Source organism: Moschus berezovskii, chromosome 3 (assembly GCF_049115385.1).
Source record: "Moschus berezovskii isolate FMDL1 chromosome 3, NW_MosBer_1.0, whole genome shotgun sequence".
NCBI classification, from domain to species: Eukaryota; Metazoa; Chordata; class Mammalia; order Artiodactyla; family Moschidae; genus Moschus; species Moschus berezovskii.
This window is the reverse complement of record NC_142462.1, coordinates 60,925,030-60,997,118: the sequence shown is the minus strand read 5'-3', so window position 1 is coordinate 60,997,118 and position 72,089 is coordinate 60,925,030. Positions and strand designations below refer to the sequence as shown.

At 39.5% G+C, this 72,089-nt stretch overlaps 1 protein-coding gene and 1 pseudogene across 1 annotated transcript; one reads left to right on the top strand and one right to left on the bottom strand.

Annotated features, from left to right (window-relative positions):
* Positions 1 to 8,919: 8,919 nt before the first annotated feature.
* Positions 8,920 to 9,009, bottom strand: LOC148778337 (U6 spliceosomal RNA; annotated as a pseudogene).
* Positions 9,010 to 46,067: 37,058 nt separating this feature from the next.
* On the top strand, positions 46,068 to 48,052 carry LOC148778336 (uncharacterized). Its single transcript, XM_088834508.1, is given in 2 exon segments — positions 46,068 to 47,330; positions 47,333 to 48,052. Coding segments are annotated over 2 exon segments (1,578 nt in total). The 5' UTR covers positions 46,068 to 46,457; the 3' UTR covers positions 48,038 to 48,052.
* Positions 48,053 to 72,089: the final 24,037 nt, after the last annotated feature.

Here is a 72,089-nt window from a genome sequence, read left to right as displayed (position 1 = left end):
AAAGTTTAATTCTGGTGTCACACTAACATCTTTACCATCCTTGAATATTAGTGACCAGCCAACTACGTCAATGACCACAACACCCTTCATGCAGGGGAAAATCTTCTTTCCCACTCACATCAAGTCTAAAAAATAATAATGCCCCTACAGTGTTCATTTTAACAGATGCTTCCAATATGATATTTAATGTATGCTTTGCTTCCAGATGTCAAAACTTTAATAAACTAGCCAAAATGTTAAAACATAATAACAGGGAAATATAGGTTGTGGTTTATTTTGGAGGAATTGCTATTAGCCTGACTACAAGGCTAATCTTCAAACATGACTCTAAAGAAAAGGTCAGCAGCCTGAACTCACACAGAAATGGTTGTTGATAGATGAATGCAATGATGAGGGCTCTTGTGGGTGGGTCAGCTCAGTGACTTTTGACCACCTCAGAAACACAAGCTGTGAAAATACAAATACAAGCATTCCTTCATTTTACTTATCATTTGGATCCTAAGCTCTGATTCACTCTTTTCAAAACTTATTTTGGAGCCAACAGCGATTGGTAAGTAAAAGGCTACCTGGGGCTGATTGTCAGCAGCAGCAGGGCCCCACATCGAGGAGAATATTGCTCTTGTTCACAAGAGTATGTTTATAATACATCTGAAATTGCCTGGCAGAGGGTCTTTGAGGAGACTGCAGAGCAAGGGTGGAAACAGATAAGAATATCACTTGAAAAAGACACTCTAATGATTTAGAAGGTTCTTTGGAGAAATATTTTTCCCTCTCTATTCAGTCTTCTCCATTCTTTGTCAACTCAATTTTATTTAGTATCAGTCAATGATGTTTAATACTTGCTTTCTAATTTTTTTTTCTATCCAAATAACTATGTGCACAGTCTCGATAGCTCTTAGCAGCAGATCACATACTTTGCATTTAATACTCATTTAGTCACCCAAGAACAACCTGCCTCAGACACCTGGACTTCAGCAGATAACCCTTGGCAAACTACTGTCTGAGCAGGCCTGGGGAGTGAAATGGTGTGCTAGACCCAGACAGACCTGGGTTGCTGGAAAGGACACTCTGAGCTTGGGTGGCAGAACTGCAAAAGGACTTGGAAAGGATGAGTGTGACAAGAATTAAAATGGAAGTGCCACAAATTACATTTCAGAACTACTTTTAAAATATTCTCATCTAAGAACAAATTCACAATAGACAGATTTTCAATTCTTATGATGTGGACACTTACAAATGATTCTGCAGGAAAATCCTGTGGTTTTACTTAACAAAAGTGAAGATTACATATCATTCAACGTATCATCACAAAGCTCTTTCTATTTGAAGGGGCCAAAGTCTAGATATAACTTGTAACCCTGCTGAATTCTATGCCTGAGAACAAAGGGTAATTTCTGCTCAGCAATCCTCAGTGGGTATGTAAATGAATGCTGCTGAAATATTCAGAAGCTGATACCAATACAAAGTGAAGTGTAATAATCTAAATGTGCCATTGCTTTCCCCTGCTACTAATTACTTGCTTTAGGCTTTTTTCACCAATATTTTGTCTCCTTGCCTCTTCTGTACAGACTGAATGGACATCCAACTACAATTTCTGAACACAACTCTGAAGCATTGTCATTATTATACTGGCTTGGTTGCTGTCCTGGTTATGATCACTTAGTAGAGTTGGTTGAAGTGCAAACCTGCCGAAGTCACAATTTTTATGAACTAACTTACTTTTCATTCCATGGAAATATCACAGAAATCACTCTGATAACCAGGAAAAGATTCCCTGGTTAAAAGAAAGATCAAAACCAGAGCACCAAAGTCACAATCTGTATGGTCAGACAAAGGCTAAGAGGTAACTGCTGATTTCCTAAAAATTTTGAGGACACAAAATAAAATTGAAATGTCTCAAGTCTTCAATGCAATGAAGTTTGGTGGTGCTTTCACTCTACCTGAAATAATTATTTCCACTGTTAATTACAGCCACTCTATTTCCAACCCTGTTTCCTCTGAAGGACTCAGACTTACGTTACAATTAAACTGAAAGCAAATTCAAAGGAGGTTTACCATGTTTATTCAGAGGTTCTCCTTTTGGATAAAAGGCCTTGTGTCCAGCAAAAGCTTGCTAACTAGCTTTCTCTTTCTGGGGAATAAGTTCTGTACTGAGAGTCTCTTTAGGCTATTTCAAAAATGGGTTCCTTTTAGACACTCCCCGCATTGCTAATTTAACAGTAACAAATCCAGAGGTTGATTCAGCTTATGTTCAAGACACACTTGAAGCCACCAATCATTAACCATACAAATAACTGAGAATAAATCTCCTATTATTTTATAGGGCTCCAATACAATTTTGGCTCAGTGCCAAAACCAGTCACTTCTAAAGGAAATCAACCATGAATATTCACAAGAAGGACTGATGCTGAAGTTCTAATACCTTGACCGCCTGATGAGAAGAACTGACTCATGGGAAAAGACCTTGATGCTGGGAAAGACTGAAGGCAAAAGGAGAAGGGGGCAGCAGGAGATAAGGTGATTAGATAGCATCACAAACTCATTGGACATGAATTGGACCAAACTTCAGGAGACATGTCTTCCTCCCGGAGGGTGGAGGACCTTGGCGTGCTACAATCCATGGGGTCACAAAGAGCTGGATCTGACTTAGTGACTGAACAGCAACAAATACAATTTTATATCAAAATAATCTTTTTTTAATTACTCCCACTAGATAAACGTGATGACAGTAGATGTGGACATGGAGATGTATGAAAAGCCCAGAGTCCCTTTGATTCAAGGAAAACTTGAAAACTGGACTAGATCATTCTACTCATTGAATCATACTCTAAATAATACATAAGTGTCATGAATTAGGAAAATTTAAAGAATAAATGACATTTGATTGGGGGAAGTACCAAAATATTATTATTAATTTATAACTTGAATTATTAATGATGTAATATAGAATAAAAGGATTTTACAAATATCATTAATAAACACTGCACCTTGAACACTTACTATGTTCACAACTGTGCTAAACACAATCCATACTCTTTCTCATTTTTAATTCTCACAAGTAATAGGTGTTATTATCATCTTCACTTTATAGGAGAGAAAATTGAGCCTTGACAAGGTTAAATAATTAACCAAAAGTCACCCAAATAGTAAATGGAATAGCTAGAACTCAGATACAAGTCTCTATCCAACTCCAAAGAATTTTGCAATATTCCTTACTGCCACTTTCATTCTTTCTTTTATTCCTTCAAAATATGTTTACTGAATGTCACTGAGGTGAAGGGTTTTGGAGTTGATGTTATGATGTATCTCTGAAACTATAATGATAACTCTTGTCTTTAAAGAATATATAGATACTTTAAGGGAATACAGTACTTGGATGCATTCTTAAAAATGACAGAATGATTTCTGTTCGTTTCCAAGGCAAACCATTCAATATTACAGTAATCCAGGCCTATGCCCCAACCAGTAATGCTGAAGAAGCCGAAGTTAATCGGTTCTATGAAGACCTACAAGACCTTTTAGAACTAACACCCAAAAAAGATGTCCTTTTCATTATAGGGGACTGGAATGCAAAAGTAGGAAGTCAAGAAACACCTGGAGTAACAGGCAAATTTGGCCTTGGAGCACAGAATGAAGCACGGCAAAGGCTAATAGAGTTTTGTCAAGAGAATGCACTGGTCATAGCAAACACCCTCTTCCAACAACACAAGAGAAGACTCTACACGTGGACATCACCAGATGGTCAACACCGAAATCAGATTGATTATATTCTTTGCAGCCAAAGATGGAGAAGCTGTATACAGTTAGCGAAAACAAGAAAAGGAGCGGACTGTGGCTCAGATCATGAACTCCTTATTGCCAAATTCAGACTTAAATTGAAGAAAGTAGGGAAAACCACTAGACCATTCAGATATGACCTCAATCAAATCCCTTATGATTATACAGTGGAAGTGAGAAATAGATTTAAGGGACTAGATCTGATTGATAGAGTGCCTGATGAACTCTGGACAGGGGTTCGAGACATTGTACAGGAGACAGGGACCAAGACCATCCCCATGGAAAAGAAATGCAAAAGAGCGAAATGGCTGTCTGAGGAGGCCTTACAAATAGCTGTGAAAAGAAGAGAGGCGAAAAGCAAAGGAGAAAAGGAAAGATATAAGCATCTGAATGCAGAGTTCCAAAGAATAACAATGAGAGAAAAGAAAGCATTCCTCAGTGATCAATGCAAATAAATAGAGGAAAACAACAGAATAGGAAAAACAAGAGACCTCTTCAAGAAAATTAGAGATTCCAAGGGAACATTTCATGCAAAGATGGGCTCGATAAAGGACAGAAATGGTATGGACCTAACAGAAGCAGAAGATATTAAGAAGAGGTGGCAGGAATACACAGAAGAACTGTACAAAAAAGATCTTCACGACCAAGATAGTCACGATAACGTGATCACTGACCTAGAGCCAGACATCTTGGAATGTGAAGTCAAGTGGGCCTTAGAAAGCATCACTACTAACAAAGCTAGTGGAAGTGATGGAATTCCAGTTGAGCTATTTCAAGTCTTGAAAGATGATGCTGTGAAAGTGCTGCACTCAATATGCCAGCAGATTTGGAAAACTCAGCAGTGGCCACAGGACTGGAAGAGGTCAGTCTTCATTCCAATTCCAAAGAAAGGCAATGCCAAAGAATGCTCAAACTACCGAACAATTGCACTCATCTCACACGCTAGTAAAGTCATGCTCAAAATTCTCCAAGCCAGGCTTCAGCAGTATGTAAACCGTGAACTCCCAGATATTCAAGCAGGTTTTAGAAAAGGCAGAGGCACCAGAGATCAAATTGCCAACATCCGTTGGACCATGGAGAAAGCAAGAGAGTTTCAGAAAAACATCTATTTCTGCTTCATTGACTATGCCAAAGCCTTTGACTGTGTCGATCACATTAAACTGTGGAACATTCTGAAAGAGATGGGAATCCCAGACCACCTGACCTGCCTCTTGAGAAACCTGTATGCAGGTCAGGAAGCAACAGTTAGAACTGGACATGGAACAACAGACTGGTTCCAAATAGGAAAAGGTGTACGTCAAGGTTGTATATTGTCACCTTGCTTATTTAACTTCTATGCAGAGTACATCATGAGGAACGCTGGGCTGGAAGAAGCACAAGCTGGAATCAAGATTGCCAGGAGAAATATCAATAACCTCAGATATGCAGATGACACTACCCTTATGGCAGAAAGTGAAGAGGAACTCAAAAGCCTCTTGATGAAAGTGAAAGAGGAGAGTGAAAAGGCTGGCTTGAAGCTCAACATTCAGAAAGCAAAGATCATGGCATCTGGTCCCATCACTTCATAGGAAATAGATGGGAAAACAGTGGAAACAGTGTCAGACTTTATTTTTTGGGGCTCCAAAATCACTGTAGATGCTGATTGCAGCCATGAAATTAAAAGACGCTTGCTCCTTGGAAGGAAAGTTATGACCAACCTTGATAATATATTAAAAAGCAGAGACATTACTTTGCCAACCAAGGTCCATCTAGTCAAGGCAATGGTTTTTCCCGTGGTCATGTATGGATGTGAGAGTTGGACTGTGAAGAAAGTTGATCGCCGAAGAATTGATGCTTTTGAACTGTGGTGTGGGAGAAGACTCTTGAGATTCCCTTATACTGCAAGGAGATCCAACCAGTCCATTCTAAAGGAGATCAATCCTGGATGTTCATTGGAAGGACTGATGCTAAAGCTGAAACTGCAATACTTTGGCCACCTCATGCGATGAGTTGACTCACTGGAAAAGACTCTGATGCTGGGAAAGGTTGGGGGCGGGAGGAGAAGGGGATGACGGAGAATGAGATGGCTGGATGGTATCACCAACTTTGTGGACATGAGTTTGAGTGTACTGCAGGAGTTGGTGATGGACAGGGAGGCCTGGCGTGCTGTGATTCATGGGGTCGCGGAGAGTCGGACATGACTGAGAGACTGAACTGAACTGAACTGAAGGGAATACAGTCTTCAAAGGACTCAATATATAAGAGATATATCTGAATAATTATATCATTATCCTGGGTCGCACAATAACTTTTCTCCACCTTCTAAATATGAACATCTTGGAAGAGACCTGTAAGAACCAACAAAGACCTTACCCCATGAAAGTATCTTCTGAGCATAGGTTCAAAGGGCAATTGGTGACGGCTTCATTCAGAATCCAACTGTGTATGCCTTCAATGACTGGAAAAGTCCTCAATAATTTACAGAGCAGCTTCAGTTTCTGAGAAATGGAACTCACTATTTAATAACTCTATCTCAAATATAAAATAATTCAGATTTAGTCCATTCTATCTTTGTGAAAACACCTGTGGGAATGATCTAGAAGACAGGATAATGTCAGAGAGAGAACATAAACTGTGGAGTGAAAAAAAAAAAAAATATGTGTTTGAATCCTGGCTGGTTCTTTGAAGCTGTTCTCAAATCAGTAAACTAGAGATGATTATAATGGATCTTAAAGGGTTGTTGTAAAATAATCAAGAAACACTTTACATGAGGGAGATACCCAGTATGTATTCCAGCTTTTAGCACTGTTGCTGCTGCTGCTGCTAAGTCACTTCAGTAGTGTCCGACTCTGTGTGACCCCATAGACAGAAGCCCACCAGGCTCCCCCTGCCCTGGGATTCTCCAGGCAAGGACACTGGAGTGGGTTGCCATTTCCTTCTCCAATGTGTGAAAGTGGAAAGTGAACGTGAAGTCGCTCAGTCGTGTCCAACCCTTAGCAACCCCACGGACTGCAGCCTACCAGGCTCCTCCATCCATGGGATTTTCTAGGCAAGAGTACTTCAATCTTAAATCCTTTTATTTTCAGGAATATTATATATAGGTAGGTATCCTTTTCTTCCCTCCCTATTGTAGGTGAATTTCTCCTAAAACTACATACTTGATCAATGAAAAAACATTTTTACGATAAAAATAAAACAATTAATTATAGTATACATGACGTATTATTCTCACCTGATAGACTATTCAAATCAAACTCAGTTCCAAAACACTGCTTTATCATATTCAGAAAATAGACTTTTCTTTTTTTCCTCTATTCGTTAAAATCAAGCTATCTTTTTTAGTATATAGTTCTATGACTTTTGACAAACATATAAAACTATATATAACTATAAACACATAGTCATATAACCATCAAAATCAAAATACAAGCTGTGTCATCACCCTCAAATTTTCTCATTGCTATTTGTGGCCCGTCTCTCACAATGCCCAAAGTCCTTGGCAATGATGATTTGATTTCTGTGCCTATAGTTCTACCATCTCCGAATGTCAAAAGAGAACCATTACATATAAATTTAGTTTCTTTCACTAAGCATAATGCATTGAGATTCATCCATCGATTATATATACATGTAGTTATTGTTCTTTTATTTTTACTTTATGGTATTTCATTGTATGAATGCACCAGAGATTGTCTAGCTGAAGAGCATTTTGGTTTTTACATTTTGGGCCATGCGGGGATGACCCAGAGGGAGGATAAAGGGAGGAGGGAGGTGGGAGGGGGGTTCAGGAGGGGGAACTTATGTAAACCCGGGGCAAATTCATATCAATGTATGGCAAAACCAACCAATATAATATTGTAAAATAATTTGCCTCCAATAAAAAATAAACTACAAAAAAAATAAAAAAAAAATGAATAAAGCCGTTACAAATTTTGCCAATCCGCTTTCTATAGCAGCTACAGAATTCTGCATTTGTACCAGTAATGTATGAGAATTTCTGTTGTTTCACATCTTCAACAGCACTTTGAAAAGTGGTATTCTAATAGGTGCATAGTGGTATCTCATGATGGTTTCAATTTGATTACACAAATGACACCCAATTTGATTGGTCAGCAACTCTGCCTCACCTGTTGTTAAATGTTTTGAATAACATACCTTAACACTGGAGACAAAATATGTCCCCTTCCATTTCAAAGGATGTTGTTGCCATAAAGTCATTGGCCATTGCAGATACGCACCCTGAGGGAATTCAGGATGGAGAGAACAGGGTACTGGCCCTGGGGGTTTAAGATGAACATCTAAGGAATGATATCAATAAGCCCAGACTTATATCTTCCCATACATAGAAAAGCACTAAAATCATTAACCTGAGATGTGGTTTTTGTTATTAGCAGTGATCTTTTGATGTCTGACTACAGTTGTGATTTTTTGAGAGGGTTTTTTTTTTTTTTCCAGCAGAAATAACTACATGTCTTGGTTCCTCACTTACCATATTGGAACAGTACCTCAGAGCTACTTGAGAGGCTACCATCTCAGGCTATCATCTTCAATAAGGTCCCTGAAAAAAACATTTATTCTCAACTTTTAGGCTGTGCATTTTTTTTCAGTTGACAATGGCTTTCCATAAATTAAGGTAATGGGAAATATAGTAAGATAATGTAAACCTTTGTGAGATAAATAATATCTCAATACAGTACTCAAATACTCAATTATACTTCAACATTGGTATGTACAATTTTTACCCTAAAATTTTATCATTATTTCTATATTGTTGTGTAATTTTCCTCTATTTTTAAAAAATCTGCTGCTGCTGCTAAGTCGCTTCAGTCGTGTCCGACTCTGTGCGACCCCATAGACGACAGCCCACCAGGCTCCCCTGTCCCTGCAATTCTCCAGGCAAGAACACTGGAGTGGGTTACCATTTCCTTCTCCGATGCAAGAAAGTGAAAGGTGAAAGTGAAGTTGCTCAATCGTGTCTGAATCTTTGTGATCCCATGGTCTGCAGCCTACTAGACTCCTCTGTCCATGGGATTGTCCAGGCAAGAGTAGAGTGGGTTGCCATTGCCTTCTCCATTTAAAATCTGGGAACATTATATTTCCCAACGAGACTTGAGTATTCAAAAAGATAGTGAGTTAATGATCTCTATCCTAAACTTATTATTTTAAAATATGGAATGCTTCACAAATTTCTATGTCACCTTGCTAATCTCTCTGTGGTTCCAATTTTAATTCATGTGCTGCTGAAGCAAGCACTATCTTAAACTCACACTGTATTAACACTAAGAGCCTTATTTCACAAATGCTTGTGGAGTGAGTTGAGACCATTTAAATTACAACATTGTCCTGCCCTTCTGCAAGCTAAATGCCACCAGTTGCTAAGGGACAAAACTGAACTGAAGACAGAGAAGGAAGTCTTAAGGGCATGAAAACATTTGAAAGCTTAAGTGAGGATTGGTTGGAACTCTAAAGAAAGTTGAAGAGAAAATGCAAAATGAAGTATTATACAATGTAAATAAAGAAGCACAAGCAAAAGTAAGAAGCATTAGAAAAACAAGCAAAGGGAATATTGAAAATACAAGAAAAGGAAATAATCAATCATAGGCTAGAACTGAAGAATCAGAAATATGCCAAAAATTATTATATGTGAATACATCTATTTTATTGATAATATTTACAATCTTGGTCTATAAGTTAAATATTTTTAAGTTAAATCAACCTTCCAGAGTGAAATGTAGGATGAAGAATAAGTGATATATTACTTTTGCTAAGTCAATGGGGATAATACTTAGATTATTTTCTATTAACAAATCTCCTGAACTTTTACTAAAATTGAAAATATTAATACAGACTCAAAATAGAATCAAGATATCAGCAAGTAGATGAGACTGGGGAGAAGATGGGAGAGATTAGCATCCACCTGATGACCATCAACCTAGTACTGTATCTTTCTGTTCCGTTCCGTCGCTCAGTCGTGTCCGACTCTATGCGACCCCGTGGACTGTAGCTTACCAGGCTTCTCCGTCCATGGGATTCTCCAGGCAAGAATACTGGAGTGGGTTACCATTTCCTTCTCCAGGGGATCTTCCCGACCCAGGGATCGAACCTGGGTCTCCCACATTGGAGGCAGACGCTTTAACCTCTGAGCCACCAGGGAAGCACTGTATCTTTAAGTACTACTAAACACTGACAACAGTCCAACCACTCCTCAACTCTGTGTATTAAAACTGCTCACTCAGTATCAGCGTTTGAATATCTGAAAACATGTCAAAAGTTTTCATGGTAAGAACAGAATTATTTATGTGTTCTTTGCATTTGTCCTAGCCCCAGTTTACTCCAATTCAGTAAATAGCAACTCTATTCATTCACTTGCCAAAACAATCATTCTTCACATTTTCTTATATGCTACTCTAATCCATCCAAAATCCAAATAGCTGCACCTTCCAAATACACCCACCCAGAATCCTACCACTTTTTATCGCAATAATCAAAGCTACTATCCTCTCACCAGAATTACTGCTGCTGCTGCTAAGTCACTTCAGTCGTGTCCGACTCTGTGTGACCCCACAGACGGAAGCCCACCAGGCTCCCCCGTCCCCAAGATTCTCCAGGCAAGAATTACTGCAATAGCCTCTAAATGGTCTCCCTATTTCCCTCCTGGTTTCTCTGGGTTTACCTCTCACCAGTCTCTGTCAGGCTCATCCTTTTCTAGCCAGACTGTCTTCCTTTCTCTCCTTGGAACATGCCAAGCCAGCTCCCCCCATAAGCCTTTTTCCATCTCTCTCCCTGAAATGTCTTCCCCCAGATATATACATGCTTCTTCCTATTTTTCCATTCAATCTCCTCTCAAAGGACATCTTCCCTCTCAGAAAGGCTTTTCTGGACTATTCTGCAGAAACACCCTCTTAATGTTTTCCTCTATCCAAATTGTTGGGATTTACTTTTCTGAAAGAGTACTTACCACCACCTAACATTTTATATATTTGTTTATTTACTATCTGTTTATTTTATCATCATCTGGGTCCCCCACAAGAAACTCATGAGCAATTTAGCCTTCTTTGATTACGATTGAATTCTCAGTGCTTAGAAGAATGAATGGCTCATAGAACATGGATTTGTGAAATGAATGAAAGAATGATTTAGCAGCCTGAAGGTCATACCAAGGGATAGAGTGAGTATATGAACCCACCCTTAATTATTGATTGGTGACCTTGAAAGACATAATTAAGGTCAATTTTCTATCACAGCATTTGATACATGGTAATTACTGAACAAATGACAAATATCTTTTTATTTTCAGAGGTTTCTCAACTTCAGACTACTCAAAGGTTAATAGGAGATGAAATCTGTCAACAGTCATATTCTACTTGGTATTTGGCATAGTAGAAAATAATTGATGTAACTGTCCCCCAAATTTTAGTAAGGTGAGACCTCTACCAGCCATTTTCCAAAATATATATATGGTGTCTCCCCCTTCCTAACCCTGTGGCCAACCTGACTTCCCTTTCAAAACTCTGAGTAAAAAAACAGATCAGAGTATGAGGGAATAAAAGGTCTAGAAAACACTGTGATATATAGATGAAAGAATATCCTATGCATCCCTTATATAGGTAGATAGAGACAGTATCCACCAAGCACAGGTCGCTATTATCTGAACAAGCAAACTTCAGATTCCCTGGAGCTGACTTGAACAAAATTATGTACCCAGAGCCACGGCAATGTTGTCTTCAGTTCTTCCCCCTTTCTCAGTGTCCTCTTCTTCCCTTATCTACACTACTGTTTGCTGCTGCTGCTAAGTCACTTCAGTCGTGTCCGACTCTGTGCGACCCCATAGACAGAAGCCCACCAGGCTCCCCCTTCCCTGGGATTCTCCAGGCAAGAACACTGGAGTGGGTTGCCATTTCCTTCTCCAATGTGTGAAAGTGAAAAATGAAAGTGAAGTCGCTCAGTCGTGTCCGACCCTTAGCAACCCCACGGACTGCAGCCTACCAGGCTCCTCCATCCATAGGATTTTCTAGGCAAGAGTACTGGAGTGGCTTGCCATTACCTTCTCCGACACTACTATTTAGTGGGATCCAATCAAGGTCAGTAGCAGATGGACACCTGGTACTAATACCAACAATATGTAAGTTTTCAAATGTAAGGAATTTTTTTTTTATTGAAGTATAGTTGATTTACAATGTTGTTATGTGTATATATATATATGAATATATTTTTTTCCAAATTCTGTTCCATTATGGTTCATAATAATAGACTGTTGAATATAGTCACTGTGTTATACAGTAGGGACTTATTGTTTATCTATTTTTCTATATAGTAGTTTGTATAATCCCAAACAATCCCTTCTGATAATCCCAAACTCCTGATTTCCCCTTTGGTAACCATAAATTTGTTATCTATGCCTGTGAGTTTGTTTTGTAAATAAATTCATCTGTATCACATTTTAGATTCCACATGTAAGTGACATCATATGGTATATCTTTCTCTTTCTGACTTAATACACTCAGTATGATATTCTCTAGGTACATCCATGTTGCTGCACTGTCAATATCACATTCTTGCTTATGTCTGAGTAATATTTCATTATATATATATATTTATATCTGACACCCATATCCATTCATCTGTTGGTGGGCACTTAGGTTGCTTCCTAGTCTTGGCTATTGTAAACGGTGCTAGTGAACACTGGGGTGCATGTATCTTTTCAAGTCAGAGTTTTCATCTTTTCCAGATATTATGCTCATGAGTGTAATTGCTGTCTCACAGAAATAGCAATTCTATTTTTAGATTCTAAAGGAAACTCCATACTGTTTTTCATAGTGGCCATACCAGTTTATGTTCCTACCTATAGTGTAAGAGGTTTCCCTTTTTCTCCATATCCTCTTTCCAGCATTTGTTATTTGTAGACTTTTTAATAATGGTCATTCTAACTCGTTTGAGGTGGTACCTTTCTGTAGTTTTGACTTGCATTTCTCTAATAATTAGTGATGTTGATCATCTTTTCATGTGCCTCTTGGTCATCACATGTCTTCTTTGGAGAAATGTCTGTTTGGTTTTCTGCCCTTTTTTGGGGAGGGATTGTTTTTTAGGTATGAGCTGTTTGTATATTTTGGAAATTAACCCCTTGTCATCTTCATCATTTGCAAATATTTTCTCTCATTCTGTAGGTTGTCTTTTCATTTTATTGAGGGTTTCCTTGGGTGTTTTTAAGTTTGCTTAAGTCCTATTTGTTTGTTTTTGCTTCTATTTCTTTTGCCTTGGGAAACTGATCTTTAAAAACACTGCTACAATTTATGTCTGAAAACGTTTTGCCTATGTTTCCTTCTAGGAGGCATCATTCTTATGATGTTATGTTTTACATTTAGGTCTTCAACCCATTTTGAGTTTATTTTTGTTTGTTTTTTGGATGTTGTTATTCAGTTGTATGAGCTGTTTATACATTCTGGAAATTAAACACTATGTTAAATTTTTTTTGAAGGAAAACTAAACTTATTTTGTACTAGTTCAGTTCAGTTCAGTCGCTCAGTCGTGTCTGACTCTCCGCGACCCCATGAATCACAGCACGCCAGGCCTCCCTGTCCATCACCAACTCCCGGAGTTCACTCAAACTCATGTCCACAGAGTCGGTGATGCCATCCAGCCATCTCATTCTCTGTCGTCCCCTTCTCCTCCCGCCCCCAACCTTTCCCAGCATCAGAGTCTTTTCCAGTGAGTCAACTCGTCGCATGAGGTGGCCAAAGTATTGCAGTTTCAGCTTTAGCATCAGTCCTTCCAATGAACACCCAGGATTGATCTCCTCTAGAATGGACTGGTTGGATCTCCTTGCAGTCCAAGGGACGCTCAAGAGTCTTCTCCAGCACCACAGTTCAAAAGCATCAATTCTTCGGCGATCAGCTTTCTTCACAGTCCAACTCTCACATCCATACATGACCACGGGAAAAACCATAGCCTTGACTTGACGGACCTTTGTTGGCAAAGTAATGTCTCTGCTTTTTAATATACTATCAAGGTTGGTCTGATACACAAACTTAGAAATCCCAGATGAAAGAGATGGATCTCTAATGCATGTGCAGAGCTCCTACATGTGGTATAGGTAGAGTATACAAGAGGAAAATGTTAGAACCACTATATATTTTTACTTTTGTGTAATAAAATAAGAAAGAAACTGAACTTCAGTGATAATCTATGGTTTTATGGTAGCAGTAGTATATATAATTTATAAATGAATGTAAATATATTGGAGTGCAAGGTAAAGTTATTTTTACTGATAGCATTCTTGGATCAGAACTGATTCAACTGTGCTAATTTTCTTTTTCTAAGTAACAGATTACCACAAACTTAACAGCTTAAAACCACACACATTTATTATCACATAGTTTCCATGGGTTATGAGTACTGCCATGGTTTAGCTGTTTCCTCATCTGGAACCTCAACTAGAGAAGAATTCTTCCAAGTTCATTCAGAAGCCTTCCTGCCATGTAGCCCTCTCCATAGACAGTACACAAATGGCTGTTAGCTTCTTTATAGCCAAAGGAGAATCTCTCCAGCTCTGGTCCACAAAGGCAAAGTCTTACTTAACAAAACATATTCACAAGAGTGACACCCCATACTCGTTACAGGTTCCACCTGCACTCAAGAGGAGGGGATTATACAAGGGTATAGATCACCGGGGGACTCACATTAGAGTGTGCTTTCCATGGAAACCATTCTTCAAAAGAAAATCCAAAGGTATGTTTAGCTTCAAAACACAGCTGACTAATCTTAATTTTTTAAAAACCTACCTAAAATATATCTTCCCTCCTGGAAAATTTATTGCATCAACCTAGTTCAACTCTAGTCACTTCCTGTAATGGATTTATTCATCAGTTATGTCCTAAGTTCAGATTGCATTAAATTGTACTGGTTCCTGGATGCTAACAAGTGTGTTTATGAAGTCTTGGATCTCTCTAATGTATACATAGTTAAAGGATATACACATCTATTTCTCTGATAAATAATACTATTGTCAGAAAAGGCAACAATTCTCCTCTTCCCTTCCTGTGCTTGCTAACATACTCCAAGTATGAAAGCAGAAACTCTACATCTTGCATAAAACAAAATAGAGACAGAGTGGCAACGTAATATGGCTGAAACACAAAGCAGTAGTCACTGACAGAGTAAGGATTAGACCTTAACATTTGTGATCTTTTATCCTGTGTTCATTCCATTAGGTTTTACCGTACTGTTTCCAATTAACTAGAAGAAATCTTTACAGAAAGATATATCTTCAAAATAAAAATGAAAGCTTAAAGAAGGCAGTCAGCATAAAAGCTTCCAATGTGCCATCTGGATGAATAATTCCATCTGGAGAGGTGAGCCTTTTTTCATTTTTGCATTTTTAGGGTGGGTCTTTCAGGGTGGGTCATTATCTTCCCATAACTATGCATTAAACAGTCTAGCTCCCCTGGGTCAGAATTCTCAAGAGAATGGGAAACCCAGCTCATTGTATAAGTCAGTTCTACATGGCTGCATAAGACTCAGAAGAGACTCTAATTGATTCATTATTTGCTTTTACTAGTCTCAACAAGTTAAAAAACAAAATTTAGATTATATACTAATGTAATTTGATCTCTAATTAATCCAATATAATTCAATCTGTCTGAAAACAAAAGAAAATAAATTCATTCTATTCCATCAACTTCTTGACATTTTCCCTTCATATAGTTGGGAAGAAAAAACTGATGACAAAATTGTAACTTTTAAGCTATAGATCGACAGGACTTGTAAAATGCCAAGACAAAAACACAAGAGCTATTTACTGAATATGGCCCTTTACCCAGGACAGAAACAGATGACTGCATATTCTACGAGAAGGTATTTCTGAAGCTTCAAAAAAAATGTTCACAATGCTCAAGATAAATGGTAAAAATTCTGGCACTGCCTCTGGGAAGACTGTCCTAAGTCCTCAACTACTGAACTCTAATATCCACAAACATCTGCTGCTTCATCAGCAGGTAGCTCCTCTCTGTTGTGTGCAAGCAACATGACACAAGAGGGGCTCTAAGGACATGGGGTTATGAATACTAGTAGGTGCTGATCAATAAAAACACTGAAATTCTTTACCTCCTTCCTCCTGTGCAGATAATAGCAATACAAAGAGCAATATAAGCAATATTAGAGCTTTTGTTTCAGGCAAATTTCTGACCTGCTGTTGCCACATTCGGGCCAGTTTTAAAATTATCATCATTTCAATTCACAAAAATCAAGGAATAAAAAAGGAAATTTGTCATTTCTTATTTGATCAACTATCTAAGAACCGAGTGAATTTCTTCAATATTGTAAGGTTCACATGAACACTAAGAGATCTTCTCACAAAACAGTGTTGGTTAAATCTCTCTGTTATATTATGAGCACATTTAAAAATAATAAAAATGATCTTTAATCCTAATTTAACATAATTTCTAATAAATTCAAACATATATTTGTTCCTCATTGAATTTTAATGTCAGTATTTTGTATACGAAATGCCAGTATTTTTCTAATTGGTTTTCAGCTGATATTTTTTTCAGTCATCAATCCTATGATACATTTTGGAAGTTCAGTGTAGGGAGTATACACACATTGCTTTCAGTTAGGTTTTTTTTTTTTTAAGTCCTCCTTAATGAATTCTTAATTACATTATTCAAAAGATCCATTATTCAGCATTCATCTCACTGCTAAATGAAAGTCTTTACCTGACATGTGAATGAAATAAGTCTAAATGCTTTCTATGCCACCTAGGGATTCTGAATAGACTTTTAGCTTCATGGCAGCAATAGGCTTCATTTCTGTTTTAAATTTGTATAGAATGTTTTTAGAGGTGGGTAATATGCAATAGTATACCAATGTGAGCAGCACTTTACTTCCAAATGTGTTCTCAGGTTTACTTAGGGCTAGGAAAATGTGAAGAAGCTCAGAAGATAGCTGAAAGTAGAAAAATTCCATACAAGATTTGATAATACCTGTACAAAGACTTTAGATGAGTGCAAGTATTATCTAAAACATGGACTAACTTCAGATGAGGAGAGTGAATTTCCTGAGAGTTCCTTGTAAATGTCCCTCTTGTCACTTCTTTATCAGGAAAAAACATAGTGCTAAGTAGTAGCAAGAGAAATTCAGAGATCCTTAAAAGATAAGATTTTTTAAAAACATACTTTTGCTGACTAGTGCATAAGTAAGAAATAGTCTCAGACTTTATGCTCCTCTTATAGTCATATCTAAAAATGAGCCAGAGTTACTAGTCTACTTATCAAGCAGTCTCTATGTCATTAAATGATACTCCCAGAAGATATCTACCAAGAAGGAAAACTGGTGTATGAAATAGTTCTGACTGGGCTCTAGAACTTCCTGTGTGTTTGTGTGTGTGTGCTCAGTCATCACCAACTGTTTGAGGTCCCATAGACTGTAACCTGCAAGGCTCCTCTGTCCATGGAATTTTCCAGGCAGGAATACTGGAGTGGGTAGCCATTCCCTTCTCCAGGGGATCTTTCCAACTCAGGGATCAAACCCACATCTCTTAGTCTCCTGCATTGGCAGGTAGATTCTTTACCACTAGCACCACCTGGGAAGCCCCTAGTTCTACAGAATATAAATAAACCTGTTGGAGATTTTAAGTTTAGGGAAAGCAAAGTTCATGTTCTAAAGAATTAAAAGCAACAAATTCAGAATGTCTGCTCTCCCTGCCTGAGCTTCAGAAGAAGAAGAAAAAAAAAAAATTAGCAAGAGCATCTAACAAGACAAGCTTACCTTTCTTTTGCTAGGCTTGGTTTTGTTTTGATTTTTCTAGTGTAAGAAACCTGGCTGAAGACACTGTTACTTGCTTTGCTAGATCTGAGTTATGTGTATGTGCAAATGTTTATGAGAACAAGCCCTATGTCACATCCAGCTATGCAGAGCTGATTGAGTAAATGACTTCATAGCCTTGCAACTAATATTGAGTTGACAAAAACAATGAAATATTTTGGATCCCCAAGACCATTTAAAAATATTCTTAGAGAAAGCATAAGTTAATAGTTTATGATTCAGTGTTCTCTTTGAAAATAGAAGGAGATATGTCTGGGCAGAAAGCAATACATTTTTCTTCCATGACTGTTTTTATAATAACTGCCATTATAGCCAAAACTGAAGAACAAATTGTTCTTCAATTGCTGCAGACAGTGAAGAAAGTATAGAAGAGAAATTTGAGCATAAGATTACCACAAACACAGAAGAGTTGCTATATCTTCAGAGAAAGGTATATTTTAATGTTTCCATATTATTAACTGGATATCTTGAAAATTAATGATAAACACATTTTAAAAGTCAATGTCTACATATTTTTAAAGAATACAGAAAGAATGCATGCATGCATGCTCAGTGGTGTCTGACTCTCTGCAACCCAATGGACTGTAGTCTTCCAGGCTCCTCTGTCCACAGGATTTTCCAGGCAAGAATACTGGAATGGGTTGTGATTTCTTCCTCCAAGGGATCTTCCTGACCCAAGGGTCAAACCCACATCTCCTGCACCTCCTACATTGGCAGGAAGATTCTTTACCACTGAGCCACCTGGGAAGCCCCAGAGGTAAAAAAACGGCAGTCCATAATAAAAGCACATTATGTGTCAGAGAAATAGAACATCATTAATTCAGCAGAAATAATAAATAGATTTTAATTGATTTTAATTAGGTCCCATTTGTTTATTTTTGCTTTTATTTCCAGTATTCTGGGAGGTGGGTCATGGAGGATCCTGCTGTGATTTATGTCGGAGAGTGTTTTGCCTACGTTCTCCTCTAGGAGTTTTATAGTTTCTGGTCTTACATTTAGCTCTCTAATCCATTTTGAGTTTATCTTGGTGTATGGTGTTAGGAAGTGTTCTAGTTTTCATTCTTTTAAAAGTGGCTGACCAGTTTTCCCAGCACCACTTGTTAAAGAGACTGTCTTTTCTCCATTTTGTATTCTTGCCTTCTTTGTCAAAGATAAGTTGTCCATAGGTGCATGGATTTATCTCTGGGCTTTCTATTTTGTTCCATTGATCTAAAGCAACCTAGATGTCCATCTGCAGATGAATGGATAAGAAAGCTTTGGTACATATACACAATGGAGTATTACTCAGCCATTAAAAAGAATACATTTGAATCAGTTCTAATGAGGTGGATGAAACTGGAGCCTATTATACAGAGTGAAGTAAGCCAGAAAGAAAAACACCAATACAGTATACTAACGAATATATTTGGAATTTAGAAAGATGGAAATGATAACCCTGTATACGAGACAGCAAAAGAGACACAGATGTATAGAACAGTCTTTGGGACTCTGTGGTAGAGGGTGAGAGGGGGATGATTTGGGAGAATGGCATTGAAACATGTATGTTGTCATATGTGAAACGAATCACCAGTTCAGGGTCGATGCATGTTACAGGATGCTCGGGGCTGGTGTGCGGAGATGACCCAGAGGGAGGATAAAGGGAGGAGGGAGGTGGGAGGGGGGTTCAGGAGGGGGAACTTATGTACACCCGGGGCGGATTCATGTCAATGTATGGCAAAACCAACCAATATAATATTGTAAAATAATTAGCCTCCAATAAAAAAAAAATTAAAAAATAAATAAATAAATAGAGAAGATTTACTTTTTTCCCATTTTTGCTTTAAATCAAAATTTAGGTTTTTAAGATAATCAAAGTTTAAGATTATTCCATCAATGGAGGAGCCACTCTTATAATATATTTCTCATTGAGCCAGAGGTGATACTAAAGGTGTGGTCTTTGAGTTGCTTAGACTAATCCCTGATTAGAAAGAGAGGAATAGTTAGGCTCTTTAGAATCAGCCTCACTGTGTATACTTCTTGCTAGAAAAGAATGCCCACTTTAAGCTGATCAGGCATTAGTTAATGAAACACCTGGTATTTTCCAGCAGGAATGCAATATTTCCTAGCTTTAAAAAAGCAAAGTATCCTTTAGAATACATACAAAATGTTAGAGGAAAACCCACAGGAATTCTCTCCTCTGATGGGCATCTCCTAAAGACTGCAGGCCCCCATTCTCACTGAATGGGTTCTTCTAGGTAGTCATCCTCTGCTGAGGTCCCCGGTCCATTCTAGCTCCTGGAATTAGGAACCTCAGAGCAAAAGGCTAAGTCAATGAAGACTTCTGGTGTAAGTTAAAGCTAGATATTTTGAAAATTAATCAAATGAGTCTAAACATAATAAACAAATTTATGGGCCCAGCATGCTCCCGCTACGCCACTCTGCTGCAATAAACAAATTTAAATAAGGATGAAACTAGCAGATAACTTCAACAGAGTGTCTGGGTACCCTCAGCTTCTGAGTCAATGAATTCAGGATCAGCACAAATCCTGTTTTCAAAGTAGGTACTGCATTTGTTAGGAAATAAGTTCCTTGGTAAAAGATATGATTCTCTCTCATGACAGCCTATCTCATTTTACAGAAGAAAACATAGATCAGACTTCTCTCCCAAGGATGGTTTGTCCCTACAGCCTGGCTAGACTGTTTTATGTCTTGCGGCCTCCATTCCAATACAGGTGGGCAAACAGACCTTAAAATCAAAGAAGTAGACAAAGAACTTGCCAAGCTTCAGCCACAATCCATGTACATTTGTAGAAAATAAAAGATGTGTTTAGGGGGAAAAAAAATCAAGACTGCTTAATTGTGCTGAGAGAATGAGTCTTGCTCTCTGACAAGGTTCTGCACAATTATTTTTTCATCTGTAGTGCAAAAATCCATATTTATCTCTGCAATTGCCAGGAAAAAATATCCTGGTGAAGCTTATGAATAATATTTAAAAGTAAAAGAAGCAACAACTATTTAATTATCACATTACTTATGGTTATAAAAAGCAACATTACTTAAAAGCCCTAAAGCTCCTTTCCTCAGAGCCATTGTAAACATCAATTGTTTACCAGATGTAACTTATTACTTTGGAAATGTCATTCTATTATACTTAAATGAGGTAATTTGCAATTCCCTGTACCATTCACAGGTGTCTATTTCTGAACCTCTTCAAAAACGAAATTCATGAAATAATAATACTTGGTTTTTATGTGACAATTTCATTTATTTTTAACCAATCTAAGCAGCACTGTCACCTTTTGGTTGTTTACCTTTTAAGTATCTATTAAATAGAGTAACTGTACTGCTGAATATTTTAACTTTCTGTACTGAAAATGATAAACAGGATTCAGAAAGAAAATGAGACTTCTTTGATAAAGTTCATTTCTTCACAATATGGTTAATGCTTTCTCATATTAAAAATAACAGCAATTTCCTGTTTGTCCCTTTTCATCTCAATGACACAATCCTTTGTATTTCATATTGGGAACAGTTTCTTTTCTTTTCTTTTTTTCCACTATCAAATATTTGAACTTCCTTCTAGTTTGATAACACTGGCCTACAATAGGCTACTGTACAGCAAGACCACTCCTTCTTTTGGGTGGCAATTTTATTCCAAATTAACAAATTCTTGTATTTGAAACAGTTAAAATTTTTTCAAACAGGCTAAATATATTAAATGATTTTCCAGACTGTTTCTCAATCCCAAATTCTCTGTAGCACCAGGGGTATTTACAATCAAAAATGTCTGTTATTTATTTTGAATTTTTTATGAACTCCCTAGAAGTGTGAGTCTCTCACAGTCATGAATGTGTTAAAGCAGATGTACACTAGAGGCAATCCTTAAAGTTTAAACTTAGAATTATCGATAGCTATAAAAGCACTAGCTCAAAACCACCTAACCTTCTTAGCCGGTTAAAAGAGTATAATCCTTTCAGTTATTAGAAGACCTTTGAAGTGAAACACAGAAACTCAGCCTTTTTGCCTGTTTTTTTTTTGTTTTTTTTTTAAATTCTCCTATAGACTAAACCACAGGGCAGTGTGAGCTTAGCCCCATCTGCGTGGCGAGCAGTGAATTACTCTACTTGAACTTTGCTCCAGTCAGGACATTTTAGGGCTTATAAATCTTGAATCCATCTAAGTTCACCTTAAATTAGCCTTGCAAAAACATACTCTAAACTCCAGTTGTCAGCCTGGTGGCTTTTGGCCAGATGCCACTCAGCAGCTGTAACACTGATTGCCATCTTCTCTTTCACTTTTATTTTTTGTCTTAGACACAATTTTTAAGGAAAAAAAAAAAAAGAATATGCAAGCTAATAGGATGCGGAGAAAAACTACAGCTTAATAATGGTACTGTTAGCAAGTACATTTTACAGTTAAAATATATGTGATGAAAACAGAGTGAGGTAGTCTAGCTGTGTGTACAATAATACCATATATGACACAAGGAATCTGGGACTGGGCCAGGGGCTTGGCTAAGCCTTGCCAAGATACAACAGATTTTTCAATTTTCCAGCAAATAGAAACAAAATACTAGTTTCAGAAGGTGTACTCAACAAACACTTTCCAATGTGTTTCTGATTTGTGGTCAGAATGTTTTTACTGCTGGTGCCCTGCACTTTTGAGACATTTATTTCCTAAAAGAAAGATTCCTTTCTATAAACCTCAACTGTCTGTTTTTCAAAGCAATTTAAAATCAAACACACAAATAAAATTCTTAACATATGGAAACCTTCATATAGGGCCTTACGTATCCAGAGTTAAAATTGTTTTATAAACTGTAATGCTTTGCAGATGAAAATACAGAGAGGATGACTGTTTTTAGCACTAATGCTTTTTGACAGCGTTAAACCTTGTTTTAGTAATTGACATCAAAATGTTTGGTGGTTTTAAATGGACCATTAATAAAAATGGTATGTTTTAAGTTTTTTAGAAATTGTGCTTAATACTGTGAAGTGGGATAAAATTGCAAATGTAATACTTATTTTTATTATTTCAAAAAATTCTTATAACAAAACAACCCTCATTCTAACCCATGTCTCTAGAGGAACTTCTGAAGCTCAAAGGGAGAAAACATTTCCTTAGAACCTCTCCAGAAATGGACGTTTTACCAGTTCCCGGTTTGGAAAAAGACAAAATAACAAAACAAAATTGGCATGTTCTGCCACTAGGACTCTAGAAGTTTTGCTGAATCCAATTGGATCCTACAGAACCATGAAAATATAATCAAAGGTCTTTACTATGAACTAGAAAGTATACATAAGAGGACATGAATTTTAGTATCACCTTTGTCACAAATATTGTATCCAGAAAACCATACAAAGTTCCCTGAGTCTCAAAAAACCTATCTGAAAATGAAAATAGTAACATTTACACTACCAAAGCAGACAGACAATTGGAAAAGCTCATAAATTACACTATGTGAAAAATCTTTGTAATAAAAGGCAAAATTATTCAATTCCATTTAAATCAGCAAGTATTTTACTGAGCACTTATTAGTTTTGTTCACAATGAATAGGAGAAAAGAAAAGTATATGAAAGTTACAGATCTTACCTTGTGGAAACTGTAAAGAATGCATTGGATAAAAGCAGAAAATGAGATGAAGTTGGGGCTAGTGAGACATTTGGTCGAGAAAGAATTTGAGAAACAAAATGAGGGCAGGAAACAGTGCAGCATGATTTTGGAATGTCAAATGATCCAGCATGGCAATATGAGGACTGATTGACAAAGAGGAACAAATACATTTGGCCTTATAGTATGCAAAGGAACCCTGTGATAGGCTGTTAGCAAAATGTAGCTTAATTTTCACCAATCTTAGAATATTTTCCTCAGCCCTACCTCCCCATTTCAGTCACTGCCCAAATTTTCTGCTTTCCTTTATATTCAAATTAATACATTAAAAATTGTGTTTTTTTTTTTTTTTAACAGCAACAAATTTATGAAGACATTAGAGTTATCCTTAGAAGGAGGGCAGGCTTCCCTGGTGGCTCAGACAGTAAAGAGTCTGCCTGCAGTGTGGGAGACTCAGGTTCGATCCCTGGGTCAGAAAGATCCCCTGAAGAAGGCAATGGCAACCCACTGCAGTACTCTTGCCTAGAAAATCCCATGGACAGAGGAGCCTGGTAGACTACAGTCCATGGGTTTGCAAAGAATCGGACACAACTGAGCGACTTCACTTTCTTTACTTCTTTCTTTGGAAGGAGGGCAAAAATCCAGGATCCCATGGAGACTTGATATCCACCATGGGACTCAGGCAGGCTTCAGAATGACTGGGACAGACAGTTCACATAAACATAGGATCAGGAGCACAGAAAAATCACCATGCCAGAGGACAGTGAAAGAACAATATACCTCATGATTAGAACATATTGCTGAAATTCTATAGGAATGGTAGGCATCAGCAGCAGAGGAATGTTGGCACCTAAAGTAAGCAACCAAGAAACTCATCACGGGATTATTCATGGGCTCAAAGACTCAAGAATCTCCATTACGATGGCTGACTGTCCTGTGCTAATTACAAATCAGGGTAGAGAATTTCCATAACTCCTGTGTTAAAGTCTGTGTCCCAACCAACATGAAAATGTTTCACCTTTAAAAAAAAATCAGTTTTGAAAGGCAACCATTGTGGCCTCACATCCTATGGAATTAGAATAGTCTAGAGCAGGTCATCCTGTGAGAATCTGTAGTAAACAACTGAACAGTCTTGTCTTATATCTTAAAACTGAACCATCTCTAGTTTTCTTGCTACTTGTAAAGTTCATCAATCAGCATAATAGGGAAAAAAGAAGATAACCACAGATTTCCTCTAGAATGGAAATGGAATCCATGAAGAGCTGCAGGTATGCTTCTGCCTCCTGAAAGAAGCCCCTGAGCAGGAGAATTTGTGGTAGGTATAAGTAGTCAGGTGTCTTGGTCCTTTCCAGCTGCTGTAACAAAGCACTATCAACTGAGTGGGCCATCAATAATAGAAGTTTATTTCTCACATTCCTCAAGGCTGGCAGTCTAGTTTCAGGGTGCCAGCATGGTGAGGTTCTGCTAAGAATCCTCTTCCAAACTTCAGACCACTAGCTGCTCCTTGTTCCTCATATGGGAGAAAGAGAGTCAGAGAACTGTCTGAATTCCTCTTATAATGGTACTCAACCCATTCACGAGGGCCCCACTCTTGTGACCTCCCAAAGGTCCCACCTCCTAATACCATCATTAGAAGTCAGGAATTTGGGGAGGACACATTCAGTCCACTGCATGAGATTTTTCATTCTCTTCCAGGAAACCCCTCCTAAAACAAACTAAACCAAGTTTGGACAATGAGCCTAGCAATCTTCTAGTGTGGCAGGGCAGGTCACAAGCAGGATGACAATGACTTCGAGTCTAAATCTGGCCCTTCCCAGACATCAGAAGGCCCATAGAAGTGGCCTACATTTACAGCAGTTGTGAAAGAGGCACATTACATGTTTAACTGAAACCACAGGGGGAAAATAATTAACTCAGTGATTGGGCCATCATCTTATTCCTAGCAGAGACCTATTAAATCAAAACAATGGCATGTTAGCTGGTCAGTGCACTAACAGGAATTTGAAAGAACACAAAGCAGATTTAGGCAGTCTCTCCACAGATACAGTGCCAGTGACACAAAAGAAGGGAGTGGCAGGATGTTCGTGGGGGATGGATGATAGGAGCTTCCAGATTGCAGGAATAGTGTGGCTCTTCATCAGATCTGGAGGAAAACGTGCCAGTCTCAACAAACTAACACTTTGTTGCTCTGTTCTACTTCCTTGATTGCTCGTTTTTCTCCAACTTCTAAGGAAGCACCAAGGCCTTCTGAAGGACAATTGGGATAATTGGAAAAAGGATTGTCTCAACAAAAAAGTGGGTGTTTAAAAGATTTATATTGCAAAAAGGAGAAATAACAGCAGAAGAAAGATATAGTAGAGCTGAACTCTGTGAAGGGGTACACTGGGAGAAACAGATGTTATCCACATGGAGGATGCAGCAAAGAGGCAGAGTCGGGGTGGGGAGGTTTAAAGTACAATCACTATTGGTAATGTGCTTCCTCCCTTGGGATATTTTCTAAGAAATCGATTAGAAATTAGAATTACAATCTTAGTTTTCCTTTTGACTGCTGCTTCTTCAAATGTGATTCTATGTGGGGCTAAGGCTCCAATTTTATTTGGTTTATACTTTCTGATAACCCAAGAAAGATAAAATAAGTGCCTAAACTAGGCAGTTCTGTTCTGTTCCGTCGCTCAGTCGTGTCCGACTCTATGCGACCCCGTGGACTGTAGCCTACCAGGCTTCTCCATCCATGGGATTCTCCAGGCAAGAATACTGGAGTGGGTTACCGATTCCTTCTCCAGGGGATCTTCCCGACCCAGGGATCGAACCCGGGTTTCCCACATTGGAGGCAGAAGCTTTAACCTCTGAGCCACCAGGGAAGCCCAAACTAGGCAGTAGTCTTGTGATATTGAGAACAGGATAGAACAAAGCAATATTTAAAACATAAAATCAACCAGAATTTTTCATGGACATTAAAGGAAGAAGAGGACGAAATTGTCTAGGATGTTTACCAGGCTTAGTTTATTGTTTCAGTGGAATGCCAACAACTATGTGGGTTGCAGAAGAAAAATTCTGAAGGTAACCAAGAGGCAAGAGGATATGATATCAATGTTTGGAATTCATAAGAGAGTTAGGACCAGAACTCCCCGGCAGGCATGTGAAATATAAACTCATGGGAACAGATGACATTCTTTAAGGAGATAAATAATCAGGAGCCCAAAGACATCTTAAGATTGTAAATAGGACAATTGTTAACTGAAAATCAAAAATGTTAGCCACATGTTATATTCTTTGGATAATGTAGCAGTTTCAAAATGGAGGGGGAAAAGACATCGACTAACATAAACTGTAACTGTGACACTCTTTACTTCTGAAGCAGGTCACAGGCCTGTGTTGTAAATCAAAGCAACGCTTCTATTATTCTGTGCTATCTTACTCTCTGGCAACCTCTTCAGCTAGACTGGGTTTGGATCTGGAGGAGTCATCCATATTTTCTTTCCTACAGATGAGCCATTAGTGGCCATGTCTTCCTTGGGTTAGCACAATTTTCCAAGGACAGTTAGGCAAGAAATTAAGTATCAAGAGGTAACCCAGTGATTATCCTGAGTTCTAAACATTAGTCCCTTTTCCTCTATTCTGAATCAGCAGTCTAATTTCCTCCTGGTAATTGAGATAAATCACCCAGGGCAGAATCGTGACTTTCACCTTTTCTACCTGATGGTTCAGCAGCAAGAGAAATTCAAAATGTCCAGGGAGTAGTCTCAGTTTCCAATTTATTGGAAACATGATGATGTTTCCTCATAAGCATGCTTCTCTTAGGCACTGTGACCTTCAATCTCATTGAACCATACATACTCTTGGGGACAGGAAGCAAAAAATTCTTCCAGAGTATTAATTAAGATCAATTCAGAGTAATTACAAGAGAGGCCACTCCCATATCCATGCCTTAACTCTCAGATCTAGTCATTCCATCTAGAGAGCCTCAGTTCAGTTCAGTTCAGTCGCTCAGTCGTGTCCGACTCTCCGCGACCCCATGAATCACAGCACGCCAGGCCTCCCTGTCCATCACCAACTCTTACACGGGCACTAACCGCTGATTTAAGGCACACATCTCATCCCTAGGGGTCTTACCCTCCTCTCACAAAGTGTTTTCTCTTTGTTTGTGCTATGACTGAAGCTTGAGCAGGCCATTTCAATGCTTTGTCAAGTCACCTGCTTCTGGATGAGGCATGTGGTAAAAACTAGTGAATTCTGAGTTTGTGGTCCCCTGTCAAGAAATGTGACCCTATTCAGACAAGATATATGTGGAGGAAAATGCACACATCTCATCCCTAGGGGTCTTACCCTCCTCTCACAAAGTGTTTTCTCTTTGTTTGTGCTATGACTGAAGCTTGAGCAGGCCATTTCAATGCTTTGTCAAGTCACCTGCTTCTGGATGAGGCATGTGGTAAAAACTAGTGAATTCTGAGTTTGTGGTCCCCTGTCAAGAAATGTGACCCTATTCAGACAAGATATATGTGGAGGAAAATGACACTTGATAAGTCATTCTACAAATTCATGAATGATGCTGCTTGTAGAAGCACTACAGGCATTGGAGGCAAATTATTAACCAGATTAAGTTGGACACTCAACAGTGGTAAGTAGCCAAATCAGTCTTGGCAGAAAATCCATGCTTCTCTCCCTGATGCTCTAGTCATTTTATAGGTGATACACTGAGCAAGCACTGCGTACCTAAAGAAAGATGACTTTCTCTATTGGGTAGGTCACCTTACCTAATTACTGATAGCCTCTTCAGCAATGGATTGTCTCTGCTGGGCATTTCATGACATACAAACATTGTCACATTCTGTACCATTCCAGAATTGCCATAGTACATACCCAACCCCAAAACATTTTTCAATTTTCCAATTTTCCATTAACAATTGTTTTCTTTCCAACTCCCAGACAAGCCAAGTAACTTGTTAGTCACTACCAATACTACCAGTGTAGATTTGTTTCTCAAGTCATCTCTCCTTCCACCTGCAGTGGATAACTAGACAAATATACTAAGATATTCTCTCTTCACCTTGAATAGGACTGTAGTAAAATATCTATCCATTTCCTTCCATTCTTACTCTGAAAAAGGGTGTCTTTGTGCATTAGAACAGTAGGAGTGTCCATCATCCAGCCACCAAAGATTAATAATAAAGTAAAACATTAATACACTAGAATATTCTAAACCTGTCATGGAATTATGTTTTCCTTGCCAGGGTAAGTAATGAAATTTTAATTAATGAGACTTAAAGGAATTATAAAAGAGGAGAGTGAAAAGGTTGGCTTGAAGCTCAACATTCAGAAAACAAAGATCATGGCATCTGGTCCCATCACTTCATGGGAAATAGATGGAAAAACAGTGGAAACAGTGTCAGACTTTATTTTTTGGGGCTCCAAAATCACTGCAGATGCTGATTGTAGCCATGAAATTAAAAGACGCTTACTCCTTGGAAGGAAAATTATGACCAACCTTGATAGTATATTAAAAAGCAGAGCTATTACTTTGCCAACCAAGTTCCGTCTAGTCAAGGCTATGGTTTTTCCCATGGTCATGTATGGATGTGAGAGTTGGACTGTGAAGAAAGCTGATTGCCGAAGAATTGATGCTTTTGAATTGTGGTGTTGGAGAAGACTCTTGAGAGTCCCTTGTACTGCAAGGAGATCCAACCAGTCCATTCTAAAGGAGATCAATCCTGGGTGTTCATTGGAAGGACTGATGCTAAAGCTGAAACTCCAATACTTTGGCCACCTTATGCGAAGAGTTGACTCACTGGAAAAGACTCTGATGCTGGGAAAGGTTGGGGGCAGGAGGAGAAGGGGACGACAGAGAATGAGATGGCTGGATGGCATCACCAACTCTGTGGACATGAGTTTGAGTGTACTGCAGGAGTTGGTGATGGACAGGTAGGCCTGGCGTGCTGTGATTAATGGGGTCGCGGAGAGTCGGACACGACTGAGTGACTGAACTTAACTGAACTGAAAGGAATTATATACTTAGGCACTTCTTGGAAATGAGTCTGTCTCCTAAGAAATTGTATGTATTATAAAAAAGAAAAGATCTTTTTGTGTCTCTAAATACTGTTGCATGCATGTGACATCTGAATCTAAGGCAAATATCTTCAGAAATAAAGGACACTAGCATAAGACTACAATCTAATAAACTGAGGACTGAACAGTGGAAAGCTAGAAAGAACCTGGTTCTTAGATAATGCTGTTGAACTACTGAACTAACCATCCTTGGAATGGCTAAATGTAAGAGTAACTCTAGACTCTTTACTACCACCACAACATTTGTATCATCTAGGATTTTATTAGAATTACAAAATCTCAAGTCCCACCCAGTTCTACTTAATCAGAATATGCATTTTACCAAGATTCCCAAGTGACTCATAAGCACATTAAATTTGAGAAATATTTTCCACGACAAAATTTTTAGATGTAGTAACTAGCACATGAAATTGACCAGAAGAAAATGGACTGCCTAAAAGCTTATTAAATTCTTAAGGGAAATGTATTCCTATTGAACTTTCTATTACTCACTACTTAATGCAAATTCACTGATAGAGAGGGATAGCTTTTCATGCAAGAGGCTTAAACATATTTATGATTATTTTTTTCTTTTTTGGGATAGTAAATGTATTTTGATTATACAGTATGAAAACTATAAGTATTAGCATTCAAACTTTGAGCCCTGTAACTCTTAAGATGAGGAAACACACTTAGAGGCTTTGTAACATACAATTTTCAAATAACTACTTAAGAAGACAGTAAACTAAATATCACATGAAACGGGGTATGATTAACAAATGAAAGCAATTCAGTGTCATTCAGGTACTACCTGTGTATTAGGGATAAAAATATGGATGTCATAATCCTTGTCTTAAGGAAAAACACAGTCTAAAACAATTACAAGCCAGGCCACGGATCAAAATAAGCAGGAACAAACAAAGGATATGTTTTTGATAGCATTTGGCATGTACATCCCCAAACAATAAGTAGAAGATTTACAGGGGGCATTTTTGTTTGTTTTTTACTTTCCAGCATACATTCCCCTTCTGCTAACAGTACCACAAATTTCCTTTGAGGTGTCAAGTCTCCCTCATTTTCCATGCATGTGATTCAAGTTAAAGCTACACCATTGCTCTAGGGAAGAAGAGTGAGATACAGGCCTGGCCAATCAGAGCTCCTATAATAGATTACAGCATTGTTTCCAGCTATCATCTCCACCTGACTCACAACCCCCACAAGAGCAGTACAGTATATGTATGTGCCTTTGCCATAGTAATTAAGGTGTTGCCCTGTAAGTAGGATATACTAGAGTGGAAGAAATAACTATCCAGAGTTGTAAGTCTGGGAAACCAGAAAAATGATTCCATTTGTAGTGATAGAAGGGTCAGTAAGTAAAGACCATTTGGGAAGGAAGATGAAGAATTCAATTTTAGATAATGAGCTTTAATTTAAAAGAATACTTATTATTTTGTTTTGATTATAAAGGTAATACTTGGTTTTGTAGGTAAATTTTGAATATCAGGGAAAACGAAAGGAAGGCATTTAATATAAGCCTGCTAACATTTTGATACATTTCCTTCCAAACATCTTTTCCCCTTCATATATAAATATAAAAACCAAAGGGTGATTATAATATATAATATACTATATTATATATATTATAATATATTATGTATTATACACATCCTTGGATCCTGATATTTTTATTTGATATTATGAATATTCCAATGTAAAAAAAAAACCGAGTTGGTATTTTACTTAATGATAGATTTTCTATTTGTACAATTATAATTACAACAATATAAATATTTATACTGAAACATGGATATAGAACTTATTTCATAAGACAAAATTCTAGAAATTAAATAATCAGGTGGCAATAAGTATGAACCACTTTAAGGCAAGGTAGATATACACAGTGATTTCTCAAGAAAGTATTTGAGATAAAATGTCAACAAGAACATACGTATGTAACACCTTATTCTCTCACAGTAAGTTTTCTCAACAAGGACATATATAGACTGAGAAATATGTGTGTATCAAATTATTAAGGAACATGGGGTAACTCCATTAAAGAGTCTCTAACACGCTAGTAAAGTCATGCTCAAAATTCTCCAAGCCAGGCTTCAGCAATATGTGAACCGTGAACTCCCAGATATTCAAGCAGGTTTTAGAAAAGGCAGAGGCACCAGAGATCAAATTGCCAACATCCACTGGATCATGGAGAAAGCAAGAGAGTTTCAGAAAAACATCTATTTCTGCTTCATTGACTATGCCAAAGCCTTTGACTGTGTGGATCACAATAAACTGTGGAAAATTCTGAATGAGATGGGAATCCCAGACCACCTGACCTGCCTCTTGAGGAACCTGTATGCAGGTCAGGAAGCAATAGTGAGAACTGTACATGGAACAACAGACTGGTTCCAAATAGGAAAAGGAGTACGTCAAGGTTGTATATTGTCACCCTGCTTATTTAACTTCTATGCAGAGTACATCATGAGGAACGCTGGGCTGGAAGAAGCACAAGCTGGAATCAAGATTGCCGGGAGAAATATCAATAACCTCAGATATGCAGATGACACCACCCTAATGGCAGAAAGTGAAGAGGAACTCAAAAGCCTCTTGATGAAAGTGAAAGAGGAGAGTGAAAAGGTTGGCTTGAAGCTCAACATTCAGAAAACAAAGATCATGGCATCTGGTCCCATCACTTCATGGTGTCAGACTTTATTTTTTTGGGCTCCAAAATCACTGCAGATGGTGATTGCAGCCAGGAAATTAAAAGACGCTTACTCCTTGGAAGGAAAGTTATGACCAACCTAGATAGCATATTAAAAAGCAGAGACATTACTTTGCCAACCAAGGTCTGTCTAGTCAAGGCTATGGTTTTTCCCATGGTCATGTATGGATGTGAGAGTTGGACTGTGAAGAAAGCTGATCGCCGAAGAATTGATGCTTTTGAACTGTGGTGCTGGAGAAGACACTTGAGAGTCCCCTGGACTGCAAGGAGATCCAACCAGTCCATTCTAAAGGAGATCAATCCTGGGTGTTCATTGGAAGGACTGATGCTAAAGCTGAAACTCCAATACTTTGGCCACCTCATGGGATGAGTTGACTCACTGGAAAAGACTCTGATGCTGGGAGGGATTGAGGGTGGGAGGAGATGGGGACGACAGAGAACGAGATGGCTGGATGGCATCACCGACTCAATGGACATGAGTTTGAGTGAACTCCGGGAGTTGGTGATGGACAGGGAGGCCTGGCGTGTTGTGATTCATGGGGTCGCAAAGAGTCAGACACGACTGAGTGACTGAACTGAACTGAACTGAACTGAAGCCTTAAAAGCAACTCACCAAACACTTTTCCTTCAGTGCCAACTCTGTGTTTACACGGAGGCCACATTTGCTGCACGGTTCATGCTGGGCCAGCAGCGGACCGGGAGTAGGATCCCACATTGGCTGCGTCCATAGGCTTTTGGTTTCTGGCTCTGGGCATTCTACAGGACTGAGTGGGCAAGTTTGGAGGCAGCAAGCAGTTTGTTAAGAAGTTCAGGTTTGCTGTCTTAGCATTTTCTCTGGATCCAAGAAGTTAGCTGTGGCCACAGATAAGAACAAACTTGCAGGATTAAATTCTGAGACTGGGGAGATAATCTGGAGCCTTTTTGACAAGGTCAAAAACAGAAAGGCCTCTGGATGCCATGCTGCTCCAAGAACTGGGTGCAATCACTGCATCAGATGGAGGCTGTGCATCTCTGGAAGACTAATATTGAAGGCCTGAAGTTAAACTGGGAGGTTATCTTGGACAAATGGCAGTTCCCAGGCATTTGGGCTGGGGGGTGCATGTGTCAGTAAGATACCTTGCAGCCCTGAAGACCAGTCTTGCCCTCTTGTCTCTCCGGTAAGCACTTAAAGTAACTAAAAAAGAAAAAAGAGGGAGAAAGGGAAGGAGAGAAACATTTGAGTTGTGGAAAACAAATCTAAACGATTCACCATTTATATAATAGGAACCTTAGATATCAGTAAGCCAACAAAACAGGCTCTGAATCAGGAGAGTTCACTGGGAACCAGGAGAACCTTTATTAAGTATATCAGTTAAATGAATGGTATGAACCCAGACTGGATATTGGATTAGAAAAGTTATAAAGGATATTTTTGTAAATTATTACTTGAAATAAATACTAGATGATATTGTATCAATATTAAATTGTCTGCATTTGATAATTATATTATAGGGATGTGATGCCTTGATCTTAGAAGACATGTACTGACATATTTAGGAGTGAAAGATCATGATATCTGTAACTTTCAAATGGTTCAACAAAAAATAAACAACTGAGAGAAAGAATATGCAAATACAGCAATATGTCAATTGATGAATTTAGGTGAAAAGTATAAGGTTATTTATTGTGTTGCAACTTTTCTCTCGGAGAAGGCAATGGCAAGCCACTCCAGTGTTCTTGCCTGGAGAATCCCAGGGAAGGGGGAGCCTGGTGGGCTTCCGTCTATGGGGTCACACAGAGTCGGACACGACTGAAGTGACTTAGCAGCAGTAGCAGAAGCAACTTTTCTCTAGGTTAAAACTGTTTAATAAAAAATTTACAAACATGATAAAATTAGAAAGATACTGCTGGAATACTAAACTGAAAAGTTTTTTTGTTTGGTTGGTTTTTTTTGCTTTTTAAGTTCTATAAACATCTAGGAAGAAAACAAGCAAACAAAAGCAAAAAAAAAAAAATTACATCTGTGAAATGTAAGCAGGGGAAAAAAAAATTGAGCCTCCTGTCAAATGAGCATACAAAAGCTTAAAAAATATATATATTTTCTCAGATCAGGGTGAGAGAATGTTTCCAGCCAATTGAGAAATAAATGATTACAAAATACTTGTTTCAGAGTCAAAGAATGGGGAAAAAATACTTTTAAAAGGAAAGATAACATATAAAACAGTGTCTAAGAATCTATGGTTCTTGTCTGATTTTCTAATTCAGCTTGGTTCAGTATAATTAACATTTCCTGAAAGCTAGCTTTCTTTCCACATTTTAAATTATTTTTGCTTAGAAACCATATTTGTTGTATTCCTCAAGGCATTCTCAGTTTTATATTTGGGTTTTGTCTTTATTAGGTTTGTAACAGATTGCTTAGTTCTTAACTTTTTCAAATACCCCCTATCTCCTGTAAGTGTTTTTTTAATATTTATTTATTTATCTGGCTACCCCAGCTCTTGGCAGAGACACTTCCATATCTTTGATCTTCATTGAAGCATGCAAGTTCTTTTTAGTTGTAGCACGGGAACTCTTAGTTGTGGCATGTGGGATCTAGTTTCCCAACCAGGGATCAAGCCCTGGCCACCTGGGTTGAGAGGGTGGAGTCTTAGCCACTGGATAACTGAGCAAGTCCCCTGTATATGTTGAATAAAAGTGGTGATAGTGGACACAGTCATCTTTTTCTGAAAATCAAACATCATTCTGCAAGACTGGGACATTAAATATAGTGTTTAACAAAGTTATTTTCCACACCAGCTCACTGAAACAGTCAAGACAACTGTTCAAAATATTTTATATCCAGTATTTTAGGTTGTTTTCAGAGGGATAGTTAATTAGATTATACATTTCTTGTTTTGTGGGTATAGATACTTTGAAATTTTTGAATTATTTTCTGTGTAGATATACATGTATGTGATAACATTCTGGCATGGTTTGCTTAGTACTATTGCTATATTTATAATTTTTCCATAAAAATAACATATTTAGTTTAAAGAAAATAAACATTTAGAAAATGGTCAACTAAGTAATGATAGACTTTTTGATTATTATGTTTGATTGATGATACCAATGACTTGTTAACTTTAAACAAAACACCAATTATAATAGAAAAAATAAGTGCTGAAAAATATTCCTAAGCCCAAGATGGAACTGCTTCTGTCACATCAACAAGCTGATAGCCAGATAACTTTCATGTATACTTAATCAGAAATGCAGTATTTTCAGTCATTCAGTCCACAAATCCCAAGCCACCTCTGCTCTGAGCCTTCTCACCCCAAACAAGGTTAACTATGTGAACCCAGAAACAGTGACAGATTTTATTTTGTTGGGCTCCAAAATCACTACGGACAGTGACTGCAGACAGGAAATTAAAAGACCTTCCTCTTTGGAAGAAAAGATATGACAAGCCTAGTCAGCATATTAAAAAGCAGTGGTATCACTTTGCCAATGAAGGTCCATATAGTCAAAGCTATGGTTTTTCCAGTAGTCACGTATGGATGTGAGAACTGGATGATAATGAAGGCTGAACACCAAAGAACTGATGCTTTTGAACTGTGGTGCTGGAGAAGACTCTTGAGAGTCCCTTGGACAGCAAAGAGATCAAACCAGTCAATCCTAAAGGAAATCAATCCTGAATATTCATTGGAAGGACTGATGTTGAAGCTCCAGTTCTTTGGCCACCTGATGCGAAGAGCCAACTCATTAGAAAAGACCATGATCCTGGGAAAGATTGAGGGCAAGAGGAGAAGGGGCTGACAGAGATTGAGATGGTTGGATGGCCTCACTGACTTAACAGACATGTGTTTGAGCAAACTCTGGGAGATAGTGAAGGACAGGGAAACCTGACATGCTGCAGTCCATGGGGTTGCAAAGAGTCAGACATGCCTTAGTGACTGAACAACAAGTTAAATGAAAATATTTTGGTAATACTGAAATTATTTAAATGTGATTTGCATTATATTTTTGTTGAACAGTACTGGTCAAAACACGAAATATTCATTATTCATGGACACATGGAGATAGTAGTTCCACAATCCAATAGACAGTAAGATGTTGCTGTCTTACTATACAGGGCCTAGAGGAAGAGCAAGAGTAAATGTGAGTAATTCTGCACTTAAAATGCAGAATTCACAGGTAGGCAACTAATTTTTCAAAGGCAGGAGGTCCAAATGTAAGAAGCCAGTGGTACTCAGAAGACTTGAAAAACTTCTACACTCAGGCTGCTAGTACTTTTGGAGATTTTAAATAAAAGACTTCAAAATGGATTTATTAAACATTTGCTATGAGACCAAAAACAAACAAACAAAAAAAATTGGTAGAAACTTTTTTTTTAATTGATGGCATGCTTAATATTAAAAAAGAAAATTTTTCACTTAAAAAATATAAGAATGCAGACAGCTAAATAGAAAATATTGAAATATTCAATTTTATTTAATTTAAAATTAACATTCAGAAAAGTGAGAAAATATATTAGTTACACTTATGTTTGAGAGAAAATATTTTGAATAACTGATATGATTGATATTCTAATGTTATGCAAACCTATTTTATAAATGAAAAAATTCCAACCTTACCAGATAGAACATATCAGATGAAACAGAATTGAATAGTGCTTAATCTACAAATGTCATGAGTAATACTTCACACTTCCAAGTTAGAAGTATCAGGATCTTTAAGAACATAAGAACTTTCTATAGCATAAAATAAAATATTAAAATAAAAATAGTGGGAAACAAACTGACCAGTGGTAAGTGTAAACTTTTATTGGAATCAGATTTGCATATTTATTAAATATTCCTGTGGTTGGTAGAATAATTGTCCCTCAAAGATGCTTACCTCCTAATCTATGGAACCTATGACTGTATTAGGTTTTCAAGGCAGAAATGAATTAAGACTACAAAGGGAATTAAGGTTGTTAATTAACTGACCTCTAAAAAGGGAGATTGTGCTGGATTATCTGAGGGGAGCCATTGCAAAAGTTGAGGTTCTGAAAACATGGAAGAAGTCAGAAAACGGGCCAAAATCAGAGAAAGATTTGATGATACTATGCTGCTGGTTTTGAAAGTGGAGAAAGGAGTAAGAAGCCAAGGAATGTGGTAGCCTCTGGACTCTGAAAAAGAGAAGATAATGGATCATCTTTATAGCCTCCAGAAGGAATGTACCCTGCTGATATATTAATTTTAACCCAGTGATACCCATTTCAGAATTCTGACTTCTCTTCCTACATAATAAATTTCTATTGTTTAAGTCACTAAATTTATGGTAAATTGTTACAATAGCAACAGAAAACTGATACAATTAAACTTCTCTAAATGCATTAAGAAATCTTTCAAAGATTAACTGGTATACTATTCCAAAAATTTATGATGAAAGTCATTTCAAATTGGTAAATTTGTGTATAATGGAGGCATCAACTTTCTGTATTTGAACTAAATTTACTTGAGGTAAGATAGTTTTTATGCTTAATTCATAACTTACTACCTGTGCTCTCTTTCTATATGAAAATCTAGTGAAGAAGATATGTTTTTTCAGGCTACTTCTCTTGGGAATATCTTAAATGGGTTACTGCTGTTTGAATTAGACATGAGCCCTTTAAAACAAGGTAAGAAGAGTGCATGTAAGGAACCATGATTTTGAGTTTTCACTATGAAATTTTATCATTACTGAATATTCAAATAATATTTTTTAAATAATAAAAAAAATTCACTTAGTTTAGACTTTCTAAACCAGAGAATTTACTATTCACCTCAGTTAATACTTTGGAGAGTTCAATAAATTACTTTAAGAAAGAATAAAATGGTCAAAATTATGTTTAAGAAAAATAAGAAATAGCAATATAGGAAACAGCTTACACTTCCAGCCAAGATTACTCTGTAAGTTCATGCTTTTGGATACCCCCATGGTTCCAACCGCATATAGATGATATATAAAGTTTAAAAAAAAAGGCTCAACCTGGCTCAAAAATAAGATACTGTTCCCAACTGACCATACCAACAAAGGTAAGTAGGCAGAAACAACTACCCTACTGAGGTCAAATTCCAAAAAAGCAAAGGTAGCTAGGATTCAGCTTTTGTAGAAAACTGGGATTAAAATGCTGATAAAACATGGCCCAATGGAGAAGGGAATGGCAAATCACTTCCGTATCCTTGACTTGAGAACCCCATGAACAGTATGAAAAGACAAAAAGATATAACATTGAAAGAGGAACTCCCCATGTTTGTAGGGGCCCAATATGCTACTGGAGAAGAGCAGAGAAATAGCTCCAGAAGAATGAAAAGGCTGAGCCAAAGTGGAAGCAATACCCGCTTATTGTGGATGTGTCTGGTGGTGAAAGTAACGACTAATCGACTAATGCTGCAAATAAAACAGTATTTCATAGGAACCTGGAATGTTAGGTCCATGAATCAAGGTAAATTGGAAGAGGTCAAACAGGAGATAGCAAGGGTGAACATCAACATTTTGGGAATCAGTGAGCTAAAATGGATGGGAACGGGCAAATTTAATTCAGATGAATATTATATCTACTACTGTGGGCAAGAATCCCTTAGAAGAAATGGAGTTGCCCTCATAGCCAACAAAAGAATCTGAAATGCAGTACTTGGGTGCAGTCTCAAAAAAGTCAGAATGATCTTGGTTTATTTCCAAGGCAAACCACTCAATATGACAGTAATCCAAGTCTATGCCCCAACCATTAATGCCAAAGAAGCTCAACAGTTCTATGAGGACCAACAAGACCTTATAAAACTAACACCAAAAAAAGATGTCCTTTTCATTATAGGGGACTGGAATGCAAAAGTAGGAAGTCAAGAGATACCTGGAGTAACAGGTAAGCTTGGCCTTGGAATACAAAATGAAGCAGACAAAAGCTAACAATTTTGCCAAGAGAATGTAATGGTCTTAGCAAACAGCTTCTTGCAACAATACAAGAAATGACTCTGCACACTGACATCACCAGATGGTCAATTCCAAAATCAGATTGATTATATCCTTTCCAGTTGAAAATGGAGAAGCTCTATATAGTCAGCAAAAATAAGACTGGGGGCTGACTGTGGCTCAGATCATGAAATCTTTATTGCTAAATTCAGACTTAAACTGATGAATTAAATTGATGAAAGTAGGGAAAATCACTAGGCCATTCAAACACGAACTAAAAAACACAAACAAAAAAAACTCCCTTATGATTATACAGTGAAAGTAACAAATGATTAAAGGGTAATTAGATCTGATGGACTGAGTGCCTGAAGAACTATGGACAAAGGTTTGTAACATTGTACGGAAGGCAGTAATCAAGACCATCCACAAGAAATGCAAAAAGGTAAAATGGTTGTCTGAGGAGGCCATACAAATAGCTGAGAAAAGAAGAGAAGCAAAAGGCAAAAGATAAAAGGAAAGATATATCCATCTGAATGCAGATTTCCAAAGAATGGCAAGGAGAGAAAAGAAAGCCTTAGTGATCAGTGCAAAGAAATAGAGGAAAACAATGGAATGGAAAAGACTAGAGATCTCTTCAAGAAAATTAGAGATAGATACCAAGGGAACATTTCATGCAAAGATGGGCACAATTAAGGACAGAAATGGTATGGACCTAACAGAAGCAGGTCTTATTAGGAAGAGGTGGCAAGAATACACAGAAGAACTGTACAAAAAAGATCATCAAGATAATCATGATGGTGTGATCACTCACCTAGAGTCAGACATCCTGGGGACCAAAGTCAAGTTGGCCCTAGGAAGCATCACTACAAACAAAGCTAGTGGAGGTGATAGAATTCGAGCTGAACTATTTCAAATCCTAAAAGATAATGCTGTTATAGTGCTGCACTCAATATGCCAGCAAATTTGGAAAATTCAGCATTTGTCACGGGACTGGTAAATGTCAGTTTTCATTATAATCCCAAAGAAGGGCAATGCCAAAGAATGTTCAAACTACCGCACAATTGCACTCACTTCACATGCTAGCAAGGTCATGCTCACAATTCTCCAAGCCAGGCTTCAATAGTAGTGAACCGAGAACTTCCAGTAATACAAGCTGGATTTAGAAAAGGCAGAGGAGCAAGAGATCAAATTGCCAACAAACGTTGAATCATAGAAAAAGCAAAGAATTCCAGAAAAACATTACTTTCTGCTTCACTGACTGTGCTAAAATTTTGACTGTGTGGATCACAACAAACTGTGGAAAATTCTTAAAGAGATGGGAGTACCAGACCACCTTACCTGCGTCCTGAGAAACCTGTATGCAGGTCATGAAATAATAGCTAGAACCAGACCTGAAACAACGGACTGATTCAAAGTTGGGAAAGGAGTATGTCAAGGCCATATATTGTTACCCTGCTTATATAACTTACATGCAGAATACATCGTGTGAAATTGCCAGGCAGGATGAAACACAAGCTGGGATCAAGATTGCTGGGAGAAATATCAATAACCTCAGATATGCTGATGACACCACCTTATGGCAGAAAGCAAAGAAGAACTAAAGAGCCTCTTGATAAGGACGAAAGAGGAGAAGGAAAAGTTGGCTTAAAACTCAACATTCAAAAAATGAAGATCATGGCATCTGATCCCATCACATCATGGCAAACAGATGGGGAAACAATGGAAATGGTGAAACGCTTTATTATCTTGGGTTCCAAAAACACTGCAAATGGTGACTGCAGCCATGAAATTAAAAGACGCTTGCTCTTTGGAAGAAAAGCTATGACAAATCTAGACAGAGTATTAAAAAGCAGAGACATTATTCTGCCTACAAAATCCGTATAGTGAAAGCTACAGTCATGTATGTATGTGAGAGTTGGACCATATAGAAGGCTAAGCACTGCAGAATTGATGCTTTTGAACTGTTGTGTTGGAGAAGACTCTTGAGAGTCCCTTGGACTGCAAGGAGATCAAACCAGTCAATCCTAAAGGAAATCAACACTGAATATTCATTGGAAGGACTGATGCTGAAGCTGAAGCTCCAACACTTTGGCCAGCTGATGTGAAGAGCTAGAAAAGACCCCTGTTGCTAGGAAAGATTGAACACAAAAAGAGAAGAGGATGACAGAGGACAAGATGGTTGGATGGTATCACTGACTCAATGGACGTGAGTTTGAACAAGCTCTGGGAAATGATGAAGGACAGGGAAGCCTGGCATGTGCCAGTCAATGGGGTCGCAGGAGCTGGACACAACTGAGCGAGTGAACAAAAACGACAATTAATATGAGAATTTCTTGAAACCAGAGAATATTGTGATTCTACAGTGCTGATGATACAAGGGCTGGAACTGTGTCTTATATAAAAATTTAAGCCAGGGAGGCAACTGAAAACACCACACAGTATCACAAGAAAACTTGAAAAAATTGACTGGGGCTTGGTATGCAAGAGCCCCAGTAGTACCTTGGTGCAGAAGGCGTTTCATGATTTTTCCCTCTGAGTTCAATCTGGAATTTATTCTAGGTGTAGACTGGTGTGCTGTGATTCATGGGGTTGCAAGGAGTCGGTCACGACTGAGCGACTGAACTGAACTGAACTGAGACCTTTGTATTTTAGTGGTTCTTTTTCATGTAAAATTTAAGAGTTTGTTCTTTTCTATTCTCAAGCTAATTTTTTTGTATGGATGTTATGAGATTTTTCACATCCTAATTTTTTAAGTATGCTACAAAATGGGAGACAATATTTGCAAATAATGAGAACTTGTTCCTATTTTAAATACCTAACAACTCTGTGGAGCTACAAATTGGATTTGAAAATGGAGAATAGAAACCCACTCCAGTGTTCTTGCCTGGAAAAAGGAGTCTGGTGGGCTACAGTCCGTGGGGTTGCAAATAGTTGAACACAACTTAATGACTGAGCATGAACAGAAGCACGAACTTATCAACAGTATAACATTTTGTGAAATACTTTAGTTCTTTGGCTTCCATTATTCTCAGTGTACAGATAAGAATAACAAAGCAAACCACCCATTTTGTTACAAAGATCAAATCAGGTAGTTTGTGGGACTCCCTAGTGGTTCTTTGGTTAAGCCTTCACCTTCCAGTGCAGGGGTTGTGGTTCAATTGTGAGTCAAAGAGCTAAGATCCCACATGCCTCATGGCCAGAAAACCAAAACAGAAAAACAAAAGCAATATTGTAACAAATTCAATAAAATGGTCCATATCAAACAAATCTTAAAAAAAAAATAAAGTTTGTGGGAAATCATTTTTTTAACTACAAGGCATGCTACTAGGAATATTATCTCATTACTTTTTAAAATTACCCTTAAGTAAAAGAAGTGGCCTTAAAGAATTTTTCTTTATAAAATTGTTCAATAAAACTTCTCATTCTCATACAGAATCGAGAATTATATTTTATTCTAGAATCTTAAAGGTTGGTCACTGTTAACCATTATGTTCTGAATACCATTTGCTGCAAAAAATTCATGAAACCCTATTTTCTCCTTTTCTAGCACCTCAGATTGTCCATGTTTTATCTCTCAACTGTGTATTTTAAATAGGTAATAGGAAGCAATGGCCATTTGGAGTTGGTACAGCAGAATTGTACTGTAGAGTAAAGGCCTACCACACTCATTCCTCACAAACCAAAACAAAGGACTGGAGATCAGCCTCCCTTTCAAGGTATGTCTGCTTAAATCTGGCAAAAAGGTCAATGGAAAACAAAATATCCATTTTAAAAAAGAAAGGTGTACTTGAACTATCTTTGAACCCAAGAATGTGTATCAGTATGTATAAATTGTGCCTAAGGTGGGGAATTTTTAAGTTGAAGCTTAAAAATCCCATTCCTAAAGATTTGCACACTCCTGTTCTTTTGAGAGTCAACTGGGTAGATATGGTGCAGTACTTCTCTGGAACTTAATGATCTAGGTTTTCTACCTTTTAATATTTATGATGCTATATAAAGGCTCTGTCTACTTCACATTTCCAGGGCCAGTTTTTGCAAATGGTCTTAACCCAGCCTCTAAATTTGCAAACACAAATTATTTGGGCAAATATTTCTGGTAGTTAGATAAAAATGCATTGTTTGAGGATATTATCTGAGGCACACAATTTTAGAGACCATGCTGGAAGTAGGTAGTGTACCCCCCAAAAATTCTTGAAAACCTGGAAGCTTACTTATATCCACAAACTTTTTATCTAAGAATGAAAAAAGCAGAATAGAATTTTGAAATATTTTATATTCCATATCAGATGATCTAAAATTTTCACCCATCATTATTTGCAATTAACTTCATAAAAGGAGACTGGTAGCATAGTATCTTCTATTTTATTCCTGGGGATTTCACTCCTTCATCTCATCTTCCTCATTATAGACAGTACAGTAAAATGCCAAAAACTAGCCAAGAGATTTACAGGGATCAATTAAGTAGAAGGGGATGCGCTCCTCCTCCCAGGTGCTTGAATGAAGGGCTCAGGGGAACACTTTTTCTGTGATCAACTAGCCAAGGGTCTAATTGTCTCTTCCATTTCACCCATTACAACATTAGCTTAATACAATCAGAAGCCTTCTCTCCAAATTCTGGTAATAAAATCAATATAAAATGGAATTTTCCAATCCACATTTAATTTAATTGTGATTTTCCTTTATTTGTGTTTTTAAAAATCTTTTCTAAAGCTCCATGAGTGGGCTGCCCAAAGTGTAAGTGCTTGATTGATTGACAGACTATTTTAAAACTAGTACTTACTGTTTCTTCTTCTTAAGACCTGAGTGGCTTTTAGAGTAAAAACAATAGGGTGGAAAAAAGAAGTCTTTGATTCACTTATTTCATATAGAAAATTGGAGAGAAAAGATGTCATAAAGTCAGTGATTTTAACAGTATATGCATTTTTTGCATCATATGCTGGTAGTCATAAATTGAAACAAGTGTACATACAAAGCAAAAAGGAAAATATAAAGATGCATTGAAGAATTTTAATTATGTAGTAGGTGATAATTAATATTTTCTTATTTCTTATGAGTTTTTAAATATATAATTAAATAGACTGTGAGGATTGTAACTCCCGTGTATATTTTATGAAACTGGCAATTAGTTCTTATGTAAAGCACCAAGTGCTACTTTCTCTGTTACAGTCTTTATATTGTTTATATTTTTCCTCTTAGAACAATTGAGTATCTTTACAGTTATAAAAAATTTAGATTACTTTTCCAAAATTTTGTTGCTGTCCTTTGTCATGCATTTATATTCCACATATAGGTTTCTGAAGTTATTTCTTGTTTTATTTACTCTTGGTTGATATTTGACCGAAAAAAAAAAAAGTAAAATTCTTATTTTAATCTCCATGGAACCAATAAAACCTATCAGCTGCATCCTGTTCTTATTGGGTTAATTTGAAACAATTATGCAGTATCTAAGGAGACAGAAACACTGTATAACTTTTAATGAAAATAATCAAGACAAAAACTTTGCAGCTTTGAGTAAGATAAGCTTCTGACTTAAACATGCTTTTCAAAAATCAGTCCTTTGAAAAAATTTTAATTACCTGATATGGATAGCAATGTAGAACTAAACAATCATATATAATATAACCTGGGCCATTGGCTTATAAAGCTTCATGTATTTGATACGTCCACTTGAAGCTTGCTACTCAGCAGAGAGTCCCTTGGACTGCAAGGAGATCCAGCCAGTCCATTGTAGAGATCAATCCTGGGTGTGCATTGGAAGGACTGATGCTAAAACTGAAACTCCAATACTTTGGCCACCTCATGTGACGAGTTGACTCACTGGAAAAGACTCTGATTCTGAGAGGGATTGGGGGCTGGAGGAGACGGGGATGACAGAGAATGAGATGGCTGGATGGCATCACCGATTCGATGAACATGAGTTTGAGTGTACTCCGGGAGTTGGTGATGGACAGGGAGGCCTGGCGTGCTGTGATTCATGGGGTCGCAAAGAGTCGGACACGACTGAGCGACTGAACTGAACTGAACTGAATTGAATGCATAATACATAAGAGAAATGAACAGATTAAATAAATTACCCTGCTATTGGTTGATCATTTCTATTTCTTGGTCATGCGTCTCCAAATTGTAAGTTCTCTAAGAAGGGGATTCAAATGGCAAGACCTGTCTTCTTTCTACATACCCTTACATGAATGATAACTTCTAATGTGGTGGTGGCTAAAGAAAACTTTGGTACAACTGTTGCCTATTAAGTTCTAGTCTCATAAATGGGTCTTAAAAATTCCTTGGGCAAATGGGAGAGCTGACCATAACAAGCTGGGTCTAAATTCCATATCATTTTATACAGCAAACTTTCCACAAATGTAAAATAACATTATTGGGCTGCATCCCTCAGTTCTGCAGGCTTGTAACTGCCCAGCAGCAAAACCAAAGAAAGAACCCAGAAGCAGTGACAGAGACATAAAAGACTTTTTGGATAAGGATTCTTATGAGTCAGAAGCAAAAATCCTGGAGTGATGATGTTTGGCAAAGAGCAGGCAGGATGCAGGAACAATCTTGTTACTTGTGAGAGAACCATAATTTGACTATCTTGGGCCAGGTCTCAAAAAGCCCCTAGAGGGAGGAGGGGATTGCGACACACAAACCTGAGTCACAGACTCCTCCCTAACAAAATCCCGCCGGCGCCAAGAATTAAGAAACTCCTCCTAAGGAAAGTCCCGCCGGCGCCAAAAGTCGAGCCAATCAGAGTAAAAATGGTAAAACCCCCCCCAAAACCCCGTGTGCGCAAAAGCTGGCCAATGAGCTACCGTGTATGTATAAACTGACCAATAAGCTACTGCCAGGTTGATCCTTTAAACAGAAATAGGTGCTTGTGTAACCTGCCGCCTCACCCAAAAGACCGCCTCATTGGGACCTCGCTTTTAAATCAGCCAATAGAGACCCAGTAACTAAGCTTCTCGCTTCTGTACCCGCGCTTCCCGCCTCCGCCGTTCCTATAAAAACCCCTCACTCCAACCGTTAGGCGCGCAAAGACTACAGACAGACTTTGTCGCCCCAGGTACCTGGCATTCGAATAAACCTCTTGCTGATTGCATCCGGACGTGAGTGGTCTCGTTGTTCCCTGGGAGGGTCCTCCTAGAAGGAAGGATCTCTGTGGAGGTCTTTCATTTGGGGGCTCGTCCGGGATCGGACCCTTTTCTTACCCAGGGACCACCGACCCACCACCGGGAGGTAAGCTGGCCAGCGCTTCTACACTCTACTCTGTGTTTCTCTGCTTCTACGCTTCTGTATTGTACATGTGCTCTAGAGTTCAGCTGAACAATCTGTATCTGGCGGAACTGAGAAGGAGCTGACGAGCTCGGACTTCCTTCCGCAAGCCTGGAAGACGTTCCACGGCTACCCGGAGCCCGATTTTTCGGTGCTCATCTGTCTCAGTCCACGGACCAAATCGGACTTTTTGGGGCTCAGCCTCTGTCCGAGGGGTACGTGGTACTCCAGGGAGACGAGGGAACCGGACCCTCATCTACGTCTCCATCTGAGTTTTTGCTTTCAGTTTTGCGCAAAGACCGCACTGTGCGATTTTGGTGTTGTGGTGTCTGTCTACTGTTTGTCTGTTTCATTGTGGGATTTGTCCTTCTAGAAGAAATGGGTCAATCCGTAACCACCCCCCTAAGCCTTACCTTACAGCATTGGAAAGATGTCCAGACCATCGCCCGCAACCAGTCAGTTGAAGTTCGTAAAAAGAAGTGGGTTACCTTCTGCTCGTCCGAATGGCCAACCCTCAACGTGGGCTGGCCACAGGATGGGACATTTAACCTTGACATTATTTCTCAGGTGAAATCCAGAATCATGGATCCAGGACCGCATGGCCATCCTGACCAAGTGGCTTACATCGTAACTTGGGAAGCCCTGGCCTGTATTCCCCCGCCTTGGGTCAAACCCTTCGTCACCCCCAAAGGCCTCTCTCTCCCATCGGCTCCAACCCCTCCGCTCCTCCCTTCACCCGCCCCAACCCAACTACCTACCCACTCTTCTTTATATCCAGCCCTGACCAAAGCCCCTAAAGATAAGAGGCCACCTACGACAGTTCCGGTGTTACCGCCGGAGGAAGGCCACCTCATAGATCTCCTGACCGACGACCCCCCACCTTATCAAGGCCCTGCCCCAATGAGAGAAGCTGCCCCAGCAGAAGCAGCTCCCAGCGCCCCGACCGCTCCGGCGCCCTCACCGGTGGCCGGACGACTGCGGGGCCGCCGCGAACAACCCCCAGACTCCACCTCGCAGGCCCTTCCTCTGCGAACGGGGTCAAATGGCCAACCCCAATACTGGCCCTTTTCTGCCTCCGATCTCTATAATTGGAAAAATAACAATCCTTCTTTCTCCCAAGACCCCTCCAGGCTAATCTCCTTAATTGAGTCCATTTTAGTTACTCACCAACCCACGTGGGACGACTGCCAACAGCTGCTGCAAGCACTGCTAACCACTGAAGAAAAGCAGCGAGTCTTTTTGGAGGCCCGAAAAAAAATGTCCCGGGCGAAAATGGCCGTCCCACCCAACTACCTAATGAAATTGATGCTGCTTTCCCCTTGGGGCGCCCTGACTGGGATTTCTCCACGGTTGAAGGTAGGAACCACCTACGTCTCTATCGCCAGTTGCTCATAGCGGGTCTCCAAGGGGCAGCAAGACGCCCCACCAATTTGGCCCAGGTAAAACAAGTCGTCCAGGGTCCTGAGGAGTCCCCCTCCGCCTTCCTAGAGCGGCTTAAAGAAGCCTACCGCATGTACACTCCTTATAACCCTGAAGACCCGGGGTGCAACCTCCCCATGTCCTTTATCTGGCAGTCTGCCCCAGATATTAGAAAGAAACTAGAGAGATTAGAAAATCTCAAAGAGAGCTCCTTACAAGACCTAGTAAAAGAGGCAGAACGTATATTTAATAAGAGAGAGACACAAGAAGAAAGAGAGGAAAGGCTTAAAAAAGAGGCAGAAGAGAGGGAAAATGCAAGAGACCGTAAGAGAAATAAAGAGTTTAGCAAACTGTTGGCCACCGTAGTTTCAGGACAGCGGCAGGATAAGTTAGGGGGAGAGCGGAAGGGGCCCCGAGTAGATAAAGACCAATGTGCATACTGCAAAGAGAAAGGACACTGGATTAAAGACTGCCCAAAGCGACCAAAGGGGCCCCGCCGATCGAGGCCCCAGACGGCTCTGCTAACTTTGGAAGACTAGGGCAGTCAGGGCCAGGAGCCCCCCCCCCTGAGCCCAGGGTAACCCTAGACGTTGGGGGGCAACCTGTCACCTTCCTGGTGGACACCGGCGCTCAACACTCCGTGCTGACTCGCCCAGCGGGACCCTTGAGTAACAAGTTGGCGTGGGTCCAAGGAGCCACAGGAGGCAAGCGGTATCAGTGGACCACGGACCGGAAGGTACATCTGGCTACTGGAGAGGTAACTCATTCCTTCTTGCACGTGCCTGACTGTCCTTACCCTCTGTTGGGCCGAGACCTCCTTACGAAACTAAGAGCACAAGTACATTTTAAAGAGACAGGAGCCCATGTTACCGGGCCCCAAGGACAACCCCTTCATGTCCTGACCCTAAAATTAGAAGATGAATACAAACTTTTTGAACAAGCAGGACCCGACAGGACCAAAAACCTTGCTGCCATCACCCCCTGGCTGCAAAACTTTCCACTAGCTTGGGCCGAGACCGGGGGAATGGGGCTAACCGTCCGACAGCCGCCACTGATAATACCCCTAAAGGCCACAGCCTCCCCTGTGTCGATCAGACAATACCCCATGTCCCAAGAAGCATACCAAGGGATTAGGCCACACATTAAAAGACTTTTGGATCAGGGGATTCTGATCTCCTGCCAGTCGCCATGGAACACCCCTCTCCTCCCCGTAAAAAAACCGGGGTCAGGAGACTACAGGCCAGTCCAGGACTTGAGGGAAGTCAACAAGAGGGTGGAAAACATTCACCCCACAGTCCCTAACCCATACAATCTACTAAGTGGGTTGCCGCCGACACACACTTGGTACACGGTGCTAGATCTCAAAGATGCCTTCTTTTGCCTAAGACTGCACCCAAGTAGCCAACTCCTCTTTGCCTTCGAGTGGAGAGACCCCGAGCAAGGGATATCCGGCCAGTTGACATGGACCCGCCTCCCGCAAGGGTTCAAAAACAGCCCAACTCTTTTCGATGAGGCACTACATCGGGACCTGGCTGACTTCAGGGTTCAACATCCAGCTCTCATCCTACTACAGTATGTAGATGATCTTCTGTTAGCAGCAAAAACGGAGGAAAGCTGCAAAGAAGGTACGTCTGCCCTCCTTGAAACCCTGGGGACTCTAGGATATCGGGCTTCGGCAAAAAAGGCCCAAATCTGTCAACAACAGGTCACCTATCTGGGATACCAGATCAAGGGAGGGCAGAGGTGGCTGACAGAAGCTCGTAAACAGACCATTATGAACATCCCTGCCCCCAAAAGCCCCCGCCAATTGCGGGAATTCCTGGGGGCTGCAGGGTTCTGTCGCCTCTGGATACCAGGCTTCGCCGAAATGGTCGCACCTCTGTACCCCCTTACAAAACAAGGAGCCTTGTTTGACTGGCGGGAGGAACATTCTGTGGCCTTCAAAAATGTCAAAAGAGCTCTATTGACTTCCCCGGCTCTCGGGCTCCCAGACCTGACCAAGCCCTTTAGACTGTTTGTAGATGAAAAACAGGGCTATGCAAAAGGGGTCCTGGTCCAAGATATAGGACCCTGGAAACGTCCTGTAGCCTACCTCTCGAAAAAGCTAGACCCCGTGGCTTCAGGCTGGCCACCCTGTTTGCGCATGGTGGCGGCTATTGCGGTCCTCATCAAGGACGCCCACAAGTTGACCATGGGGCAGCCCTTAACCATCTTTGCCCCACACGCGGTTGAAGCCCTCATCAGACAGCCACCAGACCGCTGGCTATCCAATTCCCGGATGACTCACTACCAAGCCATGCTCCTGGACACAGACCGAGTGCATTTCGGTCCCATCGTGGCACTCAACCCGGCCACCCTGCTCCCGATCCCGGAAGAACCCGAATGGCATGACTGCCACTTGATTCTTGCGGAGGCGCATGGGACCAGGCCAGACCTGACAGACCGACCATTGCCGGACGCGGACTTCACCTGGTACACCGACGGTAGCAGCTTGGTAGACAACGGACAAAGAAAAGCGGGGGCAGCTGTGACTACAGAAACCGAGGTAATCTGGGCAGAAGCCCTTCCGCCGGGGACCTCAGCCCAGAAGGCCGAACTCATCGCCCTGACCACGGCCCTCCGGATGGCAGAAGGTAAGAAGTTAAATGTGTACACCGACAGCCGGTACGCATTCGCTACAGCCCACATCCACGGAGAAATTTATAGACGCAGAGGGCTCCTTACCTCTGAGGGTAAAGACATCAAAAATAAGACTGAGATTCTAGATTTACTAAAGGCCCTGTTTCTTCCCCAAAAACTCAGTATAGTACATTGCCCAGGACACCAAAGAGGAGACAGTCCCGTGGCACGAGGAAATCGGATGGCCGACAGAGCGGCCCGTGAGGCGGCCTCAAACGGGCCACCCAATGCCCTGCAAATCCTCCCTCTGGCCTCGGGACTTGTCAATACTTATGTCTCAAATCGGCCGTTCCAGTATACTGAAGAAGACATAGGCCTACTACGGAAGATGGGAGCTTCCTATAAACCTGAAGAGGGATGCTGGACTTATCAACAAAAGCCAGTAATGCCCAAGAAACAGACTCAGGAATTCTTTGACCATCTACACAGATTAACTCACCTTAGCCCCCGAAAAATGAAGGCCCTCATAGAAAAGGAAAACCCATATTATTTATTAGAGGGAGACAGGCTCTTACAGCAAGTGGCAGGCGACTGCAGGGCCTGCGCCCAAGTTAATGCAAACAAGGCCCGATATGGGGTCGGAGCCCGGGTGCGGGGACACCGACCAGGCATACATTGGGAAATCGACTTCACCGAGATAAAACCAGGACACTATGGCTATAAATATCTCTTGGTGTTTGTGGACACTTTTTCTGGCTGGGTAGAGGCCTTCCCCACGAAACAGGAGACGGCCCGAACGGTCACCAAGAAGCTGCTAGAAGAAATTTTTCCCAGGTATGGAATGCCCCAGACACTAGGGACCGATAACGGGCCAGCCTTCGTCTCCCAGGTAAGTCAGCTGGTGGCTAAGCTGTTGGGGATTAATTGGAAATTACATTGCGCCTACAGACCCCAAAGTTCAGGGCAGGTAGAGCGAATGAATAGAACCATCAAGGAGACCTTAACCAAATTAACGCTTGCAACTGGCTCCAGAGACTGGGTGTCCCTACTGCCCCTGGCCCTATACCGAGCCCGAAATACCCCAGGGCCCCTCGGCTTAACCCCATTTGAAATACTATATGGGGCCCCACCGCCGGCCACCACTCTCCTCGGTCCCCATATTGCTGGACATGCTAACAGCCCTTCTTTAAAAGCCCATCTGCAGGCGCTCCAGATCGTGCAAAGAGAAGTGTGGAAACCACTGGCCGCAGCCTACCAGGAACAGCTAAACAAACCCGTGATCCCACACCCGTTTCAGATCGGAGACTCTGTCTGGGTCCGCAGACATCAGACTAAAAACCTCGAGCCCCGGTGGAAAGGACCCTATACAGTCCTTTTGACTACCCCAACCGCCCTGAAGGTAGACGGCATCGCTGCTTGGATCCACTCCTCGCACGTTAAGCGTGCCCCGTCATCAGGCTCCGCCGACACCAGCCAAGACAGCCCAGACGGACCGCCCCGATGGAAGCTTCAACGCTCTCAAAATCCACTCAAGATAAGACTTTCAAAGATTATATAACTATAATCCTTATAATCTTGAGTTCCCTGTCACCTGTATCCCCTGCTAACCCCCATACCCCAAAACAAATAACCTGGAAACTTCTCGATGGGCTCACTGGCGAGGTACTCAACTCAACCACCGAGACTCACCCCCCCAACACTTGGTGGCCAGATCTGTATTTCAACTTCAAAGACATTGTACAGATAGATGGGACTGGGGGACTTCTGCAGGCCGACGGGTTTTGGGCATGCCCAGGGTACCTGAAAAACTGGAAAACTTGCGGGGGCATGCAACATTATTGGTGTAGTTCTTGGTCCTGCGTGACCTCTAATGACGGCAACCGTAAGTGGGACGTTGGAAGCAGGGATGGAATTACCTTTTCGTTTGCACTAAAGGCCCCCGACGAGGGTGCATATTCCCCAGGCCCAGACGGAAAAGATAAGTATGCCCAAGTTAAGATAACGTTCAACCAAGAAACAGCAAAAAAACTCCATTGGGCTTCGGGGCTCAGCTGGGGAATTCAGACCAATGCAGGGCCCACCTGGTGGGGCCCCTTCTACGGGGGTATCATAACCATCCTCCAAACCATAAAAACACCAGGCCCCACTGCTGCTGTCGGACCCAACACCGTCCTGACAGCTCCAAACCCCCAAGTCCCTAAAAATAGCTCAGGAATCAAAAGTAACACCCCCTCACCTAGTCAGTTGACACCTCTGTCAGGACCATCAGAGACCCCTACGCCAGAAACTAGGGTTCGATTATTCAACCTGGTACAGGGAGCCTACCTCGCCCTTAACGCCTCTGACCCTGACAGGACCCAAGAGTGCTGGCTGTGCTTAGTGTCTAGCCCCCCCTTATTACGAGGGTATAGCAGTCGGGGGCAACTACTCCAATCATACCCAGGTCTCCGGCCGATGTACTTCTGGCACTCAGCACAAACTAACCTTGTCCCAGGTATCTGGGAAAGGACTTTGCCTCGGGACTGTTCCTAAAACCCACCAGGCCCTATGTAACATCACCAAAAAGATAACCAGAGGCACCTACTACCTAGAAGCCCCTAATGGAACCTATTGGGCTTGCAGCACCGGGCTAACCCCATGTGTCTCTGCCGCAGTGCTTAACGGAATCACTGACTACTGTGTCTTGGTTGAGTTATGGCCTAGAATAACTTACCATAGTTCTGAGTATGTCTATAACTATTTTGAAAAAAGGTTTCGGTATAGGAGAGAGCCTGTTTCCATCACCCTGGCCGTGCTGCTCGGAGTGGGAGGAATAGCGGCAGGATTAGGCACGGGGACGGCAGCACTCATAGAAACTAGTCAGTTCGGACGGCTCCAGGCCGCCATGCACACGGACATCAGAGCATTAGAAGAATCTGTAAGCGCTCTAGAAAAGTCACTTACCTCCCTCTCCGAAGTAGTTTTGCAAAACAGGAGAGGGTTAGATATCCTATTTTTGCAGGAAGGAGGGCTTTGTGCAGCCCTAAAAGAAGAATGCTGCTTCTATGCAGACCATACCGGGCTAGTGAGAGACAATATGGCTAAGCTAAGAGAAAGGCTCAAACAGAGACAAAAATTATTCGAGACTGAACAGGGATGGTTTGAAAGCTGGTTCAATCGCTCTCCCTGGCTCACGACCCTACTCTCCTCCATCATGGGCCCTCTAATCATTATCCTGCTCATACTATTATTTGGCCCATGCATTTTCAACCGACTAATGCAGTTCATTAGAGACAGGCTGTCAGTTGTGCAAGCCTTGGTCCTAACTCAGCAATATCACCAGGTAAGACAAGGTGAATATGAATAAATTAAAAACCTCGAATGGAAGATTCCATTCTTATTCACAAAAGAAATGGGGGAATGAGAGAACCATAATTTGACTATCTTGGGCCAGGTCTCAAAAAGCCCCTAGAGGGAGGAGGGGATTGCGACACACAAACCTGAGTCACAGACTCCTCCCTAACAAAATCCCGCCGGCGCCAAGAATTAAGAAACTCCTCCTAAGGAAAGTCCCGCCGGCGCCAAAAGTCGAGCCAATCAGAGTAAAAATGGTAAAACCCCCCCCAAAACCCCGTGTGCGCAAAAGCTGGCCAATGAGCTACCGTGTATGTATAAACTGACCAATAAGCTACTGCCAGGTTGATCCTTTAAACAGAAATAGGTGCTTGTGTAACCTGCCGCCTCACCCAAAAGACCGCCTCATTGGGACCTCGCTTTTAAATCAGCCAATAGAGACCCAGTAACTAAGCTTCTCGCTTCTGTACCCGCGCTTCCCGCCTCCGCCGTTCCTATAAAAACCCCTCACTCCAACCGTTAGGCGCGCAAAGACTACAGACAGACTTTGTCGCCCCAGGTACCTGGCATTCGAATAAACCTCTTGCTGATTGCATCCGGACGTGAGTGGTCTCGTTGTTCCCTGGGAGGGTCCTCCTAGAAGGAAGGATCTCTGTGGAGGTCTTTCACTTGGAAGAAAAGGAGGCTATGGTTTACAGGGAGAATTGACATTTGGTTGGCTCATCAGTCACCAGGGAAACCAACAGTTGGGGTTGGGGTAAGCACTGTAGGCAGTTCTGATTAAGCCCTGTAACTAAGAGACTTGGATATTCATGTGAATGAAGCAGGTCCTGGTTGAGCAGAGGGTGGATGGACAGAAAAGAAGAGAATAGACATCTTGAATGCGCTGACCATACAAACATCCATGAAGAAACTGAGCCAGTAGACAAGAATAGCAATCAATAAGTATAGCTGAGTATTATGTATTTTTAGAGTCATTCAAAGAGCTACTTTTAGACTCATGCTGCGAGTGTCTTTAAAACGCTTTTTTGGGGATTTGTGATTAATTTTAGCTTGGGGAGACTGGTTTAGAGCTCCAAATTTAGGTGATACCGCTGAGCTCTTGAAATTGACTAAGGGAAATTGTGGAATGTTTGGCCTAGAAACAGAAGCCTGTTACATAAAGAGAAGCCACAGCACTGAGACAACATTGCAGAAAGAAAAGTGAAAGTATCTCATTCGTGTCCAACTCTTTGCGACCCCATGGACCATACAATCCATGGAATTCTCCAGACCAGAATACTCAAGTAGGTAGCCTTTCCCTTCTCCAGGGGATCTTCCCAACCCAGGAATCAAACCCAGGTCACCCACATTGCAAGCAGATTCTTTACCAGCTGAGCCACAGGGGAAGCCCAACATTGCAGGAGGCAAAACCAAAGAAATGAGTCTGCACCTGAGTTCGGCACACACAGTGGAAAAGGACAGGGTAAATCACCAACTTGCACCAAAATCAGGTTGATGAATGAAACAGTGATTGATAAGCAAAAGTGGGGGCTAAAATCACATTAGTAATCACATTAGTCTCAGTAAGTGAGGGAGGAAAATGTGATTCTTCTTAGGAAAAACTTATGTAACAGTATAACTCCATGCTGAGTTTTAAACAGAACCCACTCAGAGTAAGCAATTCCTGATTGCTCCCTGGCTGCCATGCTTTCTTTGTTTGATGTTTGCCCTGCCAGTGAAGGCTTTCAGGCATTCACCTATTCTGGATCCATGTCACTTTGCCACCTGCCTTTATTGTTCTATCCGCATTTGTATTTGTTCTTGATGCCTCCTGCTTTCCCCTGCTTATTCCTCCTTTTTCTTCTAAATCACCTTGTCTATTCATATTTCCTTTTATCTTTGCCTTATCAATAGCTGTGTTTGGCCCTTATCCTGGGTTCTATAATGGCCATTTCACTGTGTCTTTATTTCTTTGATTTGAAAATCACCCTATTAAAGTTGGGTAGGGTGGGCACACAAACAGTTATCAAGGTAATTTTTTTTCTATTAATTTTGTTCACTATTCCAAGGTAGTCTTTTAGAAGAAGAACACTTTCCTTTTTTATTAATTTTGCATATTTAGGAAAAATGGATAAAAAGAAATTAAGGAGGTAAAAAGTAGAATAACTGGAACTGCCGTTCATTGCTGATGGCACAAAGTCTTTGTAAAATGGCACCACTGCTTTTGGTGCATGAGAGGGTTTAATAAAGTTTACTCTATGCTTACTCTATGATATAGCAACTCCATTGCTATGTAGACCTCCCTGAGGAATGAGTGCTTACATCTAAAAATTTATTTTACAAGAATATTCATAGAGACTCTATTCATCATATCAAAAACCTGGCCACGGTGTAAACATCTACCAATAGGAGAATGAATTAACCACATATACACACAAGGAAATGGATGAATCTCAACACAAATGTATTCAGTGAAAGAAGACAGGCATAAATGAGTACATACGGTATATTTCCATTTGTATGAAGTCCAGAAACAGGCAAAAACTAACCAACAGTGATAGAAATCAGGATAGAGCCTCTTCTGAGAGGGAGGATCATTATCTGGGAAGGAGTATGAAGTAATTTACTGGGGAAAGAAAATACACTAGTTTGCTGTGAATGATGGTTACTTGAGTATAAGCCTAATGCAATTTTTCAAGCTATACACTTAGGACTTACTCATTTTTCTATTAAACCTTATTTTAAAAGAAAAGGGAAGGGATAAAAGATTTGATGAGAAGAGCACAGGCTTGGAAATAAGATAAACTTGGATTCAGAATCACTTGGTAATTCTATGATTTGGGGCAAGTTATTTCATCTCTTTCAACCTCAGTTTCCTTATCTGTAAAATAGGAAAACATCACCTATCTCATAAATGTGTTAACCACATGTAACTATTTAATAGTAGTCAATCAATAAATATTAGTTCCTTTTATGACCCCTTCATTCCTATTTTGACTTATTAGCAGTGACAAGATCCCTAACAAGCATTCTTTCTACTATGCCTCCAAATAAATTTGTATGTGCATTAAATCTGAAGAACACTGCTCTAGAAAATTCCCAGGATATATCAGCACATTTCAGGTTCTCATAAATTATGCTTTAAAGAAGTCTATTTTAGTACTTCTTGAAACTACATCTCCCAATCTTATCAGATCAAAGAACTGCCCACCCCCAACATGTTTTTTGGTATGGAAAGACATAACCATTATCTCACCACAAGACTTTGTTCTAAAGAAAACACTTTGAGAAACATGTACATATACACATCTCCCATGAATAAAAATTTTGGGGTATCCTCTGACACATTCCAGAAATGCTGAATTCAATGTTAGTTTTTAGGATAAATCTGCAGCTCTTAGAAACAATTAATTGGTTTCTTCAACCCTATTAATACATATGTGCATGGACACATAACCTAAGTATATGATTCTCAAATGTCAGTGAAGGGCACATTAGCATCATGCGGCAAGCTCTATAATAATACACATTGATGTGTCATTCAGATGCTACTTTGAGTAAACAAGAATGGCCATGCAGTCTGTGGGAATTGTTTAAAATATTGTCTGTGCCCCCACCCCACATTCTGTGCGTTCTAGAAGATATTGTCTAGCTAATATGCACCCTGATCCAGGTGAGAATTATCAGTTTAAATAAATGCATCTCAACTCTGAATGTCTGTTAGTATCACTCAAGCTTGAAAACAATCAGTTCCAAATCCCTCTCCTAAAGACAGACTTAACTGGCCTGGGATTAGACTTGGAGACTGGCATGTTTTAAAGCTTTCCAGGTGATATTAATGTGCAGCATGAGTTGAGAACACTGGTCTAAGAAAAATAACTGTGTTTTTTGACCCCATCACCAAAACTACCCATCATTTTGTTCTTAAGTAAAAAATACAGTCATTTTAGTGGTAGGTATTAGTCAAAAGAATGTCTATGCTGAAATCTCTTATGTAGGGGCCCTTGTCCCTATATGGAGAACAGTGAACATTGAAGAGGTATTTCAGAAAGTACAGGACAGTAAGGTGATTGAGAATTGCTGCTCCAAGTCATTAAGATAATGTGAGGGTCTGGGCAGTTTGCACACTGCCCTGCATCCATATTCATTCAGAGCTTTAACACTGGATATTACATACAAGCAATTTGTAGACATCTGAGTGTAGGAAAACCTCTAAAAAGCTTTTTTCATTGTCTTTAAAAATAATCATTTTATAATTTAACTTCATTTGAACAATTTTTAAGTAAGTGCAGTTATCAGAGAACTAGTTTTTCCCAAGTCACCTAATTCATACTAAGTAAAGGTCACAGCAAGGCTTTTAAAAATAAGCACTATTATTCTTTCTGAGAAAGAATCCACCATTAACAAATGTTTTTAAAGCTTCCATCCTCTAATACCTTTAAGATTTCATATCAATATTTATTATGAGTCAAAACTGGTATTCAATTAAATGTGTGAGTAGTAAATGAATTTTTTAAAAAAACATAGATGCGCCTTACCTAAATCATGTCTTTGAGGGCATATTTCTTGTTTACTTGTCTGCTTTGTGTATTAATATCCCACTTATTTTACCATTTAGAAATAAAAAGACTCATAAGTATAGGTGGGAGGTTCTCTGGAAAAGAAATATCTATTTACTTAAAATGTACCAATACTATCTAACAGGGCAGAAGAAGCTTGAATAAGCCTTCTGGGAGATAACTAATGTAATTTTATTAAACCAGCCCTTCAAACTGTATGGGTATAAACCTAATGGAAACCTGAGCATTGATGTGTTTTACAAAAAAAGTTTGTCTTTATTTGGGTTAATGGATTATTAAAACAAACACACACAATTCCCCTGTCAAATGATAGATAATGAACTATTTTTTGTTTCCTGAAGCTTACTGAAGTATGTAATATAAAATGTTAGTAATAATAAACATAAATTGAGTCACTCAGGTCTTTTATCAATTGAAAACATTATAGTATTGCTATTGATACAACTTTTCTAGTCCTTGCCTTATATAATTTAAACAGTGCTGGTCACCAAACATTTGCAAGGTTTAATTGCTCTTCAGGTGAATGGTATGGAGCAATTATATGAATGATACCAGATCTCAGCAATTAAGTCATGTGAAAAGATGGGGAAAGTTGAACAAATTCTCAGTGGAAAAGAAATGACTTCATGTTATACAATTGAAGTTTTAAAAATTATAAGGTGGATTGATAAAATTGATCCAAGCAAATTCTTTATGCTCTAAGACCAGAGAAGTGAGTAGATATGATCTGAAAATTAGAAAGTTGGGAACAAGGGGAAAAAAAGAAGGCAAAAGTCTTTTACACAAAGGATAATCAGCATATGGAATAAATTACTATAAAGGGTCCCTGAAGCAAGGAGCATCATTGAATACAGGAGGGAATGAAATGAATTTCTAAATGAAAAGGGAATATAGAGAAGAACAGGAAAAAATAGGCTAATGGAAATAAGGGAAACTTTAAAAGGCAGGTATGATGAGCATAGAAACCTTTCATTGGGATCCTTTCACTTCTTCCTGATCGTGCTATTAAATGAATTTTGGCATAGCCTGTAATCTAAAACAATGTCATAGCATGGTGCTCCATGCTGTCACATTTAACCAAGGCTGCATGGCATTTAACATTCATCTATCTTCGGGGTTGCCTAAATACAAGTCTACGTAATGTAATTCTACTATGCAAATAGGTGATTTGAAAATACTAACCTTTTTGACCAATAAAGTTCAACTTTTCTATGGATGTTGCATATTCAAGGAATTTCTCCTTAGTCAGTTGCTTTAAAAAACAAAGTGGTGCCCATAAACACCTATAATCTAGTGCATGCCTTAATAACGGATGAGACGATTTTCAACAAGACATATAGAAAACATGAAGGTATATGTATAAACTATTCATAATGGGACTGATAATCTCTCTTTGAGCACAGTGTCTGCTGTTATATCTGAAGAGAACCTCCTACTTTTTTAGCTAGAAGCATGAATCTTTTTTTAGGAATGTGTGCTGAGACTGAATATAGGACTTCAAGTGATGGAAGATTTGAAACATTAATATGTAAGGTATTGCTAGCTAATTATTCAGCGGTTCCATCAGTGACTTAGATGGTTACCTTTGGGAGGCAGGATTCTGCTTTCAAGTGGCGCTAACAAAAGCATTAGTACTAACAGTTATATAATACATGATACTGCTAACTCTCTCCCAAAAGGTATAGGTACATCTGCAGGTATAGGTACTTTCTGAAATATAAAATGCTTAATATAAGCATAGTCATCAAGTGCTTAAAAAATATCTACTTGGTTAAAACAAATAAGAAAGTTTTCTTTAGTTTAGGCTTCAGTGTGAATCTTTAATATTCCTTTCATAGGTATAGTCTTTTCCCCACACTTGGACAGCATACTGTTTTGCCATTTTCTGAATACCATCAAAAAACACCAGAGGACATAGAATAGGACAATGGCTTCTTAATGACTAACTCAAAACTTTTTGAACTTCTCAAATATAAAGGGAAAATTTCAGTTGGAAACGTTATTAAGAACGCATACCGTTATCAAAGTTTTTTGGCCTACATGTCTGACTTTGAGATTCAACTCAGACATGGGACGTAGCCTCTATTCACCGGCAAGTTTACTGCAAATTAATGATATATCATAATCTGCCAGAATGCCTAAAGGAGACTATAGTTCTAAGAAATGGAATCTAAAATCATGAGGTCATCCAGAGAGACAAATAGGTAGGACAGACTCCACTAGATTCCTAGATTTGGGTACAAATTCTATACACTGTGAAAGAGCTCCAAGTAACTGGTACAGCAGGTAAATTAGATCTAAACCTTTGACCCTTCAGGAAAGAGCAGACAAAATCATGGAGTTGAACTCACCACTCCTTTGTTCTCTGACTCTCACTTCATCCAAAGCCAAACCAATGAAAGGCATTGCTAAATAGCCATGGCATTCCTCCCCACTAATACACAGTCTTAAAACTGTCCTCCCAGGAGATCCTCACAGTCATCTTTGCACAGATCCTTAAGTAGATGCAAATTCAGCACAAGGCTCAGAAAAATGTCTATGGAAAGTATCAGGGCAACTCTGAGAAACAAAATAAGCCACTTTCCTAACAATGTCTTTCCTCTCTATTTCATAACACATAATACAGGACATGGGGAGGTGGAGATTTTTGGTGTCAAAGTGTATCACAAGTTAGTTAAGACATACTTATTTTGTGGCAACAATCTCAAAATGGATTTTTTGTGTGTGTGTGTGAAGTTTTTGGTTTCATTTTCTCAAAAGTTAGATACTGGTTAATAGGCAGGTAAGTAACTAGATGGGCATATAGGTGCATAAGGTGGTAACAGCACCGATTCATTTCTGTTGACGATGCTTTGCAACATTTTGTCTTACAAGCTGGTTTTGTATTATAGATAAGCAGAGACAACAAAATGATAGAGAAACTATTGCCCTGGGTTTAAATTTTAGGGGCACTGAATTTACTGTATGTAGTTAAAGCAACACATACTAGTATTTTGTGGATGCTGAGATTAATTTTCAATATGCAGTATCCCTTGGGATATTTATATTCTTCCAATCAGCATGGAACTGTCCATCAAAACTAACATAAATTTTTTTTAACTTGGCACTGTGAAATGTTTCAGAGCTTTCTTTAAAGAGCTCTAGACAGATTAGCAATCTTCCTATAAAAATGACCTCTGTCATTTTCCCCAGTATTGGCTACTTATTTCAATGCAGTTGAATTCAGAGGAGGAGAGGGGTTTTGCCTCTTTTTCTCCCTCTCCCTTTTAGATAATTTTAGAAGCATTTGTTTAAGGCATAGAACTTATGGCTATTTTAAGAAAGTACTGATATTTACTTTAGAATGCAACCTGCATTTTTGTTTAGAGTTTATTTCTAAATAGACCAGCAGAAAATAGTTTCCAAAAGGGAAAACATATTTTTTGCACAAATTGCTTCCATAATTTTTGAACGCTGCTAAGCATTTTTAATAGATATGTGCCCTTAGCTCATCTTTTGCATGCTAACAATTTAATCTGAATACCAATATAGACACAAAATAAACGATTGTTTCCTGCCAGAGGTATCTGCAGAAGAAATCTTGGAGTAAAACATTGTCTTTGCAGCTCATTGTGTCTCTAATTAGAGTGGAAGGAGGCAGAAGCTTGCTGGTGTCAGTCTGTGTTTAGCATGCCCTGGAGCCTCAAACTCCTGTGGGTATCAAAGTGCACTAATTAAATGAGGGGTCCACAATACGGCACTAAACATCAGAGTGCGAGAAAGAGTCCAGTGTCCTCAGTGCCTTTGAGAATCTGTGGCCCACGCTAATTACCCATTGTTGAATTGACTTCCATTCTGTGAGGAATGAATGGTTCCACTCTCCCTCCTCCCTCCCCCTCCCCCTTTCTATTTTACCATCTTTGCTTTGGCCGCCTAATTAATCTTATGGAAATCTCCCGAAGCCAGATTCCAGCAAGGTTGCCCCGATGTTTATAATTTGATTTGTGATGATAAAAGTGAAGGCACCCGGTGATGGAACAGTGTCATTTTCAACACTCTTGAGAATCGAAGAGGCTATCAATCTTTCCCACGTGCATGGCAAACTGATATCCTAGAAAATTAACTTCAATTAATAACAGAAATCCCCAGACACATGAGAAAGAGAAGCTGCTTTGAAAGAAAACCTTCAAAGATGTCTCTGGACTGTCTTTTATATGCAGACCTTTTTTATATAAGAGATCCTCAATGAGGAAATATATATATGTATGCTTGCCTTGTGTGGGGTGTGGGTGTGTGTGTGTGTGTGTGGCATGTGTCTGTGTGTATTTGTCTCTTTTTTTTCAGTACTGATTGCAGGGAGTTATGGTGTCATCCATACCTAGTGTACAAAGAATTTAACCAAAGTTCTCTAGATTTAATATCAAAGCATTCCTGTCTTTAAGTTCCAACATTTGGTGCCTTTTTCTTTTGATTTGATGAGCGTTGCAATTTTAAACATCATCATTTGGAAACTTTTGTTTTTATCCATAATGCCTTTATGTGAGCAATCAACATCTTAACTGTAATAACAAAGGTATACATGTATGTACAAACATACATACACAGATAAAACTCACTGAAGTTTTTGACAGGAAAGGGTTCAACAAACCTGTCCGCTATAGTAAAATTGGATTGAATAAGGAATAGAAAGCCTCTTTCCCACAAAGTTTTGTAACGTAAGTCTACTCTAATTATTTGTTCCAATTCTGGGTTGTACCCTTCAAAAGAGAAAGAAAGCAGTTGTTCGTGGGTAGCACAATTTCAGTTTATTGATTAAAAGATTTTAAACATTTACAGTAATTTATCACAACTGGACTCAATGGACCATTTGGAATAATCTCGTAGATAAATACCTAATTCCTTCTTCCCCTTTTCTTCTTCTGCTTCTTTTTCTGCTTACATTTCTACTTATTTTATTTCTAAAAACCATTAGGTTATTAAGTCATAATTCTCAAAATATTAAAAGAAACCTAATTCTCACCAATGAATTGTGAGCACCTCTCAGTGCTTTATTTAACCTCATAAGGAGGGAACCAGCAAGATGGCAGAGTTAGTTTAAAAAAAGATGAGAGGAACGGGGCTTGTCTACAGCCCTTAAAACAAGAAAGGTAAAATAAGATTAGAAAATTACAAGATTGATTATTCCTATGGTTCAGTGAAAACGTTAACTTTTAATTTACTTCTGTCCAGTAGAAAATTTAAGGTATTTTCTACTGGAGAGAAAAGAGTATTACCACACCTTAATTTTTAAAAGTTAACTTCTGACTTTTCAGAATTGTCAGATGCCTAGGGTCTAATCAAGTGTGAATTCTAAATAAAACAAAGTTACATTCCCAGAGAAAATCAGGTGATTCTCAAACTCAGGCAACCTTGTTAGGTAATTCTCGAGCATGAATTAAGGAAACGCAAGTTTTGGATAATAATTATCTTTAACAAGGTAAATACACTCACCAGCTTTGCAATCGAAACAAATGACTAAAGTTAATACTGTTTTTACAAATCAGAAGTGGGAGTACATCGGGATTCTAAATTGAGCAAAATAAGCAACAAACAAAAATATAGTTTAGTCACCAGATTGGGTAAGTTTGTAGAATTTTAAAATTTTATTGGAATTATTACCACATGATTGAATTTATGTTGTAGCACTGCTTGTTCTTTAAAAATCTTACCAACAAACATAGGAATCTCATGATATCTATAAGTTGTATTATTGTATTGTACAAACTTTGACCATTTATGTGTGCTGATTGGCTGAAATTTTATTTCTACCCGTGGTAGCTAAGACCATGTGTTTAAAATGTGGAATTGCAATTGAATTAAACTACATTTTAAAGTAGGTAAATGATGTATCATGAAAGTTTTCACTTATATGTTGAAAGTAATATTCTGAGATCTAGCAAGTAATTAAAATTACTTTGGCAAAAGAGTAGTAATAACAACCTTAATGTTGAAAATGTCATATATTAATTATACGTCCCTTAAGTCACAGCTGGGTGCTGTATTAGGTATTAGAATTGACCAGTCTTAGGTCTTTTCATTAAAATCATCGTATCTTGCAGAAGTCTAGAAATTCATTGACAAGAGAAAAAAATTTCTACCATAATTTACTTAGACATGTTCAGCATGTGTAACATCAGCAGCATTGCTTTTCAGAAATGGCTTAAGATAAACCTTTTACTTATTAAAAAATACAAGACTTTTTCTTAGAGATCTGAGTTCACTCTTAACATACAGAAGCATTATTCCCAGCACATTTTTATTGTACATAATTCAATTATAAAACACTGCCTTCTCTCACCCTATATGGTATGCTAATAATTACAAATAGGATTTTTTCCCTATGAAATAAACATTTTCTTATTATGATTGGTTTTAATAAAGTGGAAAGAACCAAGACTGAGAATAAACCAGAAGTATCATGCAGATTCACGAATACTATTAACTTGATTATGCAAAATCTGTCCATGGACACTCTGACATAGAAAGAGACAATGAAGTATAAGTGTTTATATGTGTATTGTTATGATTAATATAAACTTTATCTAAGCAATTGTATTGTGAAAGTCTAAAGGTGATATTTAAATTATCAAAGCATTTTACAAAATGCCAAGAATGAAGGAACCCAAATTTACAATGAATGTCAAAAGAATGTTTTCTCTGGGTGCCATTAGGTCATGCAGCATGACTATCATATGCCAGACAAAACATTTTGCTTCTGTATAGGATGTATAGGATGTTGTTTTAAAGCATATCCTGACAAAGCAACTTCTTAAGTCATCTCTTTCATTTTTTTAAAATGATACCTATTTCTGGCTGCACTAAATACTCCCCCAAACCCAATTAGAGATAGGATATATATTTTTTGCCAGATATATACTTTAAAAAACCATTACTTTAGTTTTTGCAGGAAAATATGAAAATCCTAGCATCCCAGGTAGGGCTGGATTATTTTACTGTATCTCCCTGTTAGTACTAAAAGGATCATTTCCAGATCCAGTGGTTTTCCCATTTGCATCACTGGACTACCTCCACATAGCATGATTAGCTCTCATCTTAGAAATTGTTTAACACATTTCATGTTAAATAAAAAGGAACTGGATGATGTAATAAATGTTTTATATTCAATAAGATAATCATCATATTTCATATATTCATTCTTAGAGAGTGCCTGTTTCCATCCTTCAGAAATGACCTGCAAGTAGCCTAGCAATAATGTTAACTCTATATGGACTTTATTCTTTGCTCAGTTAATCACACATTCAATTTACCTATCTTCCTGCCCATGTGCATTATAATGCAAATCAATTCAAGTAGAGATGTGAGAGCTTAGGAAGCCTGGCCTGGCAAGCAAGCTTCCTTTATTTCTTGCCTTAGAGCTAGCCAAGCTCCAGAGATGAAGATGAGCTTAATTAGAATTACAGAAGGATTTAAAAGTCAGTTAAAAAAATTGAAAACTATTCAAACTGAATATTCAACTCGCAACAAAGTAGAAGAAAGCCTCTACTCCCTATGTCCAAACATCTCAAACCTCAAAGGGTCAGAGGACAGTCTTGAAGAGAAAGGAGTTCTGGGCATTCACTGCAGCCCTTTCAGGAAGAAAAGTATGAAAGAAGTGCCATGCTGTTTGCCACAGGTCAGTCAGGCTAGCTAACAGGCTGCACCTTTCACCTGTCTTGCAGTTCTGGTTCTATTCCCTTCTGCCTGGATGCAATCTGGGGCCCTGTACACAACATTCCAGGTTCAAAAGGCCCAAGAGGCCCGGGAGATACAAGCACAAGTGCTGCAGAGTCAAAGTCTCAGAGCTAGATAAAGAAAACAACTTCTGATCTCACAATGTTGATATTTACTCAAGCCCTGTGCTCCAAGAAAATAGGAAGGTTGAGAAATCCTCTCTCTCTTTTGTGTTCTGAAGACACCCTTCACCATATGACTTAGGTAAGACTCACTGATGTGTCCCTGCCCACACTTCATTGACCTATAATACAGCCATTCACAGACCCTCCGTCATTCCAGTTTTTGGCCTCGTAAATAATTAACTGAACTGCTTGTTTCCACAGATCAATCAGGACCAAATGCTGGTTAACCAAAATTTGGTTAAGCTTTTCTCCTTGCCTCAGGACCCTGAATTTTGGCCCACCTTCATCCTGATCCAGCGTACAGTTCCTCAAGAGAACAGGCTGGCCTCATGGAAAAACCTTCTCTGATCTACTTTTAGACAATGTCACTCTTTTATCCCACTCCCCCCACACCCAGTTCTATCTAGCCCTGTTTATCTCTCTTGATAGAAAAGAAAATTTATTCTGCTAAATTCTTTGACCTTGCAGATCCTCTGGTCACAGTGTCCTCCAAATGCAATGGTTCCCTTTCCCCTGCTACAACAGCCCCTTTCCCTCCTCTTGAAATAATCACTTTGAACAAAGTCTTTCCTTACTAAGACTGTATTTGACTATGTGACAAATCTTACCAAGGTCCAAGCATTTTGGAAAACTTTAGGTCTGTTCTTAACCTGGGGATCGACTCTTCCTAGACCTCTGGCAGTAAAGCCCTAGAAGATCCTCTGGACCTATCTTTCCACAAATTGCACACACATTTCCATGGGGTAAGCTTCATATGGTCAACTCTTTTAGGGAATCAGTTTTATCAATGATTTGGCAGGAGGAATTTGGGGGAGTTTTTAAAATTACATTTTCACAAAAGCAAAATTTATAGAATCCTAAACTTTAAGCCTGTCTTAAGAATTTTAGTAAAACAAAACATTCTAAAATATCCTATTGAATGAAATGCTCTATCATGGTGGAAACCAATGATACAAGTATGGCAGTCAAAGTTAAGGGAACATCAAAATAGAGGTAAATTCCACCCTGCTAATGTCAACTTCTAGAGATCTTCCTCATCAAAGGATCTGGAACAATCTGAGCAGCTGGTTTTTGATAACTGAGTTTGTAATTTAATAGACCAGTGGTGTTATTCATTTGTTTTGTTTATACACAGGCGCACACACACACACATTATCTCTCCCAAATCCCAAATTAGTTTAACTTTAGCCAAAATTGTTCTTAAAATATATTAAGAGAGTATGCAAGGTGCCACATAATTTCAACAGTAGCAGTAATTCTATTTATATAAATGTACATGTCAGTCTTTATTTATCCTATACAAATTATGATATGTCTAAATTTCCAACAGTGAACATATACGAGTTCATAAAAATAATACATGCTATGCCCAGTTTATCAAAGCACAAAAAAAAAGAAAAAAAAAAATCCAAGCAACTGAAAATCTAGTGTTAGATCAAATGCTCTCCTAGACTCCCAACAATGAACTTGGCAATAAAGATGAAGCTAAATTGTCTCAATAATAATCAGTAGCAAAGAACTGGTTTAAAAAGATGTGGAGGAGGCATCCCTGGTTTCCCAGTTGTTAAGAACCCACCTTGCAATGCAGGGACACCTATTAAAACCCTAGTCCAGGAAGATCCCACATGCCATGGGGCAACTAAGCACATGGGCCACAGTTACTGAGCTTGTGCTTTGGAGCCCGTGAGCCGCAACTATTGGGTCCACGTGCAGCAACTACTGAAGCCTACACATGCAGGAGGCCGTGCTCTACAACAAGAGACTTCACCGCAATGAGAAGCAGGCTCACAGCAACTGAAGAAAGCCCCCGCAGAGCTGCAAAAACCCAGCACAGCCAAAAATTAAAAGTTTAAAAAAAAAAGATGTGGGATCCAATTAGACATCTACTAAAAATAAGCATTTTAATATTTTGAGGCTAACAGGATGAAACTTTGGTATTTTTCATGTGAAGCTATCCTGAACAATAAGAGCACTGACTGAAGCATCCCTTTTTCAGAGAATTTTCACGTTTGGAAGAAAAATCACTAGGATGCATTATAATAAAGAAAGACCTTAATGGGAGAATTAACATTATAGCACAACCAAAAATGCAGGTACAGCATTGCTTGATGATCTACAGCAGGAAGATTTTTAAGGTTATAGACTGAGAGCCCCAGAAGTTACCTGCTGCTGCTGAGGGTGGGCTAGAGGACAAGGGTGCTGAGAAACACCCCTGAGACACAGGTCCTGGGGGGAGTCCAAAGACTGAGACTTATATTCAGTTCAGTTCAATCGCTCAGTCGTGTCTGACTCTTTGCCACCCCATGAATCACAGCACGCCAGGCCTCCCTGTCCATCACCAACTCCCGGAGTTCACTCAAACTCATGTCCACAGAGTCGGTGATGCCATCCAGCCGTCTCATTCTCTGTCGTCCCCTTCTCCTCCCGCCCCCAATCCTTCCCAGCATCAGAGTCTTTTCCAGTGAGTCAACTCGTCACATGAGGTGGCCAAAGTATTGGAGCTTCAGCTTTAGCATCAGTGCCTCCAATATTAGAAGAGTCCAAGATACTCACCTTGCCCTACATCTTGCATGCATGCTCAGTCTTGCCTGACTCTTTGTGATCCCATGGGCGGTAGCCAGCCGGGTTCCTCTGTCCATGGGATTTTTCTGGCAAGAATACTGGACTGGGTTGCCATGCCCTCCTCCAGGGTGTCTTCTTGACCCAGGGATTGAACCTGAGTCTCTTGCATCTCCTGCATTGCAGGCAGATTCTTTACCCCAAAGCCACTGGGGGAAGTCCCACCAAGCTAGTAAGACTTCACTACCAGCAACAGTTTAATGCAGCTAGGAGAACTCAGAGGTAGATTTTTTTCTAAGGTTCAGCACAAAAGGAAGTACCAAAGTGAAGCAGGGAGACAAAAATAAGGTGACAAAGTGACAGGAGGAATTTGAAGCCTCTGATGCCCAAAGTTACAATTAGCATCAAATACACTCCAACTATCGGGTGGGTCAACATATATCTTCACATTGAACACCATTTACCTCAGTTTCTACTGCCCTATGCAATGTGCTTTCCCTTTATCAAAAAGCTATAAATATGCCAAAAGGCAAGGAAAGACACAGGCTGAAGAGACAAAGCAATCAGAACGATGTTTGAATATGATACAGATGTCAGAATAGTCAGGGGATTTAAAATTAATATGAGTAATATGTTAAAATTTCGAAACAAATATTAAAAGATAAACTGAGGCATAGCAGATATTTTAAGAATTTATCTGAGCAAACACCAAGCTGAGAGTGGTTAGGATCATTCCACAAACCTGAACTCAGGGAGAGACTTTCAAAGGGAAAAGTGAAAGCAGAGCAAAGCAGTTCTTTAATTGACTCAGCTCAGTTCAGTTAAGTAGTTCAGTTGTATCTGACTATTTGCAACCCCATGGACTGCAGCATGCCAGGCCTCCCTGCCCATCACTAACTCCCAGAGTTTAATCAAACTCATGTCCATTGAGTCGGGGATGCCATCCAGTCATCTCATCCTCTGTTATCCCCTTCTCCTTCCACCTTCAATCTTTCCCAGCATTGGAGTCTTTTCAGATAGTCAGTTCTTTGCATCAGGTGGCCAAAGTATTAGAGTTTCACCTTCAACATCAGTCTTTCCAATGAATATTCAGGACTGATTTCCATTAGTATTGACTATTGGGTCTCCTTGCAGTCCAAGGGACTCTCAAGAGTCTTCTCCAACACCACAGTTCTAAAACATCAATTATTTGGCGCTCAGCTTTCTTTATAGTCCAATTTTCACATGCATACATGACTACTGGAAAAACCATAGCTTTAACTAGATGGACCTTTGTTGGCAAAGTGATGTCTCTGCTTTTTAATATGCTGTCTGGGTTGATCATAACTTTTCTTCCAAGGTAAGCATCTTTACTATCATGGCTGCAGTCACCATCTACAGTGAATTTGAAGCCCCCCAAAATAAAGTCTGTCACTGTTTCCATTGTTTCCCCATCTATTTGCCATGAAGTGATGGGATCAGATGGAATGATCTTAGTTTCTGAATGTTGAGCTTTAGCTAACTTTTTCACTCTCCGCTTTCACTTTCATCAAGAGGATCTTCTGTTCTTCTTTATTTTCTGCTATAAGGGTGGTGTCATCTGCATGTCTGAGGTTATTGATATTTCTCCCAGCAATCTTGATTCCAGCTTGTGCTTCATCCAGCCCAGTGTTTCTCATGATGTACTCTGCATATAAGTTAAATAAGCAGGGTGACAATATACAGCCTTCAGTTCAGTTCAGTTCAGTCGCTCAGTCACGTCCGACTCTCCGTGACCCCATGAATCACAGCACGCCAGGCCTCCCTGTCCCTCACCAACTCCCGGAGTTCACTCAAACTCATGTCCATCGAGTTGGTGATGCCATCCAGCCATCTCATTCTCCGTCGTCCCCTTCTCCTCCCATCCCCAATCCTTCCCAGCATCAGAGTCTTCTCCAATGAGTCAACTCATCTCATGAGGTGGCTAAAGTATTGGAGGTTCAGTTTTAGCATCAGTCCTTTCAATGAACATCCAGGATTGATCTCCTTTAGAATGGACTGGTTGGATCTCCTTGCAGTCCAAGGGACTCTCAAGAGTCTTCTCCAGCACCACAGTTCAAAAGCATTAATTCTTCCTCGATCAGCCTTCTTCACAGTCCAACTCTCACATCCATACATGACCACGGGAAAAACCATAGCCTTGACTAAACAGACCTTTGTTAGCAAAGTAATGTCTCTGGTTTTCAATATGCTACCTAGGTTGGTCATAACTTTCCTTCCAAGGAGTAAGCGTCTTTTAATTTCATGGCTGCAATCAGCATCCACAGTGATTTTGGAGCCCCTCAAAATAAAGTCTGACACTGTTTCCACTGTTTCCCCATCTATTTCCCATGAAGTGATGGGACCAGATGCCATGATCTTTGTTTTCTGAATGTTTAGCTTCAAGCCAACGTTTTCACTCACCTCTTTCACTTTCATCAAGAGGCTTTTGAGTTCCTCTTCTGTGGGCAGGAATCTCTTAGAAGAAATGGAGGAGCCATCATGATCAACAAGAGTCCGAAATGCAGTATTTGGATGCGATCTTAAAAACGACAGAATGATTTCTGTTCATTTCCAAGGCAAACCATTGAATATTACAGTAATCCAAACCTATGCCCCAACCAGTAACACTGAAGAAGACAAAGTTGAATGGTTCTATGAAGACCTACAAGACCTTTTAGAACTAACACCCAAAAAAGATGTCCTTTACATTATAGGGGACTGGAATGTGAAAGTAGGAAGTCAAGAAACACCTGGAGTAACAGGCAAATTTGGCCTTGGAGCACAGAATGAAGCAGGGCAAAGGCTAATAGAGTTTTGTCAAGAGAATGCACTGGTCATAGCAAACACCCTCTTCCAACAACACAAGAGAAGACTCTACACATGGACATCACCAGATGGTCAACACTGAAATCAGATTGATTATATTCTTTGCAGCCAAAGATGGAGAAACTCTATACAGTTAGCAAAAACAAGACCAGGAGCTGACTGTGGCTCAGATCATAAACTCCTTTTTGCCAATATACAGCCTTAATGTACTCCTTCTCCTGTTTGGGACCAGTCTGTTGTTCCATGTCCAGTTCTAACTGTTGCTTCCTAACCTGCATACATATTTCTCAAGAGGCAGGCCAGGTGGTCTGGTATTCCCATCTCTTTCAGAATTTTCCACAGTTTGTTGTGATCCACATAGTCAAAGTCTTTGGCATAGTCAAAAAAGCAGAAATAGATGTTTTTCTGGAACTCTCTTGTTTTTTCAATGATCCAGCAGATTTTGGCAATTTACTCACTGGTTCCTCTGCCTTTTCCAAAACCAGCTTGAACATCTGGAAGTTCATAGTTCATATACTGTTGAAGCCAGACTTGGAGAATTTTGAGCATTACATTTTTAGTCTGTGAGATGAGTGCAATTATGCGGTAGTCTGAGCACTCTTTGGCATTGCCTTTCTTTGGTATTGGAATGAAAACTGACCTTTTCCAGTACTGTGGCCACTGTTGAGTTTTCCAAATTTGCTAGCATATTGAGTGCAGCACTTTCACAGCATCATCTTATAGGATTTGAAATAGCTCAACTGGAATTCCATCACACCCGCTACCTTTGTTTGTAGTGATGCTTCCTAAGGCCCACTTGACTTCACATTCCAGGATGT